This window comes from Ochotona princeps, chromosome 16, assembly GCF_030435755.1.
Source record: "Ochotona princeps isolate mOchPri1 chromosome 16, mOchPri1.hap1, whole genome shotgun sequence".
NCBI lineage: Eukaryota > Metazoa > Chordata > Mammalia > Lagomorpha > Ochotonidae > Ochotona > Ochotona princeps.
The window spans coordinates 56216551-56284090 of NC_080847.1; the positions used below are offsets into that span (position 1 = coordinate 56216551).

General features: G+C 61.0%; 4 protein-coding genes across 4 annotated transcripts in view; all 4 read left to right on the forward strand.

Annotated features, from left to right (window-relative positions):
• Positions 1-5660: 5660 nt before the first annotated feature.
• Positions 5661-7650, forward strand: MYADM (myeloid associated differentiation marker). The gene is made up of 2 exons (XM_004596943.2): positions 5661-5735; positions 6603-7650. Exon 2 carries the CDS (start codon positions 6605-6607, stop codon positions 7571-7573), a length of 969 nt encoding a protein of 322 aa, XP_004597000.2. The 5' UTR covers positions 5661-5735; positions 6603-6604; the 3' UTR covers positions 7574-7650.
• Positions 7651-11531: 3881 nt separating this feature from the next.
• Positions 11532-27533, forward strand: PRKCG (protein kinase C gamma). Its single transcript, XM_058674592.1, is given in 21 exon segments — positions 11532-11848; positions 12175-12206; positions 12989-13071; positions 15540-15651; positions 16027-16158; positions 16775-16931; positions 17319-17453; positions 17766-17853; positions 18165-18194; positions 21972-22016; positions 22018-22125; positions 22264-22461; positions 23448-23478; positions 23481-23538; positions 23627-23689; positions 23783-23862; positions 23865-23920; positions 25225-25305; positions 26190-26297; positions 27012-27152; positions 27290-27533. Coding segments are annotated over 21 exon segments (2097 nt in total). The 5' UTR covers positions 11532-11678; the 3' UTR covers positions 27479-27533.
• Positions 27534-29122: 1589 nt separating this feature from the next.
• Positions 29123-46659, forward strand: CACNG7 (calcium voltage-gated channel auxiliary subunit gamma 7). Its single transcript, XM_004596941.3, has 6 exons — positions 29123-29489; positions 31188-31412; positions 31977-32063; positions 32523-32663; positions 45758-45903; positions 46168-46659. The coding sequence occupies exons 2-6, from the start codon at positions 31217-31219 to the stop codon at positions 46423-46425; spliced, it is 828 nt and encodes a 275-aa protein (XP_004596998.1). The 5' UTR covers positions 29123-29489; positions 31188-31216; the 3' UTR covers positions 46426-46659.
• A 15748-nt stretch (positions 46660-62407) lies between these two features.
• CACNG8 (calcium voltage-gated channel auxiliary subunit gamma 8) overlaps positions 62408-67540 on the forward strand; it is a 10069-nt gene continuing 4936 nt past the window's right edge. Inside the window, exon 1 of the mRNA XM_058674591.1 lies at positions 62408-62824. Coding sequence (XP_058530574.1) covers positions 62641-62824 — 184 coding nt within the window. The 5' untranslated portion in view covers positions 62408-62640. The remainder of the gene's footprint in view (positions 62825-67540) is intronic.

A 67540-nucleotide genomic window follows, 5' to 3' on the forward strand; every position in this document is an offset into this window, starting at 1 on the left:
TACTGTGGTTGGCCTGACCAACACCAAGGCATCAGTCACATGCCCACCAGTGGGAGCTATGGTCCACCAGGGGGGCTTCCCAAGTTCCTCCATGAGGCTCACTCCCAAACTCAGATCTCTGGCATAGTCTGTCACTGCCATCTAGCCTTCATATGAGCTGGTGAATGTGGCAGCCCAGCCTGCCCCACACCCTATTCTTGGGGTGTGCCCATGGGTGATGCAGCCTGCACCAGCAGCCTGGCCTGTTTTATCCCGGTAGCTATGAGTGTCAGAGGGTTCCATGACTATGCCTAACTTAGCCATCACTACCCCCAGCTCTTAAGCAAACCAGTGGGAATTGCAGCTCTACGGGGGTGGGCCCACTTATCCTCCCTCAGAATCTGCCTCTAGACCTGGTTCTCTCGGATGCTGGCTAGTGTCATGGCCCAGCCTAATGTGACCCGTCCTCTGTTCCAACGCTCATTGGCGGGTACTGTGATCTAGCCCTGCCAGGTGGGTCCCTAGCCCTAGGCTTTGTGTGTACCCAAGGGTGGTGATTGGTGGTGGGTGATGCCAACTAGCCCAGCTCAGCTCTCCGACTTGGGCTGATGTATCAGTCTGACCCGGAAAGCTCCTCCAGCTTCCCCTTTCCAAACCACTCAGTCTCAGCCCCCTCGCTTACCTGCAAGCACAGTGGCCTTGTCGGTGGACGTCCCCAGAAGTCATTCCTCACCTTGCAACGTACTCCCTCAGTGGTCCTGCCTCCCTCACATGCCCATTGCTCCTTCCCTGAGCAATCCATGTCCCTGTGCCCAGGAGACCATGGGTTCCCCAGCCCAGTCTACCCAGGCCCAGTCTTCTGGTGGGGTGGCATGCTGCCCTGGAGCTCTACCTGCCCAAGAGACTCATCAATGGGTTTCCAGACAGGGCTCTGTGGCACGTGTGCAGGTCTGGACCTCGCCTCTCCATTTGCCTGGGACACAGTGTGTGCATGAGACCCTTAGGTATGAGCCACAGGCACACCAGGCTGTGCTCCTCCCACACCCCCCTCTCCACATGCCCGTGGGAGCAAAGCGTGCGCAGGATCTTAGGCCCACTCTGACAGCCCCCCGTGCAAGTCCCCAGACCCCAGGGTCTGTGGAAGACAGTGAAACTGGCAGCAGTTCCGGCTCTGCAAAGCAGGGGGAAGCCCTCCGCCAATCACTTTTTACAGGGGAGGTTCTTGCTGATTGTGGCAGAGCTGGGGGAGTAAATAACAAGCATTTCTGAAGACAGTGGCGAGGAGCCCACGTCGCACGCAGGAGTGCTGCTTCCAGGGCTCGCTCTCCACGCCTGCTAACGCACCTGGGAGGCAACGGATCACGGACCCCAGCCCCTTGGGAACCCGGATGGGCTTGTTCCTGGCTGCTGGCCCTGGCCTGGTCCGGCCCCAGCTGTGGCAGACATTTGAGGAGTGAGCCAGAAACAGAATTTCTCTCTCTCCCCATTTCCAGCAGACAGAAAATAAAATAGCCCCAGCAGTTGCCTCATTTGCAAAAAGGGTCTTTGCAGATGTAACCCGAAGAACCTCTGGCTGAGGGAAGAGAGGGTTACGGCCTATTCTGGAGGGTCCTAGCCCCAGCGAGGATATCCTAACAGTGTGGGCATGAAGAGACAGATGCAACACACTCAGAGGAGCAGGTGCATAAAGACAGGAGGTTGGGCCCGGCACGGTAGCCTAGTAGCTAAATGCTCACCTTGACCTTGAGGGCTTGAGGGGTCACAGGGGAGGGCAGAGCACACTCCAGGAAGCCTGTCCCTTCCATACCCACAGATGTCAGTTGTGGGCGTGATGTCTCAGCGATAAGATTTCACGCAGGAAGTAATGACAGCGCAGGCAGGAAGCAGAGTTTCTGTTCTTACTCAGGTCATAGCTGTGGCTGAAGGAATGGGGGGCCTGCTATCATTGTGGCACTGCACGCCAGGCCGCCACCTGCAATGCTGGCATCGCATGTGGGCACTGGCTCAAGTTCAGGAGCAGGCCAGACGACCACACTGTGCCCTTGTTCAGCCTCAGCCTGGCCTCCCAGGGCCTGCCAACGGGGAGACCACGGTAGGCTCCGTATACCCAGTCACCCACAAACACGCCGCGTTTCACCTGCTGCAGGGTCAGCGTGGTCCCTGGGATGCCACAGGCCACCCTGGACGCCCTCCAGCATGGATGGGGCAGTAGGTTTTGGCTTGTTATTTGCTTTGCTTGCCCTTTGCCCCTCCTGCAGACAGCAGCCTCTGTGTGGGCACTGAATGGACGCATTCACCCCGGCCATCTGAAATGGCTTCTGGGCCAGGCCCTCAGTGTCTCAGAAAGCGTAGGAGGTTGCCTGCCCCCCCCCCCCCCCGCCCGGCCACCAGCCCCCTTCCAGCCTCAAAGAACAGAGGCACAACCTGTTTGAGAGTTGGGTCCAGGGCCAGCGCGGGGTGTGTCCGCTCCCAGGTCAGATAAACACTGAACCAGGAGCGCTTCCAAGGGTGCTGGACCACTTCGTCCCCAGTGACTCATTCTGCAAATGTTTGCCTTGGGTCCTGCCTCCTTGGGGTCCTGCCGGGTTCCAGAGTGCTGGACCAGGCAGCGGGTGGCCAGCGTAGGGCAGCGCTGGTCAGCTTTGGGCTACTTGGGGCATGCCACAGGAAGGTCAGGCAGACCCCGACCACCTTGGGCACGAGGGGCCCAGGAGGAGGCGAGGAGCACCACCCCGAGACCGTAGACCGGCCCTCCCGCGCCTCAGAGCACCAACCCCAGCTGCCCAGGACCCCCGCTCCTGCGCACAGCCCTGGGCGTTTCGGGGGTCCCCGTGCAACCCCTCCCTGGCAGCGGAGGCCGCCCCCAGCCCAGCCCGGAGCAGCCTTCTTCCCACCCTGGGGCTGCGCAGGTGCTCGGCTGCAGCAGCGTTCCTGAGCGTGGCCGAGCATCGGCAGGCTCCGCCCCGGCGGCCGCGGCGAGCAGGGCGGCGCCCGGGACAACTGCGGAGCTCGGTGAGTGCGCGGCCTCGGGATGGCGGGCGGGAGCCTGGCGTCCGGGTCCCCGCCCTGCCCACGCCGGGGACCGGCTCCAGTGTTGTTCTTTTTTCCTCCACGCGTGTCCCCGCCAGCCTTGGGCTCCGCGATGCGTCCTCAGGCCGCAGCCCTGCCCTCCACAGCAGCCGGGCCCGCGGAGGCCCACGTCCGCCCGCAAGCACCCCCGGCCCTTCCCCAGCTATGCCCTCTCCTTCCACCAAAATAGCCTGGTTTGCGGGACCCGGGAGGCTCCGCTCGCGTCTCCCTTGGCGCTGGGTCCCGACTGCAGGGACCCTGTCGCTGCGGGTCCCCCAGAGGTTTGCAGCTGCTGGAATGAGGCCCGGGGGAGGGGCATGCGCACTCTCCTCTCCGTCCTCTACCCGGGGGCCCAAGGACAGACCCCAGCCGGGAGCACAGGCCGGGTCAGACAGGGCGGGGGCTCTGGTCCCGATCGGCGGCGCTCCGGCGTCCCCGCCTTGTCCCCCACCCCGAGGGAGCCGGAACCGGAGCGACCCGGGGGCTGCATCCCAAACAAATCCTAAACATGAGGGTTTCCATGGCAACGACCTTCCCTGAGAGGCGTCTCCGAGGCCCCGGGAGCCCCCAGCGCGCCAGCTGTTGTGTCTTCCTGTTTGGTCACCACAACAACGGTGACCTCAGCCCACCACATCCCTTCCCCCTCACCCCCCTGAAAGCTTGGGCGGATCATCCGCGAGGTTTCTTTGGCCCTCGGGGGTGGGGTCCAGCCTCAGTCCCGCCTTGGGGGGCGGGCTGGGGATAGCCCGGGTTCGGGGCTATCCCTTCTCGTGGTCTCAGCCCCGGGCTCGGAGGGGTGTCCGGTCCCGCCCCCGGCCCCGCCTGCGCGGTCTCCCCAGCCCGCCGACCCCACCCAGCCCTCAGACCCTGCTGGTCCGCAGCTGTCGCGTAGCTCCGGCCGCAGTCGCCACCGCCCGGTGAGCTGAGGGTGCTGGGGTCCGCAGCGTGAGGAGCTGCGGTCCGGGTCCGGGATGGAGGCTGGCGGGGTGGGGGAGGCTGGAATCGGGAGCGCCCGCATCCCTAGAAAGACTGAGGCTGGGCCAGGACTCCGGGCTCTGTGCTAGGCGCGGCTGGCAACTTGCACTCACACAGGTCGCAGGCCTGAACGAGGGGGCTGGGGTCTGCCTCTAGGGTCTGGGAAGGGAGGGGCTGGGGTCTGCACTCCGGGGTCTGAGGAGGGGCTGGGGTCGGCCTCTAGGATTTGAGAATAAGGGTCTGAGGGAGAAGGGTCTGGGGTCTGGTCTCTGAGGGAGAAGGAGCTGGGGTCTGCACCCCAAGGTTTGAGCGAGGGGCTGGGTCCGCATTTCAGGGTCTCAAAAAGGAGCGGCTGGGGTCCGCATTCTGGGTTCTGAGGGAGGAGGGGCTGGGGTTTGCACTCCGGGGGTCTTGGAGAGGAGGGCCTGGGGTCCGCATTCCGGGGTCTTGGAGAGGAGGGGCTGGGGTCTGCACTCCGGAGGCCTTGGAGAGGAGGGGCTGGGGTCTGCACTCCGGGGGCCTTGGAGAGGAGGGCCTGGGGTCCGCCTTCCGGGGGTCTTGGAGAGGAGGGGCTGGGGTCTGCACTCCGGGGGCCTTGGAGAGGAGGGCCTGGGGTCCGCCTTCCGGGGGTCTTGGAGAGGAGGGGCTGGGGTCTGCACTCCGGGGGCCTTGGAGAGGAGGGGCTGGGGTCTGCACTCCGGGGGCCTTGGAGAGGAGGGCCTGGGGTCCGCATTCCGTGGGTCTTGGAGAGGAGGGGCTGGGGTCCGCATTCCGGGGTCTGAGAGAGGAGGGGCTGGGTGCGCACTCCTAGCCTGAGGGCAAGGATGCCAGGTGGCAACTGTGCTCCGGCACACTGCAGGGGAGCTGCTTGGAGCTGGGGGTCCCCGGTTCGGCGGTGGTCATTTTGCTGGAGTCCAGCCTTCCCGACCCCTCCCCTTCCAGGGGACCCGGGGGACGGGGCGGGCGCCGGGCGGCTGGCTGGGTGTAGCCGGGGCGTGCGGTGGGCGAGGGCGGCGGCGGAGGCGGGCTTCCTCCCGCGGCGCGCGCCCTGCCCGCAGCATTCCTGAGCTCTGACTTCAGGCGGCGGCCCGAGCGCGCGGACGGTGGGCGGAGCGTCCCCGAGCGCGCCGCCCCGTGGCCTGCAAGCCCGTCCCTTGGCCGCGCACCCGGGGCTCCCCGGCCGGGGGGGTGGTCCCCGCTGCCAGCCCCTCCTCCCGCAGGGCCCTTGCCGGGGTGCGCGCCGCGCAATCACGCAGTGTAGGCTGCGGAGCCTCGGGCTCCCCGCTTCCTCCGCCTCCAAGGACCCGGCCCCCACCCCGAAGCCCGCACAGGCCGGGGGTCCCGGCCCCGCCTCCGCCGGCCGAGCCGACCCAAGGCCTTATAAGGTGCGGAGGCGCCGGGCCTGGCCGCGGCTCCCTCCCCCGCAGCCGCCGCCCTGGGCCACTCGCGCCGGCTGCGCGCACGGCCTCGCCCGGCCAGCCGGGCCCCCGCGCTCGCGCGCCCGCCCCTCTCCAGGCCCGCCCTCCCCGTGGGCGCCGGTGTGGAGACCGGATCTTCCTCCTCCGGGCCCTGGGCGCCAGAGGGAGGAACTGGATACTGACGTCGTATCCCTCCCCTCAGGTGCAACGAGCAGCTGCTCCAGGGTGTGTGAGCATCGCCGCCGCCTCTGGGCCGTCTGTCCCTTCTCTGCTGGGCCTCTGCTAAGACCGCCGGTGAGTGCACGGGGGAGGAGGGTCTGGGCTGGACCCCTGGGTGTGAGGGAGGAGGAGCTGGACCCCTGGGTGAGGGAGGAGGGGCTGGGCTGGACCCCTGGGTGTGAGGGAGGAGGGGCTGGACCCCTGGGTGTGAGGGAGGAGGGGCTGGGCCCCTGGGTGTGAGGGAGGAGGGGCTGGACCCCTGGGTGTGAGGGAGGAGGGGCTGGACCCCTGGGTGTGAGGGAGGAGGGGCTGGGCTGGACCCCTGGGTGTGAGGGAGGAGGGGCTGGACCCCTGGGTGTGAGGGAGGAGGGCTGGGGCCTGGGTTTATAGGGAAGTCGTCCCTTGGCCAGCCTACAGTATTTGAGAGAGGCGGGCCTGGGCTGGGACTGCCATCTGTGGTCTGTCCATTGTGTGCCTGCCACTGGAAGAAGGAAGTTGGCTAAGACGTGGCCTCCTAGGGTTTAGGTTTGCGGCTGAAACCAGGCAGGGTGGAGGAGTCCCCAGGGGGAGTCAGCAGGTCACAGTCTGAGTCCCTAACGGCCAGGCAGCGCTATGGAGAGGGCATACAGGTGGGGTCAAGCTCAGGGTCCTGAGGGAAGCAGGAAGTCCAGCCACAGGGTCCCAGACACTCATCACCCCGGAGGCCTCTAGGGAGGAAGCTGACCCAGGACACATGGCGAAGGGACTTTCTCTGAACTGCTGGTAATTGGCGACACAGAGAGGGCAGCCTAGGGCGTGTGGTCTGCTGGAAGTAGGCACATCCTGGGGACCAGCGTGTTTGTGGCCATGTGCCCCTCACCCTGTGCCAGCCCACCACCGGCCAGAGCCCTGGCCTTGCATGCTCCGGCCCTGAGCAGGACACGCCCCCTTCTCTTCTCCCAGCCATGCCGGTGACGGTGACGCGCACCACCATCACCACCACCACGTCGTCGTCCTCAGGCCTGGGGTCCTCCACCATCGTGGGCTCGCCGCGGGCGCTGATGCACCCGCTGGGCCTGCTGCGTCTGCTGCAGCTGCTGTCCACCTGCATTGCCTTCTCGCTTGTGGCCAGCGTGAACGCCTGGTACGGGCCCATGGGCAACTGGTCCATGTTCACGTGGTGCTTCTGTTTCTCCGTGACCCTGGTCATCCTGCTGGTCGAGCTGTGCGGCCTGCAGGCCCGCTTCCCCCTGTCCTGGCGCAACTTCCCCATCACGTACGCCTGCTACGCCGCCCTCTTCTGCCTCTCGGCCTCCATCATCTACCCGACCACCTTCGTGCAGTTCATGCCCCACGGCCGCTCCCGGGACCACGCCATCGCCGCCACCACCTTCTCCTGTGTAGCCTGCCTGGCCTACGCCACCGAAGTGGCCTGGACCCGGGCGCGGCCCGGTGAGGTCACGGGCTACATGGCCACCGTGCCGGGGCTGCTCAAGGTGCTGGAGACCTTCGTGGCCTGCGTCATCTTCACCTTCATCAGCGGCCCCGAGCTCTACCAGCATCAGCCGGCCCTGGAGTGGTGCGTGGCCGTCTATGCCATCTGCTTCATCCTGGCGGCCGTGGCCATCCTGCTCAACCTGGGTGACTGCACCAACATGCTGCCCATCCCCTTCCCCAGCTTCCTGTCGGGGCTGGCCCTGCTCTCCGTCCTGCTCTACGCCACAGCCCTGGTCCTCTGGCCCCTCTACCAGTTCGATGAGAAGTATGGCGGCCAGCCGCGCCGGGCCAGGGATGTGACCTGTGGCTACTCGCACACCCACTACGTGTGTACCTGGGACCGCCGCCTGGCCGTGGCCATCCTCACGGCCGTCAACCTGCTGGCCTATGTGGCCGACCTGGTCTACTCCGCCCGCCTGGTCTTCGTCAAGGTCTGACCGTCGCCAGGGGCCCCCCCAGGGCCGCCTCCAGCCAACTTTCTCTTCTCGAGGCTCCTCTGCCCGCCCCTGCCCCCTCTGTCCTTCCTGATTGTTCTCTCTGCCTCTTCTCCTTCCTGTTGGGTGGCTCACCATGCCACCGTGAGCCTGCCCTGTCTGTTGTCTTTCCCTTCCTCCCCTCCCCGCCCTCCTGTTCCCTCTGGAGCCCTGGGACGTGTTTCTCTGTCCCCTGTCCCTCACCCCACCTCCGAAGGTGCTGAGTTCACAGGTCCCACCCCCCCCCCCTTGCAGCTGTTCATGCCACTGGCCTCCTCTGGGGGCTCATTGCCAAAGCATGCCTGCCCGCCCTAGCTGTGCCTTAGTGTGTGTGTGTGTCTGGGGAGGGGTGCTGGCTGGGTGCTCTCTCCTGAGGAGAGGGGAGAAGGGTGTACCCTGTACCTCCCCTTTAAGTTAAAAAAATCTGGTCACCAATAATTCCCAGAGGGCGGGAGACCTCAAGCGCAGACCCCAGCCCCACCTGGCTTTCAGCCTTGCCTGCCATTGACTCCAGAAATTTTTTGCCAAGGTTTATTATAAGAAAAATTGCACTGCCTTGAGGCTGTCTTGCAGGAGGCTGGGGGGGAGCCGGGGGAGGGAGGGTTTGGAGGTCGCCTTTTCTTCCTGCTGTTTCCTGTGCTCTCGGGAAAGCATGGTCTGCAGGACTCGTGGGGGGCAGGGGTGTGGCCCTCCAGCCCCATGTCAAGGTCACAGTTAGCCTGGCAGGGTCGATGAGCAGGTGACCATGCCGGCACCCTCTGCCTGCCTTCCTTTCCTGCCTGGTGGCGAAGGCGAGCAGTAGGGTGGCCCTGTTGAGGAAGTCTGTGCTTCAGGTCGGGTGGGGTGGAGGGTCGGGGATGGGGGGCTGCTGGCATGCGAAGGAGGGGCGCTCGTCGCTTGCATGTGTGTCTGTGTGCTAGTCGCTTTTTGCTGCTGCCGCCACTGCCTGCTTCTCGGGTTCTCACATGCATAATGTGACATATATATATGAATGTATAAATATGTATTTTATTTTTTTTTAATTCCCTGGAGCTCTTGGTTCCCGCAGCTCCTACTATCCGTCATAGAGAAAAGCCGCGTCCCTCCCACCCTCCATCACCCCCACATCCATCATGTTCATATTTTTAAAACTCAGAGATCAAAGACAGGTTGGCGTGTGCTGTGTTCTTGGGGGCAGCTGCGGGAGGCGGGCCAGCTTTCTGGGTCTGATGGGGGAAGACAGCCTTGGCCTCATCGGTGCCCAATCTGGGCCTGCTTCAGCAAAAGGGGTCCCAGAAGCCCCTCAGAAAGAAAAAAATATCCCAACCCGCAGTCAGCAGCTTCCCTCTAAGATGATCTTGTTATTATTGTTTAAAGACTTATTTATTTCAAAGTCAGAACTACTGAGCGATCTCGGCCTAAATGGCTGCAAGCCCTCGGGCTGGGCCGGGCGGAAGCCAGGAACCAGGAGCTTCCTCCGTGTCTCCCACGCGGGCTGTCCTCCGCCGCTTTGCCAGTAGCGTTAGCAGGGAGCTGGCTCGGACGTGGAGCAGCCGGGACTCAAGACTTGAGCAAGAGCCACGTGCACTGCAGGCGGTGGGGTCACAGCGCCCACTCTTAGCTCATTTCAGTGTTCCCGTCAGAGCTGTGACCAAAGCACTCTTACCTCCCCTCCTCACTCGGTGTCTGCTTGGAAACGCCATCCCTGGATGTCTGGTCTGATTCAACTTCTACCTCACGGCACCTCAGCTACTGCCCAGCCTGTGCCCCCACTTATGACCTATGTCCAGCCCAGCTTGGGCCCCAGGAGGGATTTTTCCAACACGTGAGTCTGGTCCTGCCGCTCCATCTCACCTAAAGGAACTGTTGCAGGCGTGGTCCGGGGCGGGGGTCTCTGCCCGAGGTCCCGCCCGTGACTCCATCTGTGCGCCTGACCCCCCATGGCTGACAGCAGAGCACAGCTGAGTTCCGCCTGCTGTCAGTCTCCCCCGCCTGCGCAGACTGGGCAGACCCTCACGTCCATCAGGCAGTAACCAGCCCCCTTCAGCAGCTACCCGCAGACAGGCCAGGAGCAGCTGGGACTGATCCAGGCAAGCAAAAGCCCTCCACCTCTTCTCTCCGCCGCGCCCATCCCAGAGCTGGCCTCTACCCCAATTCTCAGCTTCCCCAGGGCGTTTGGGTCATACACCACCCCCATCCTCGTGCTGGCTCCAACCTTCTGGAAGGCCCCAGAAAGGACATTTCTAGAACCCCGGGGAGTGACACATTGGTGACCTGGCAAAGAATCCGCCAGGATCGGGGCTAGAACGCGGTGGAATGCCCAGGTCAGCTTGCCGGCCACCCCACACCCAACTCTCATGTCCTGCGATTGCCACAGACGCCGGGAGGTGGCCGCAAGGCCAGAAGACCCCACACTTCAGGGACCACTCAGACTCTTCCTAGCTCCCCTTCAACTTGAGAATCCCCAGTCCACGAATATTCCAGCGAAAGGGCATGGTGGGGCGTTCAGAGCCCCCGGTGCCGCTGTGGAAAGTTCTCTGACGGGTGTGGAGAGCAGCCACGTCAGACACGGACTACAAGTCCCAGCAGGCATTGCGCTCGCAGCCTGCAGCGGGTCGCCGTTGCCCGTGACAACAGAGTGGCTCTGGCTCAAGCGGGAAGGGGCGGAGGCGACGGAGAGGCTCGAGAGGCCGGAGCCGATGGCCGTGTGGCCGAGACCCGGGCCGGGAGGAACGTGACAGAGGGACGCTCGGCGAGTCCGAGGGGGGCGACCTCGGGAGAGGCGCGGAGCCTGAGGGAGAGGGCCGGAGGAGAGAGACGCCCGCTAGGGGAGACACACAGGGCGATGGGGGATGCCTAGTGATGGAGAGCCGGGTGGACAGGGCCAGGGAGGAGCGGACAGGGCCGGAGAGGGGTGCACAGGGCCAGGGAGGGTGGACAAGGTCAGGGAGGGTGTATAGGGCCGGACAGGGCCGGAAAGCGTGGACAGAGTCGGGGAGGGACGGACAGGGCAGGGGAGGGTGGACAAGACCGGGGGGGGGGTGGACAGGGCCAGGGAGGGTGGACAGGGCCGGGGAGGGACGGACAGGGCCGGGGAGGGACAGGCTTGGAGAAGGAGCAGGAAAAGCCCCTCAGACAAGCGTCAGGGCAGCAGGGAAAGGCAACCTTCAGAGAAAGGGGGAGGAGCAGACATCAGAATATGTAAGGAACCCAAAGCAACAATACATCGATATTTTAAAAAGTATTTATTTTGATTAGAAAGCAGATTTACAGAGAGAGGGAGGGAGAGAGAGAGAGGGAGAGAGAAAAGCTGCCATCAGATCCGGCAATCCCGCAGCTGGGCGTGTGTTGGAGGGGCAGGGAGCCCACCGGCACCCCTGACACTGCAGCCATAAGGGAAGGCCACTCACTGGTGATCCAGAAAATGCCCTCTGGGTCAGCAGCAGAATATTACTCAGCTGTGAAAAGCACTGCCGGCAGAAGTGGAAAAGCCCAGCACAGGCCGCCAGCTCCCTGGCTCACAGAATGTGGTGTGGGTAGGGTAGAATGAGCTCATGGGCCCATGAATATATGCAAGTTTTAGACCCGTCTGTTGGCAGTAACAGAATTTAAACAAATAGACATTAAGACACACACACACACACCTGCTATCGTGCAGGCGCAAATGCACTGGACCCCAGTGCCAAGTTCGTGGGTAGAGGGTCGCGTGCTGGCCCCCAGAGCGGGTGGGCGCACGCGCGCGCGCGCGTGTGTGTGTGTGTGTGTGTGCGTGTTGGGGGTGGGAGGGCGTTGGTTCCTTGGCGCTTAGGGAGGGGGGCGCCTTTAAGCCGAAACCCCGCCCCTCGGTCGTCATGGCAACGCCTCCCCCCCTACACCCGGGGCTCCCACATTTCAGCAGGTGCCCGAGCCGGAGCCGGAGCGCCCGCCGCCCGTGCCGCGGGCTCCTCCGGCGCCCCGCGCTCCGCCCGCCCGCTCCCCCTGGCGGAGCCGCCGCCGGGGCTGCGCTTGCCGGGCGCGCTCGGCACCCGCGGAGTGTGCCCCAGCTCTCGCGCTCCCACCTGTTTCCCCAGGCAGGGAGGACCCTGGTGCCATGGCAGGTCTGGGCCCCGGCGGAGGCGACTCGGAGGGCGGACCCCGGCCCCTGTTTTGCAGGAAGGGGGCCCTGAGGCAGAAGGTGGTCCACGAGGTCAAGAGCCACAAATTCACAGCCCGCTTCTTCAAGCAGCCCACCTTCTGCAGCCACTGCACCGACTTCATCTGGTGAGGGGGAGGGCTCAGGGTTCCAGGATGGGAAGGATCTGGGCTCCTGGGGCCGAGGGAGGAGGCTGGGGTCCTGGACGTGGGGGAGAACACCCTGGGTTCCCCGACGCCTGGGTCTGGGAGCCTGGACTCCTTCCTGGGTGTACCCCGAGAATATCGGGTCCTGGACTCACGGAGGTGTGAGATGTTACAAAGGGAAGGTGGCCAGGGTGCAGCCTGGCCGACCCTATGGGTAGCGGGTCAGAGCATGCACACTGCCTGTGGCCGGCAGGGGTGGGGGTCCCAGGACCACCACTGCCCTGAGCCTACGTCCGTGACTCTTGCAGGGGCATCGGGAAACAGGGCCTACAATGTCAAGGTAAGAGCCTGCCTGGGACCCCTGGGACCCCCGGGACCCCCGGGAGGGTGGATGCGGGGGCTCACAGCCGCGGCTGCCTGACACACGTGTTCTGCGGTCCCCAGAGAGGCCCCGGGGAGCTGGGGCGGGGGGTGTGGCAGAGCCACCGCCTGTGGTGGGGAGGCAGCTCCGATGGTGGGGCCGCCGCGGAGGTGGTGCCGGGCCCCTCCCTCGGCCGGCTGCAGGTGGGGACAGATATTTGGAGAATCTGTTGCCATGGGAACACAGAGATTTGGAAAAGAGGAGCTGAAGGGTGGGGGGGAAGGGGCTGGAGATGCAAAGTCAGAGCCCCCCATCTCCCCCCTTGCCGGCAGTCGCCATGATGACACCAGCCGTCCTAGGCTGGGGGGCAGGCAGGGTGGGGTCACCCATGGGTGGGTGGGGCCGGGCGGCTGGCAGTTCTGGGGGGGCGGAAGAGGGGGGGCGAGTCCCAAAGCACCAGCTGCCACTGCAGAGAACAGTGAGTCAGGGTGGGGGGGTGGCTGATGGCGCCCCCAGACTCACTCGTGCCCTGAGAGTGCCACTCTGCTGGCTGTGTCTGCCCCGCCTGCCGGCGATCTGGTCTCTCCCTGTAGGGCCCGTGTCTGGCTGTCAGTGGGGATTTTTTCCCTTCTTTCCTCTCGTCTTGGTCTCCTCCTCTCTGATTCTGGCTCTGCCGGGACCCCTCCCTCTCTGACATGCTCTGGCCATCTGTCCATCAGGGTCTCTCTCTGTCTCATTGTCTCTGTGGATTTGCCCTGTAGTCTGCAGCTTTGTGGTACATCGGCGATGCCACGAATTTGTGACCTTCGAGTGTCCAGGCGCTGGGAAGGGCCCCCAGACGGACGTGAGTGGCCACACACCTGCTTCTCCCTCCTCGGGCCGCGCCCCCGCCCTCACCCCCTCGGCGTCCGTCCCAATTTCTCCTGCTATTTTTAAGGCTGGGCGGGGAGGGGGGCTGGCCCAGATTCCTTGCCCTTGGCCTGGAAAGGGGGAATGTGAGGGGACTGACACAGGTGGGGGACAGAGAGGAGGCATGGGTTAGGGGATCAGAGATGAATGTTGGGTGGCAGGGTGAGTGGAAGATTTCTTCAGGAGCTGAGGAGCAAGAGACACAGAGAGAGAAATCAACTCAGGCACCAAGATCCTGAGAAGAGACAGAGAGGGAGTCTGATGGACTCAGACCATGAAGAGAAAAAGCAGGCGGGCCTGGAGTGGGGCCTGGAGGTACTGAGAGAGATGCAGCCCCCCCCCACCTCGGGAAAGAGACCGCAACAGAGAAGGCCTTGGAGATGCCGAGGGGAGCTGGCGAGACCCCGAGTGGACACACACACGTGTGTGCCGGGAGGCTGCCCTACGCAAGCACATGTGCGTGCTCAGATGCACACAGCCTCCACGCCCGGCCGAACCCGTGCCTCCCTTGGTGCCTCTCTGAGCCTCTATCCCCCGCTCTGCGGTAGGAGGCTGCTGACGGCACACGCCAGGAGAGCGGTCGGCTCTAACGGGCTCTGACTGCCCGCCCAAAGCAGCACTGCTGGGGCTGCGGAAAGCCAAACTCCGCCATGCCCAGACAGGCCTGCGTCCGACAGCCACATGTGGTCAGTGGCCATCAAGTCGAGGGAAGGGAGAAGTGCCAAGCTTGCTGTGACAGCCCCAGGAAATCTTGGCGTTCCGGCTCAGGAATGCCACGAAGTGGGAGGCAGAGACAGAGCCGCAGACTGGCATGGGGCATCTCACCAGTCGGTCCAGGGAATGAAGGTTCATGTAGTCATGGAGAAGGTGTGGCATCGTGGAACATCTGCTGAGCGCTGCACCCACTATGCTGGCCTCACCTTCCCAGCCACAGCAGCTCTGCCCAGTCAGGTGCTCCTGGGAGTGGCCCTGGCTGCACGCTGCCACTGGCCCCATAATGTCTCCCTCTTCTGCTCCAACCTGAGTCAGGAGGTCCAGCCTTGAATCCCAGCCCCAGTACACGTGGGCTCAGCAGTCATGCCTGGCTCTAGTGCCCACCACCGTGCCTGGGTCCGCTGACCTCTCACTGCTGCTTGGTTTCCTGACCCTTGGAACGGGGCACAGGGGCTGCTCTCTGAGGCAGACACCAGGCATGCATGTTATGTGTCCCACTTCAGGACCCCAAACACCATATTTGTGATTATTGATAAAGTAGGCGGTCCTTGAGGACAGGAAGGAGGAAGGAGGGGTGAGAGGGGGTCCTTCCCCTACACGGAGCGCTTTCCCAAGTGGCGGGTGTCGGGGGCTCGGCTCAAAGCAGCAGCAGCGCTCCCTAGCATCTCCGTCAGACCCGCTGAAGGGCCCGTTTTACAGAAGGGAAAGCTGAGGCTGTGAAAAAGACCAGGTGCCCTGCGACCCCGTAGCAGGGTCGTGGGCAGAGTCGAGATCTGGTCCCCAAGGGCCCCACGAGCGCCCAGGGCTGCCTCCTTTGCACGGTGGTCTGGCACGGTGGGCCCCCTGCGGAGGCTTCGGTCCCACAGCCGCTCACACAGTGCCGCAGGAGGGTCTGTGGAGAATCCTGGGAGACTCGGCACCCAGCCCAAGCCCGTCCATGTAAATCCTAGCCATGCCTCCTTAGAAAGAAGCTGACTTCCGGGCGTTTAGCATCCTGCCTCGCCCTGGGCAGGAGATGCTTTGCAGCATCCTAAATGCAGGCTTATCAGGGCGCTGTGTGGAGCTGCACTTCAAGACACGGGTTGTTTGATAAGCACCAGACAGGGGAGGCGGTGGAGCTTCAGCACTGGGGAATAGTGGTGACTGGGGAGTGACCCAGCTCTCAGTGTGACTTAGGGCCACGGCGGGGGCAGATCCCCCGCAATGACCGTATCTGTCATTATATCCCCGGGAGAGGCCCATGGAGCATCGTGCCCTTGCTAGCCCAGGCGTTCCTGACCACACCCCACACGTGGCTCGGGCAGAGCCCACCATGCCGTGGACAGAGCCCTAGGGCCTCCAAGGGGGTAGGGGAGAGGCTGGGGGGTGTGGGAGGTTGCCACCACTGCATGGTGTCCAAATACACCTTGTCCTGACACTTTTTTCAGGGGCAGCCCCCTCCCTGCCTCAGCCCCCTGCAGCCCACCGGCTCCCATCTGCCATAGGATGTGTTCTCTGAATAAAGGCTTTTGCAGTCCCCTCCCTCTCTCTGCGAGGGAATTCCAAGCAGCAAGGGCTTGTTTATAGATGATGAGCTCAGTGCTTATCATCACTTATATTCACGCTGTGCCTGAATACGGTGGGGCTGCAGCAGGCAGAGGGGCAGTGAGGGCTTCACCCACTGGCTCAGCCTCGTGTCTCTGTGCCCAGGACCCCCGGAACAAGCACAAATTCCGCCTACATAGCTACAGCAGCCCCACCTTCTGCGACCACTGTGGCTCCTTGCTCTACGGCCTAGTACACCAGGGCATGAAATGCTCCTGTGAGTGCCAGGGTGGGGGTCCCCTGCGAGGGGGTGGGGGGGACCCTGGTGAGGAGGCTGCGGAGGGGTCCCGGGCGAGGGGCTGCGGCGGGGACCCCGGCCAGGGGTGCGTAGGGGTCCCCGGCGAGGGGCTGCGGAGGGGTCCCCGGCCAGGGGGTGCAGAGGGGTCCCCGGCCAGGTGCTGCGGAGGGGTCCCCGGCCAGGGGGTGGGGTAATCCCGGTGAGGGGGCTGCGGAGGGGTCCCCGGCCAGGGGGTGCTTAGAGGACCCCGGCGAGGGGCTGCGGAGGGGCCCCCGGCCAGGGGCTGCGGAGGGGTCCCCGGCGAGGGGCTGCGGAGGGGTCCCCGGCTCTGAGCCCCCGCTCTTGCCCTGCCAGGCTGTGAGATGAACGTGCATCGGCGCTGCGTGCGCAGCGTGCCCTCGCTGTGCGGGGTGGACCACACGGAGCGCCGCGGGCGCCTGCAGCTGGAGATCCGCGCGCCCACTGCGGATGAGATCCACATCACCGGTGAGGCCCTACTGGCTGGGGAGTCACACCCTCGCCCAGTGCAAAGTCCCGCCTCCCACCACTTGGCTCGCCTAGGAGGGGAGCTTGCTCGCTGCTGGTGGGGGGCGGGTCCCCCCACCCCTGCTGGAGTGGAGGACAGGGCTGCTGGTTGGAGAGGGTATTTCTAGTGTCCTGGCTACCAGAGAGATGTAGGATCGTGAGAAAAGAGATGAAAGCTTAGATGTTTTTTTTGGTTTGTTTTTGTAAGATTGACTTATTTGAAAGGCAGAGTTAACAGATAGCTGGAGAAGCAGAAAAAGATCTCCCATCTGCTGGTTCATTTCTCCCAGTGGCTGCAATAACCGGACCTGGGCCAGGCTGAAGCCAGGAGCCAGGAGCCAGGAGCTTCCTTCAGGTCTCCCACATGAGTACAGGGGCACAGCGACCTGGGCCATCTTCTGCTGCCTTTCCAGGCACATTAATAAGAGAGCTGGATGGGAAGTGGAGCAGCTGAAACTCAAGTCTGTGGCGGGATGGGATGCCTGCACCTGCCACAGAGCAGCTCAACCTGTGGCCACGGCACCGGCCTCAGCACTTAGGGGAGGGCTGACAGTGTGTCCTCCCCGCACCCTCACAGTTGGCGAGGCTCGAAATCTCATTCCTATGGATCCCAATGGCCTGTCTGACCCCTACGTGAAGCTCAAACTCATCCCAGACCCTCGAAACCTGACCAAGCAGAAGACCCGGACGGTGAAGGCCACGCTGAACCCCGTGTGGAACGAGACTTTTGTGTTGTGAGCCTCAGGGGGGGACGGGAAGGAGGCCTTGTGACCAGCAGAGAAGGATCTGAGGGCCCTAGTGGCCGGCAGGAGGTGTCCAAGTGCAGGAGACCCAAGAGGCAGAGGACAGGGTCTCCAAGAGGGACACGGGGCAGGAGGTGGCAGCAAAGACCAACCAAGTGGCAGTGGGGTGGGGGGATGCGGAGAGCAGAAGTGAGAGCAAACTGGAGGCTGTGAGGGCAAGGCGTCCAGCACACAGGGGCTGGGGACAACAGCCAGGCCAGCTCTGAGACCCCAAGGCCCTGGGTACCCCTGAAGGTCAGAGAGCACTTTGGGGGGCTCAGAAGCAGTGCCCTCACTCAGCCGGAAGCATGGCCTCTCACCGCCCGGTCCCTCCCGCAGCAACCTGAAGCCGGGCGACGTGGAGCGCAGGCTCAGCGTGGAGGTGTGGGACTGGGACAGGACCTCGCGCAATGACTTCATGGGTGCCATGTCCTTTGGCGTCTCGGAGCTGCTCAAGGCGCCTGTGGATGGCTGGTGAGGAGCAGCCGGGGCCGGGGGCGGGCTGGCATCACCGTCTCCATCTGTGTGTGGTCTCGCCCCTCCAGGCCGCTGTCTCTCTCAGGACCTGGCAGCACCTCTCCTCCTGCCCCTCTTCCTTCTGCTCTGCTCCTCTTCCTGCTCCTCCTCCTCTCTCCGTATCTCACTCTCTCTCTCTCTCTTCCCATCTCCGTGTCCGTCTCGCTGTGTCTCTTTCCCCCCTTCGGATGTCTTTGCCTCTTCCCCGCCCACCGGGTGCCCGGCTCCCCACCCTGGTCCCCGCCCCGGTCTCCGTCGTCTGTATGTCAGGTACAAGTTACTGAACCAGGAGGAGGGGGAATATTACAATGTGCCCGTGGCCGATGCTGACAACTGCAGCCTCCTCCAGAAGTTTGAGGTACCCGGACCCCAGCTTCCCCAGGGGAGCCCAGCTTCCCCAGGGGAGCCCAGCCCAGCGTCCCACAGTGCACAGCTGTGGTCTCACCCTCCAGCCCCTGCTCCGGCTCCCTGCTGGTCCTGGGACTATAATTCCCGGAAGGATTGGGGCTCCTTGCCCGGCTCTTCCAGGAGTCTAGCCCCAGGATCTGAAGGCAATTGTAGCTGCCTTCTTATCTTGTGGCTTGGGGGTGTTAGAGACCCCTCAGCCATGCTCAAGGTTAATCCCCTCCTAGTCCTGGGGTCTTGACTCTGGTTTTGCTTCTCCTCTAGGCCTGTAACTATCCCCTGGAATTGTACGAGGTGAGTGGCACTGAGGTTGTGAACCGAGAGGGATTGATATTCATTCTCCCTCCCCTCCCCTCCCCTCCCCTTCTCTGTTCTCCTCCCCTCCTCTCTTCCCCTCCCCTCCTCTGTTCTCCTCCCCTCCCCTCCTCTGTTCTCCTCCCCTCCTCTCCCCTCCCCTCCTCTCCCCTCCCCTCCTCTCCCCTCCCCTCCTCTCCCCTCCCCTCCTCTGTTCTCCTCCCCTCCACTCCTCTGTTCTCCTCCCCTCCCCTCCTCTGTTCTCCTCCCCTCCTCTCCCCTCCCCTCCTCTCCCCTCCCCTCCTCTGTTCTCCTCCCCTCCTCTCCCCTCCTCTCCCCTCCCCTCCTCTGTTCTCCTCTCCTCCCCTCCCCTCCTCTGTTCTCCTCTCCTCCCCTCCTCTCCTCTGTTCTCCTCTCCTCCCCTCCCCTCCTCTGTTCTCCTCCCCTCCCCTCCCCTCCCCTCCTCTGTTCTCCTCTCCTCCCCTCCTCTCCTCTGTTCTCCTCCCCTCCTCTCCTCTCCTCTGTTCTCCTCCCCTCCTCTGTTCTCCTCTCCTCCCCTCCCCTCCTCTGTTCTCCTCCCCTCCCCTCCCCTCCCCTCCTCTGTTCTCCTCTCCTCCCCTCCTCTCCTCTGTTCTCCTCTCCTCCCCTCCTCTCCTCTGTTCTCCTCCCCTCCTCTGTTCTCCTCTCCTCCCCTCCCCTCCTCTGTTCTCCCCTCCTCTCCCCTCCTCTGTTCTCCTCCCTTCCCCTCCTCTCCCCTCCCCTCCTCTGTTCTCCCCTCCTCTCCTCTCCTCTGTTCTCCTCCCCTCCCCTCCCCTCCCCTCCTCTGTTCTCCTCTCCTCCCCTCCCCTCCTCTGTTCTCCTCCCCTCCTCTGTTCTCCTCCCCTCCTCTCCCCTCCCCTCCTCTGTTCTCCTCCCCTCCTCTCCTCTCCCCTCCCCTCCTCTGTTCTCCTCCCCTCCTCTCCTCTCCCCTCCCCTCCTCTGTTCTCCTCTCCTCCCCTCCTCTCCTCTGTTCTCCTCCCCTCCTCTGTTCTCCTCCCCTCCTCTGTTCTCCTCCCCTCCTCTGTTCTCCTCCCCTCCTCTCCCCTCCCCTCCTCTGTTCTCCTCCCCTCCTCTCCCCTCCTCTCCTCTCCCCTCCTCTGTTCTCCTCCCCTCCTCTCCCCTCCCGTATTCCATCTTTAGTTCCAGGATCCCCTACCCTACCCTGACTTGGGGGTTTGGGGGTCAAGGTGGGCTTCCCTGAGTAGTTGATACCCGCCCTTTTTCCTGAGTTTTCCCGTCTGTCCATCACGGTCATTTTCCATCTCTGTTTGCTCACTCACCTCCTTCCAGAGCTGGCGGGGGATGAGGTTGTCCCCTGGGGCGTGCCTCTTGTTATGGGGAGAGGGTAGAGGCATTCAGGACAAGGAGGGTGTGTGGTAGGGGCCCCAGGGAGCCCGGATTCCCCGGGCAGGGAGGGGGAGCAGGAGACATCCCTCTCTCCATCCCTCCCTCTGTCTGTCTCATTAACTCCTTCAAAAACATCCTGGCAGAGCAGCTCGGTACACAGGCATGGTTCTCCTGCAGGGAACTGCAGACAAGTTCAGGAAGGGTCCAGAGACCCTTTGATTCCATTTTGGAATGTTTGGAAGCCAGGAAGGAGCCAGAAAGCTGCGTCCCCTGGAGGCTTGTGCTCACGATAGATAAGTTAGGAGGTCACCATGATGGGCAGACAAATAAACCCTCCATGAGCAAGGGTGGTGCTGTTGAGAGAAGCCTTTGCTGTCCTAATTCAGAAAGAGTTAGGAAAGACCTGAGGCGGGGAGAGAGAGGGCCAGTAGGGCAGGTGCCGAGGCCGAGTCGGAGCGGGCCAGGACTTCTAGCAGCAGCAAGGAGGAGAAGCTGGAGTGGAGGAAAGGGGTGGGGGGAGAAGGAGAGGACGGTCATCCACCGGCTGGGAGCCTGGGCGGGAGACGGCAGGAAGGGAGGCGGGAAGGGAGGTGGCAGGCCGCTGCTCTGGCTTCCCCTGCCGACTGGGGCCTGCTCCGCAGGCTGAGGCCTTGGGCAGCGTCTGCCAAGGGCATTGTGTGTGGCCGGCTCTATGCTGGGTGATGTTAGAGAAACGGGAAGGAGAGATACACAATGTGGCTTCAAGTTATTGTTGGCATGAAGCATCAGCCCACAGGGTGCGGTGGAGTGGATGACAGGCTGTAGTGTGGTGGGGTGGGTGGGGTGGGTGGGGTGGGGTGGGGTGAGGTGGATCCCAAGCCTAACTATAGCACACTGCCACTTCCCTTTGTGCCCTGGAGCCTTCCCCCAGGGTGTTCCACCTGCTTCAGATTCAAGTGACTCTGTCTGTGGCGGCTCCAGCATCTACACAGGACACGCAGTCCCAACTAGTCCTTGCCAGGGGCCCGCGGGAGAAAGGGTTGTGCTAGGCACAGGATACAGGCAGTGGGAGAAAGTGCAGGCCGCAAAAGCTGTGTAGGGATCTCTTGTCCACGACCCACAGTGGTTATGCTCAGGCAGGTGTCACCTGTGGAGACCCAGGCGGGCACAGCGGCAGCAGCACACTCCAAGGCTTGTTCTAACACCATATGTGGATGCTTGGGGTCTTCCCAGCGCCTCCGTGAGGGCCGCGCTGCCTCTGCTGCGTATAAGGCCCCGGGCACCAGCCCCTACAAGGCAGCAGAGCTGGGCTGACTGCAAGCTGTACTTGTGCTCCTGCAGGTGGCCTCAGGGCACACCGGTCCTGGGTCCCGGAGAAGGACACAGAGCTCCACCTTAGGGAGCTGGCTGTGGGTGAGCAGAGAGCCAAGAGCCCGTGAGGTGCAGGGCTGCACTGGGAGATACTTGGGAGGAACGGCACGTCCAAAGGCCCTGGGGGTGGGGTGAGGTAGAGGGCGCAGTGTAGGCCGCGTGAGGCCAGGGGCCAGGGCAGAGAGCTGTGAGGGCGGTCGGGGCGCAGTCTTCCGCAAGCCGCACAGAACAGTTAACACAGGTAGGAGCTGTTAGATGGTTTGCAAGCCTGGGGGAGAAGTGACCTGGTTTATTTATTTTTAAATTGGTCCCTCTGCCTGCTGAGTAGAGAACACAAAGGATGGCGGTGAATGTGGAAAGCCAGCTGAGGAGGCTGCCTAGGCCGTGCGGTCCCAGGCTCCTGCGCCTAGAGCCGTGTGGACATGGGACTGTAGCCAACGCCCCTAGGAACTATAAGTGCATGGCCTCAGGCCCCACCGCAGCGGCATGAGGCAGCCCTGGGGTGACTTTGGATAAGCCACTGAGTGTCTGAGTCCCCTTTAAAAAAGGATAAAAAAAAAAAAGATTTACTTATTTGACAGGGATTTACAGAGAGGGAGAGACAGAGATCTTCCGGGCTGCTGGCTTACTCTGCAAGTGGCTACCATGGCCAGAGCTGGGCTGGGCTGAAGCCAGGAGCCAGGAGCTTCTTCTGGGTCTCCCACATGGGTACAGCCATACTTGGATAAGAAGTGGGGGCTGCTTGGAATGAATCCGAGCCCATAGGGGATGCAGGCAGCAGCTTTCCATGTTAGGCCACAGCACAGGGGCTTTGAGTCATAGCAGTGTCTCCATGAATGGCAGATGTGAGATTGCCCACCTGTTAAAGAAGAAATGGACCATCCACGCTCTGTGGAGCCAGAGTTCTTAGCCAAGCGCTGGGTCGGGGATGGGTGGCATGATTGTCTCCTGTTTGTTTTGTGCCTGCCTGTCTGTCCTGGGCCTCTCGCTGTCCCTGCCCAGGGTCTGACTGCGGGACACCGTCTCTCCCCTCTCTCACAGCGGGTGCGGATGGGCCCCTCGTCCTCTCCTGTCCCCTCCCCCTCCCCCAAGCCCCACCGACTCCAAGCGCTGCTTCTTCGGGACTGGCCCAGGACGCCTGCACATCTCCGACTTCAGCTTCCTCATGGTTCTGGGAAAAGGCAGTTTTGGCAAGGTTAACCTTGGGGAAATCCCGGGGGAAGGGGGGCTGTGGGCCCAAGGGGTTCCTGGAGGTACAAGGTGCTTCCAGGGGTGCCCTGTGCGCCCGCTGCGCTCCTCCAGCAGGCCCGCGTTTGGGCCCCTGTGCGCGCAGGTGATGCTGGCCGAGCGCCGAGGCTCCGATGAGCTCTACGCCATCAAGATCCTCAAAAAGGACGTGATTGTCCAGGACGACGACGTCGACTGCACCCTGGTGGAGAAGCGCGTGCTGGCGCTGGGCGGCCGAGGGCCAGGGGGCCGGCCCCACTTCCTCACCCAGCTCCACTCCACCTTCCAGACCCCCGGTGAGGGAGCAGGGGCTGCCCTATCTCCGCAGAAGACAGTCCTGCTCCGCCAGCTCTGAGTGGCTGTGGGTGGAGGAGAGAGCCCCTCGGGGCGTGGGCGGAGGAGAGGACCCCTTGGTGGGCGTGGGTGGAGGGGGCGGGCCCCTTGTTGGGTGTGGGCAGAGGAGACAATCCCCTTGATGGGCGTGTGCAGAGGAGAGACCCCTTGGGAGGTGTGGGGTGGAGGGGAGGGCCCCTTGTTGGGCGTGGGCAGAGGGGAGGGCCCCCTTGTTGGGCATGGGCAGAGGAGAGAGTCCCTTGATGGGCGTGGGCAGAGGAGAGACCCCTTGGGGGGTGTGGGCGGAGGAGAGAGCCCCTTGTTGGGTGTGGGCAGAGGGCCCCTTGGTGGGCATGGGTAGAATGTGGGGGAGATATTATGGAGGGGTGTGGCTAAGCATATTGGATCCTGAGTGGCCCAAGGGCGTGGGCCATCTTCCACTGTCTTCCCAGGGGCTTTAACAGAAGCAACCTGGACTCAAACAGTACTGCCGTGTGAGTTGCCTACTGGCACAGCAGGCTGGGGCTTTAACGTGCCACCCACAACACTGGCCATTGCTCTAGGTTTCTGAGCCAAGGAGTGAGTAGAGGAGAAAGTCCCCTGAGTGGGCTTGCCCAGAACTAGCTCTGAGTGGGGGCTGTTGCTTTGAGTTCCGTGAAAAATGTAAATCAGAAACAGACTGTTAGGTGTAGCATGGGGGTGTTGCCGTAGCTGTTAGGAATGCCCACACAGCAGGCCAGAATCGCATGTGCGTGAGTCGGGCTGTGCCAGATCTCCAGTGCTTAGAAGAGTGCGTTTGGCAGGACCAGGGTCCAACCATGGAGCACACCAGGTAGCCTCCTCGGTGCACTGGCTGTGTGGACCTGCAGCCTTGCCGCTCTGTCCTGGTGTGCGGGCAGGACCCCTAGCATCCCCCAGTGGGCGTGCTCAGCCCCGGCCCACGCTCTCCTCCCCCAGGACCGCCTGTATTTTGTGATGGAGTATGTCACTGGGGCGACCTGATGTACCACATCCAGCAGCTGGGCAAGTTTAAGGAGCCCCATGCGGCGTGAGTCTCAGCCCGGAGAGATGGCGGGGCTGGGCGGCCGGGGCGGGGTGGAGCTGTGGGCCCCCTGACCAACCGCCGGCTCCTGCAGGTTCTACGCAGCCGAGATCGCCATTGGCCTCTTCTTCCTCCACAACCAGGGCATCATCTACAGGTGAGCAGCCCGGAGGGAAGTCAGGAGAAGGGGTTCCAAGAGGGGCTTGCCGTCTGCTGGGCTCCACCATCCCTGCACCCCTCCCGCCCCCAGGGACCTGAAGCTGGACAATGTGATGCTGGACGCGGAAGGACACATCAAGATCACCGACTTCGGCATGTGTAAGGAGAACGTGTTCCAGGCACCACCACCCGTACCTTCTGCGGGACCCCGGACTACATAGCCCCCGAGGTAACCTGGAAGCAGCTGTAGCGGATGCAGTGCAACCTGATGCGTTAATGGCCAGTGGCTTCGTAGTGTCCCTGTTGGGTAAAGCCTGGCTCCAGGGGGCACGCCATGAGCGGTGGGCCTTCTAACCAGGCCACATCTCCCTCCAGGATGTGTGAGCCCTGAGCGTGCTCATTGGCGGGGACTAAGCCTAGGCGGTGGGAGCTGGGGTGTAGGCGCCGAGGCAGGGAGGGGTGAGGGCACCCCGAGGCCCAGTGGGCAGGTCCTGTTCCTGGTGTTCGGGAGAACTGCTTTTGAGTGGGCGGAGGCTGTCTCTGGAGCATGCTCACGGGCAGGCTCATCTAGGGGCACGCAGGGAGGACATACTCCCGAGTTGTTTGATCCTGAACCTTCTGGGAGAGCCGGATGGGCAGACAGCACGCCTCCAGCATTTACACTGTTACGCACAGGATTACTGCCCGGCCCCGAGCGTGCAGGGCAATGGAGGCAGCAAACCCTGACTTGTCAAAGTTGGGGAGGCACTTCTGTGAGCAGTGCCCCCTTGAGCTGCCGGGGTGAGCCCCACTCGGGCTTCACTGTTGGCGAAGGCAAAATGACTGGGGTCAGAACCCGCCTGCCGGGAAACTAGGAAAACACACTGGTTTTTTTTTTTTTTCAAGGAAAAATGTATTTTTTTAAAGCTAATTATTTACTAGAGGGACAGAGACATATCTCACTTGCTACCTCTCTGCCCCAATGCCCACAGCAGCTGCGGCCGAGGCAGCTGGAGCCAGGAGCCCCGCACAGGCTAGCCCTCCTGCGGGGGAGCAGGCTGCCTCCTACGTGGGGAGCAGGCTCCCAGCTCCTGCTCCTCCGGGGCTGGGCAGCAGCAGAAGCTGGACTTGGGAGTGGAGCTGGGAGTCATACAGGATGTGTAGCAATCCAAGAGACAGCTTCAGCACCGCGCCAGACGGCTGCCTGGAACAGCCACTGTTGAGCCAGGAGCTCTTCAGGGCTAGGAGCACCTGTTTTTCATGCCTAGGATGAATGTGGTACATGTGACATCCGAAGGGGCAGGGCCAGTTACCCACATGTTCTCAGTGGGTGGAGTATGCACCTTGGCCGTTAACATCTTTATATTTGAGTCTGAAAGAATGTTCTAGAAAGGTGTGCTTTCCATGGCCTCCCCCTAACATTTCCTAAGCAGTGAACCTGGGGCCAGAGCCTTCGGGGGTGGGGGGTGGGGGCGGGCAGAACTGGACATTTCAAGTGGAAAGCCAGACATGGTAAGAAGCAGTGGCGACCCCCTGCCTTTGCTGTCTCCCCAGATCATTGCCTACCAGCCCTACGGGAAGTCTGTTGACTGGTGGTCCTTTGGCGTCCTGCTCTATGAGATGCTGGCAGGACAGGTAAGGCAGCCGGGCAGAAGCCGGCATTGCGGAGGGCTGCAGGGGGGTCTGCTGGGTGCTGTTGGGCGAGAGCTGGGAAGAGCTCAGCAGAGCCACAGCCTGGGGCCGGGTGGTGCTGTCCGTGGTCCTGAACCATTGTCCGCCACTGCACCAGGTTCTGGTGTGGGCCGTTCCACAGTCTAGAGGGGCTCACGGATACCCCTCCGCCACCGTCTCATGGCAGCGTTTTTTTTCAGACGCACAAAAAATAGTAGAATTACAAAAGATGTCCATCACACAAAATACAGCCACAAAACACGTTTAACATTTCATTGGATCTAACTTGACTACACTGACTATACATTTGGCTAACTGTTTAACAGCCAAGGAGCAGACCTGAAGATCATCCTTGTTACTGAATTCGTGGGAGCAGGAGGCAAACAGGAAGCCCAGTCATGCGTTTTGTGGCAGTAATGACCCACAGCCCCGAGTCTCTCCGACTCTCACACTAGAGGCGTCTGTGTGACTGTTGTTGCCGATGAAGGCATGAGGCCTGTGGCTGTGGTTTGTTGGCTGCGTTCCCCATGGAGGGAGTTGCTGCCTTTCACTTAGAGATGTGCAAAACAAAGACACATCTGTCCCATGCCCGCGTCCCTCGGGGCTCAGGGCCTCCTCGTAGCCACTGCTGTCCACCCAGGAGCCTGGGGGCAGTGCCCGTCCGGTCCTCCCTGTGGCTGCTCCCCTCTTGGCCTGCTGCACACCCCGCTGATGACCCAGCAAAGACAGGAGCTCAGCGCGGGACGGGGAGGAAGCTGAGGCCTGGGCAGCCCGACGGGTGAGGTCATGTTTGCTGTGGCCAGTGAGGGTGCAGAGGCCCCTGACCCCTTGTCCTTCCACTTCTGCAGCCTCCGTTTGATGGAGAGGATGAGGAGGAGCTGTTCCAAGCCATCATGGAGCAGACTGTCACCTACCCCAAGTCGCTCTCCCGGGAGGCCGTGGCCATCTGCAAGGGGGTAAGAGCCCCCGGCTCCCAGCCTCACCAGCCTCACACCCACACACAGCTGGGAAAGCTGACCCAATGCAAGGTGCTGCCACGGTGGTTTCCCAGCGGGCTGCTGTCCTTGGTGCTGCCGCGGTGGGTTCCCAGCGGGCTGCTGTCCTGGGCAGCCCCTACTCCCCAGCTCAGGTGGACTGGATATGCCCGTCCAGCTGCTCTTCCTCCCACCGGTCTCTGGTCTCCCTTGTGGGCTGCAGACACAGTGCCCACCGACCCAGGGCTGCTTTCCAGTAGCCAACCACATCAGCTTGCTCCTCGCCTCCCTCTGGGATCGTGTCTCTGCCCTCTGCTTCTGCACCATCCCGTGGTCCCGCATATCTGCCCCCTCCCCGTCCGCTCACTGGATCCTTGCCGCCCCCTCCTGCCTGGGGGTCTTTCTGGTCTGCATCCCTTCTTCCTTGGGTCCTGCCATCCCCTTCCTGGGCTGCGTTTCCCTCTGGGACTCCAGCCCCTCTGGATCCCTGCCTCTCCCTCCCTTGCGCTCTCCTCCTGGCTTCCCATCGCCCTGTAGGGTGGTCCCTCTCTCCCTCTGTCTTAACCCTCACTCCTTCATTCTCCTCCTTGCTCTGCGTTCTTCACGCCTCCTGCCCCTTCCCGCACCCCTCTGGGATCCTCTCTATGTCCACACCCCCCAGCTGGGACTCTTCCCGTCTCTCCGTGTCTCCCACAGTTCCTGACCAAGCACCCTGGGAAGCGCCTGGGCTCAGGGCCTGACGGAGAGCCCACCATCCGCGCCCACGGCTTCTTCCGCTGGATCGACTGGGAGCGGCTGGAGCGGCTGGAGATCGCACCCCCGTTCAGACCCCGCCCGGTCAGTGCACGTCGGGGGAGGCCCCTGTGCGGAGCCCTTGCGGGGGCGTGCGGGAGGGGCACGCTGGGGAGCAGGTAGTTTGGGAGTGGGCCCCACAGCAGGGCCCGGCTCACCTGCTGGCGCTGCAATTCCCGCAGTGTGGCCGCAGCGGCGAGAACTTCGACAAATTCTTCACACGGGCCGCACCGGCGTTGACGCCCCCAGACCGTCTGGTGCTGGCCAGCATCGACCAGGCGGACTTCCAGGGCTTCACCTACGTGAACCCCGACTTCGTGCACCCGGACGCGCGTAGCCCCAGCAGCCCCGTGCCCGTGCCCGTGATGTAACCTCACCTGCCGTCGCCAGGCGTCCCCTGCCCGTCCTGGATGCTGCAACCCCGGCTGCTCCCCCTTCCGTGGGTCCTAGATGTCCCCCGCGGAGCGCCCCCCAGCCTTCTCCGCTCTACTCCGGGCCTTGCCGCTGTCTAGATTCTGCCGTGCCGAGCCCCCACCCCTCACCCCGACAGGTGCCCGAACCGCCGCCACCTCCCGGCGGTGTCTCGGGCTCCTCCGCTCCCGTCCGTCCCCCATACGGGCTCGTGGGGTTGGCTGTGCCAGACGCGGGTCCCAAGGCGAGCCGCTCCTCCGTGTCCAGCTCCGGAGTCAGCGGGAGGCTGCGCGCCCCTCACCCCGCTGCAGCCCGGCCCTCGCGTGCCGTGGGGAGCCCGCGCGGAGGAGGCTGCCCCCCTCGGCCCTCCGCCGGCTGCACTCGTAGACTCCGCCCGCCCGTGCATGGCTCCAAGTGTGGCTGGGAACCAGAACCCCCTCCCCTGCCCAGTGCCTGCCACTCTCCGGACGCTCCCACTCGGCCGCGGCTGCTGGACAATAAAGTGGGATGCTGATGCTCAAACGTGGGCTGTTTGTGAGCTGGGGTAGGGAGCACTGAGGGGACCCCAGGGCAGAGAGATGCGGAATGAATGGGCGTCAGGGCAGAGCACCCGGGACAGCACCGCAGAGGTGCTGGAGCCCGGGACCAAATCCCCAGCAGAGATGGGAAGCGAAGACCCCACAAGAGGGAGGGACGCACTTTGAAACACCTCCACGGCGTCAGCAGCTGAGGCAGCCGACGGGCACACTCGCCTCGGCCCCCTTCCTGGACCCAGGACCCCCGGGGAGGATGAAGGGGTGGCAGAGCAGAGGGGACCAGGGACTACACCTCCCAAGAGACATCACGGCGGACCCTGCCCCCCGAGTGCGGGCCCCGGTCGCCAGGGCTGATGGGAAACGTAGTCTCAGGCTGCGGCGGGTCGGAGAAGCGGGGCGCCCGTGTCTGTGCGCCTGGGGGCGGAATGCAGCTCAGAGTTGGGCAGGCTCCCTCGCGGGGGGCCCTGCGTCTCGGCAGGCTCCCGCGCGTCCCGGTCCCCTGAGTGAGAGAGCTGCCCGGTGGCCCGCATCACCGGCGGCTAGCCCACACCCCGCCCCCAGCCCGCCCTCCGTCCCGCACACACCCGGGGACCCCGCCCCCGCCCCGACCCTCGGCGGGCGGCTGCCCCTTTAAGAGTGGCCCCGCTGACATCACGCTGGGGGGGTGCTGGCCCGGCTCTCGGCTCCGCGGCGGCGGCTGCAGGACCCGGCTCTGCTCGGTGCGCCCGCCCGCGGCTCCGGGACCCGGCCCGGGACGCCCCCCGCCCGCCGCCCAGACCCCAGGCTCCGCCCCAGTGCTGCTCGGGGGGACCGCAGGCTTGCACCTGCCGCCGCGCCTCCTCGGGGGTCTCTCTGTCTCCTTTGCACCCCACCCCCCACACACCCGGCCCAAGGTCTCTGGATCTCCGCGTCTCTCGGCCCGAGGCCTCGGAGCGTCCAGCATCCAGCGGGCTCCCCTCCGCACGGCTCTCTGACCTCTCCCCTGGCCGGGCCCCGCAGCGCCGAGCCCCGCAGCGCCGAGCCCCGCAGCGCCGAGCCCCGGCGGCCCCCGGGACGCCTCGGGCGCGCCGTCCGCGTGACGCCCTCCGCTCGCCCCGCGGCGCCCCTGCCCCTCTGGCGGCTCGCCGCCTGCCCCCTCCTCCTCCAGGCCCGGCTCGCTCCCTCCCTCCCCGCCCGCACCCTCCCCTCCTCCGCCGCAGCCAATGAGCGGCCGCCGGTCCCCGCTCCCGGCTCGGTCCGCCGCCGAGTGAGGCCGCGGGCGCGGGGGGTGGGGGGTGGGAGGCCGGGCGGGGGGCCGGGACGCCGGGCTCCGGGGCTGGGGCGGGGGGCGCGGGCGCCGGGGTCGACCCCGGAGGCGGCGGCCGGGGGAAGCCGCGGGGCCGGTCATGCGGCTGCGGGGCCCGCGGCCCGGAGCGTCCGCCCAGCCCTGAGCGAGGTGAGCGCGAGGGGAGGGTCCTGGCCGGAGGGAAGAAAGAGGGGGCGCCCCTCGGAGGGGACCCGGGGGTGCTCCAGGGCTGGGGGCCAGGCGGCTGGAGGCCCCGAGGTGCGAGGCCTTGCAGGGGATGAAGGAGGGGACGGCCCCGGAGGACCGCCCCGAGGGTCCCGGAGCGCAGGGCTCCGCACTCCAAGGTCCTGCGCCCCTCGGAGAGGAGGCAGGCAACCGCGGGCCGGGAGGCGCAGGGTTCGAGCCTGGGGAGGGGTCCCCAGCATTTCGGAGCGGGGAGTTAGGGCTCCCCTGATTCAGAGTTTGTGCCCGAGGGTGGGGTTTAAGAAGGGGGCGCGGGGCACCGAGCGCCTGGACCCAGGGGGGTCCCGGATAAGGAAGGGCGAGAAGGAGGCTGCCGGCCCCGGGAGGGAGGACCGGAGCAGCAGGACGCTGGGGCGCGCAGGGCGACGAGGAGTCGGGAAGGGCGAGAGAGCGAGCAAGCACCCGGCCGTCCCTGCCGGCATCGGAGGGTGGTACGGGACCCCGGGCAGCCCACCTGGAGGAGGCGACGCGCGCCTTAGGAGGCTGCCCTCCCGCCAGCGGTGGCAGGGAGGACTGGGGGGAGCGCAGCCAAGGCTGGCGGGCGAGCCTGGAGCACCGGGCTGGGGGGGATGGGAGGCAGAGCTGGCCAGAGCTGTGGCTGCGTCCTCCGAGGGCCAGGACCAGGGCTGGGGGGCGGGGTGGGAGCTCGCGAGTGGTGTGTGTTGGGGTGTGTGTGTGTGTGGGGGGGTGTTTACGAAGCTGTCTCAGGAAGTTGGGTCTCAGGTCGTGTTGTCCCGGGAGGCGGTCAGGGGGTGTCTCTAACTTGGCAGTTTTCAAGGATAGCGCTTGCAGGGGGCTGTCCAGATCGCTTGTGGGGATAGCCCCCCCCCCGCTGCGCCACAGGCACACGGGAAAGTTATGGCTGGGGGAGCCCAGAGAGGGCTGTGGATGCGGGGTTTGGGGACTCCTGTCCTAGTTGGAATCTCTTGGGTTCCCCGCCCCCTGGGGGACCTCTTCCTTGGGGAGACCCAGTGTTGGAGGGCATCCAGAGTCCCAGTGGGGAAGCTTAGTGTGAGAAACTGGGGGTCCACAGCTCGTAGGTCAGGTGATGCTGGGTTGGGGGAGGGCTCAGAACTCCTGAGTGGGATTTTAGGCTCAGAGGATCGGATTGCTGGCTTTTCTGGGGTTGCTCTGGATGGAGTGCTGGGTTGCAGGGTCTCAGCTCTGTTCTTGGGTTTGACCCCGGATCAAGGACCCAGCTTCCTAGGTTGCAGGCCCCTGCATGGTGGAATCAGGGTCCTGCCAGCTTGGCTCTGGGGTGTGGGGCACCCCATTGAGGTTGAAACACAGGAGCAGAGTTAGGAAGTCATGGGTCAAGTCCTGAGTTGAAAAATCCACGTCAGGGCCAAGGTTACAGCCCCTGGGGCATCCACGTGGGTGGGGATCTCCTCCAAGGCTCAGGCAGGCTTGGGAGCAGGGGTCTGAAGCGAGGAGTTGGGGTCCTGCAGATGGCCAAAGGAGGGGCACCAGGGCACCAGGTCAGGGCACAGAGGCAGGACAGGGTGGAGACATCCCAGCTGGGTCAGAGCTGAGAGGGTCTCGTGGGGAGCTGCTGACCGGCCAGTGGTGTGTACGGGCACGTTGACTGGCAGATGTGTCTTGCAGGCCCCGCAGGGCGTCCCCCGCCGCCCAGGATGAGCCACTGCAGCAGCCGCGCCCTGACCCTGCTCAGCAGCGTGTTTGGAGCCTGCGGCCTGCTGCTGGTGGGCATCGCGGTCAGCACGGACTACTGGCTGTACATGGAAGAGGGCACAGTGTTGCCACAGAACCAGACCACCGAGGTCAAGATGGCACTGCACGCCGGCCTCTGGCGCGTCTGCTTCTTTGCGGGTATGCCCCCATCTGCCGGCACCTGCCCCGGTCCCGCCCAGGAGCCCACGGGCCCGGTGGGGGTCCACCCCTGGGTTCTGGAAGCCTAGGAACTGACCCCTTTCTCTGTTCTGTGTGCAGGCTTGTTGGGTGTTCCCCGATGCCCTGCTTCCTTGCCCCGTGAGCCCCGGGTCTGGGGATAGCCAGGTGTCGGGCCCTCCCCTCCCGTCACCCCCCCCAGCTTCTATAGCACCTTGGAATCAGCTTCTGGGTTCAGGACTTGACCTGTGGACAGTTCCAGCTTGGCCTGCCAACACCACAGACCCCTCCTGTTAGAAATCCTGCCCTCCCCACACCCCCCAGGTGTACAGCCCCCTCCTCACTTAGGATGCTAGGTTCCAGCCCTGATCTCCTTCCTGGGGGCCTGGGAGGGGCTCCCAGGAACATCTCTCAGGTGTTCTGCCCAGCCCTTCCCTCTTGGCCCTGGTCTCCCCGCCCCAGGTCTGGGGTGCCCCCCCATGTCCACCCTGCCCCTGGCGGGCACCTGTAGTCAACCCGGTTTATTTGTGTGTGTCCTTTCCCCAGGGCGAGAGAAGGGTCGCTGCGTGGCGTCGGAATATTTCCTTGAGCCAGAGATCAACTTGGTGACGGAGAACACGGAGAATATTCTGAGTGAGGGGCAGTCGGGGGAAGTGCTGGGACAAGGAAGCCTGGGCTTGCAGGAAGACTGGCTTGTGGGAGTCAGCAAGGAGGGGCGGGGCAGGAAGGGGCGGGACTCACACCACAAAGGGCGGGGCCAGGAGGAGGCGGGGCTTTGCGTGGGTGCCAGCTGAGGGGCGGGGCCGACATGAGGCGGGGCTTGTAAGTGTGGTGCCAGTTGAGGGGCGGGGCCTATGGGAGGCGGGGCTTGTGCGAGGTGCCAGCAGAGGGGCGGGGCCAGCGGGAGGCGGGGCTTGCAAGTACAGGATGCAGGAGTTAGCTGAGGGCCAGGGCCCGTCCAGGGCCAGGGTGGACATGGCGGTGGGCAGCCCCTGAGAAGGGGGGAGTGGGTGAGGCAGTGGGAAGCTGAAGGAGCCCGAGGGGCCCGTGTCTCCGGCTGTGCCCCCTCAACCCTGCGTCTGGCTCCCGCAGAGACGGTGCGCACGGCCACCCCCTTCCCCATGGTCAGCCTCTTCCTGGTGTTCACCGCCTTCGTCATCAGCAACATCGGCCACATCCGCCCTCAGAGAACCATCCTGGCCTTCGTGTCGGGCATCTTCTTCATCCTCTCGGGTGAGTGGGTGGGTCGCGGGGAGGGGCTGTCTGTGGCCTGGGAGCAGGCCTGGAAGGTAGGTGGTGTGTTTAATGGCCTCTGACAGTCGAGGAGGCTCCTTGAGTTCTGCGCCACACTGATTTTTATTATTATTATGTATGTGAAAGGCTGAGTTACAGAGAGAGAGAGAGATCTTCCATCTTCTGGTTCACTTCCCAAATGGCTACAATGGCCAGAACTGGGGCCACGCTGGAGCCAGGAGCCAGAAGCTTCTTCCGGGTCTCCCACACGGGCACAGGGTCCCAAGGCCTTGGGCGTCCTCTGTCCCTTTCCCCGGCCATAAGTGGGGAGCTGGATGGGAAGTGGAGCCCATGTGGGATCCCAGTGGACACAAGTGGTACGTGGTAGCTTCCCTTGTGGCCAAGCACTGGCCTCTGTTTTTTGAATGTTTTAAAGCTGAAAAGTCAAAGAAGTTTTGTTAGGAACACCCGTGAAGCCACTGCTGAGAGCCAGCCCGGGGGGCAGGCATCATGTCCTGGCCTGCTGTCCATCTGTGTTGCTCCCTGGGTGTCAGTGGCCTGGCCGTGTACCCGGGCTGTGCAGACAGGCAAGCATCCTCTCTCTCCTCCCTGCTCCCCACCCACCTTCCTCCCCCCATGGGAAACAGGGTGCGACCTCCGTGCAGACTGGCGGGGCACCGTGTGGAGCCAGACACTGAGCTAAAATAAGACACGGAGAACATCACGCCCGCTGGCGGAGCGTCACAGCCCGCGCCCTCCTGCGCATGGCAGAGTTGTGGCCTAGAGAGAGAAAGTGGGGCAGGAGGAGGCAGCTTCACGTCACCTGCACAGAACGCTCTAAATCCCTTTGTAAGTGGCGCACGGCTGTGACGCGCCCGGTCCACACAGGGGGGCGGGTGGAGTGGCAGGTGTGGGAAGTTGGAAGATGAGTCTTGTGCTGCCAGGAGCGAGACCCGTGCACGGTCTGCTCAGAACGTGCGCGCTGCGTTCACTGCGAATTTTGAGAGGACTCTTTCCAGTCCCGATTCCAAACCAACCTGCCTGCTTGCTCAAGGCTCGCTTCTCCGAGGGGATGCCAAGGGACAGGGGACGCGGGGACAGGGCGAGAGTCAGACCCCAGCCGCTGGGACTGGAAAGAACGATGACACGGTGGGGCCATGTGAGACAGAGTGGACCCCGGGGTCCAGCCTCATGTGTGCAGGTCCCGTGCAGCCCCAGGTGTCCATCGTATGGCACAGGTCTAGACCTCCTGTTGCTAGCAGCACTGCCTGCTGGCTGAGCTGAAGCCTTGCTTTGGGGGTGAGGGAGACAGCTGTTTTCATTTTTTCTACTTGTTTGGAAGGGAAAGTGGCAGGGCAGAAGAGAGCGAGAGATCTTCCGTCTGCTGCTTCACTCCCCTAACGGGCTGCAGCGGCTGGGTGCTGGGCAGGCCTAGGCCAGGAGCCTGGCACTCCATCTGGGTCTCGCGTGGGAGTGGCAGGGCCCCAGAGCTTTCTCCCAGGAGCACTGGCTTGGAGTAGAGTGAAGAAGCCGTGTCTGCATTACAGGTGGCAGCTTAACCTGCTGTGCCATGATGCCAGCCTCCAGAAGTCTGAGATAATTTGAAAAACTCCTAACTCTTGTGGCCCGATGTGATAGCCTAGCAGCTAAAACCTTGCCTTGCATGCCAGGGATCCCATATGGGTGTCGGTTTGTGTCCTGGCTGCTCCACTTCCCTTCCAGCCTGCTGTTTGTGGCCTAGGAAAGCAGTCGAGGACCCTGTGCCCACACGGGGGACCTGGAGGTTTCTGACTCCTGGCTTGGGATTGGCGCAGCTCCGGCCATTGCGGCCACTTGGGGAGTGAACCTCTGACTGGAAGATCTTCCATTTTGTCTCTCCTTCTCTCTGTAGATATAACTGTCCAATAAAATAAATAAATAATAAGTAACTAGATACATAGATAGATAGATAAAATCTTTTTTAGAACCCTCCTAGCTCTTGAGTGGAAAGCCCCCCAATCCGCCTGCCTCGTCTTCCTGATGGAGGGGCTGGGGGTTGTCAGAGCGAGCACTGCTGGAGGTGGCATGCACTTCTGGGAAAAGCCGTAGGAGAGGGTCCCATGTGGATGACATGTGGCCCAGCAGGCCACACTGCCTGGGGAGACGGCTTGGCCTGCCACCTGTGTGGGAGATCCCGAGGGAGTTCCAGGCTCCTGGCTTCTGCCTGGCACAGCCCTGGCTGTTATATGGGTATTTGGGGTGTGAACCAACAGATGGAAGCTCTCTCTCTCTCTCTCTCTCTCTCTCTCTCTCTCTCAACTTTCAAATACACCGTGTAAGTCTTTGAGCACCCTCAGGGGTCTGTGGCAATAGAGACCAGAAGGACTGCTGATACTGAGGTCCAGGCCTTGGCCACTCAGCTCTGAGGCTGGGCAGGACAAGCCACCAGGTCAGAGCCAGCTGACCGACGGACTGGATCTGCTTGCCCAGTGCCGCAGGGGAGGATGGCAGGGTGGCATTGATTTTTTTTTTCTGGGGCATGGGAGCCATGTCTGGGCATGCCCCGCTTCCACCCCCACCTCTCCTCCCATCACCCAGCGGGGTCTGAGTCCCTGCTGTTTCCACCCTGCGTGTGTCCCAGACCCAGAGCTTGGCATTGGAACACAGCTGAGCCCTCTCGTGCCCACCGTGAGAGCCCAGGCGCTGAGAGCTGGCGGCGTCCTGCATGCAGGTTCGCCCTGGCCACACACCCGTGGCAGGTCCCACAGCCCCGAGGCTCCGTGCCCACACCGCCTTCTGCAGCCCGCACCACTCCTGACGCCATCACTGGACCTCGCCCGAGGCCTTGTCGCTCTGGCTCCCTGCCTGGGGCTTCTTCCCAGCATGCAGGCCTGTTCCTCAGTGCCTGCTCTGACCTGTCTGGACCTCCACTATGTCACTGCTTGCAAGCCGCCTGTCATGCTTTTCCATAGTACTCTTTGCTGTTGCCATCTGTTTGCTTTTTAAGATTTATTTTGTTGTTTATCTGAAAGGCATAGTTATAGGGTGGGGTAAGACACACAGAGAAACATCTTCCATCCGCTGGTTCATTCTCCAAATGGCCACAGCAGAGGCCAGGCAGGAGCCAGAAATTCCATCCAGGTCTCCCATGGCGGGCACAGGGCCCAAGCACTTGGCTCATCCTCCACCGCCTTCGCAGGTGCACCGACAGGGAGCTGGGTGGAAGTGCAGCAGCCAAGGCCTCGGCAGATACGGGATGGCAGCCAGGTCGCCAGCTCCTGTTGTTTGGGTCTCCTCCTGCTACAAGAACATGAACTTGCCAGGGGCGAGGACTCCCTCCCAGGCGGTCTCCCTCCTGTCCTCGGCTTGCCCGTCTGAACCACACCACAGCAGGAAGGCCACACTGCAATCTGTAACAAAGTTTCCTGTACTTACTTTACATGTCCAAGCAGATTCAGAGGGAGAGAGATTCCATTTGTTCCTCAAATACCAGCGACAGCCAGGGCTGGGCCAGAGAGAGAGGAAGAGCCTAGGCCTCCATGCGGCTCTTTCACGTGGGTGGCAGGGGTCCACGCTTTTAGCGGTCTCCCCAGGCACAATGGCAGGAAGGTGACATGAGAACAGGGCTAGGACTTGAACTAGGCACGATGTCACGGGGTGTGGGTGTGCCCAGCAGTGGCTTGCATAGCAGTGGCTTACACCAAATGCCCCATGCCCGCTCCCCTGCCAACCCCACACCTGGAAATATCTCTGTGTAGAGGATGAATGACAGTGTAGGTATCCTGGTGTGGTGAGGGGGGGAGCAACCTTGGAGGGCTTCCAGGAGGGGGTGACACCCCTATTGATGCTGACAGGGTGAGGGGGAGTTTTTTTTAAGACAGGAGGCTGCCCGGTGTGGATGGGTGGAATTCACAGCCAGGGTGGCGGCCCCCAGTGCAGCTCTCCATGGTGCTGGAGCTCCATTGCTGTGCAGCCAGGTGCGTTCCCATTGAGCTGGCTATGCCACTGAGGCTGACCACAGCACTCCAAGAGTGACCGAGCCCCGTGGCTGCTCAGGGGGTGAGCAGAGTGCAGAGTTGGGCTGCAGGGACAAGATGAACTGGAGAGAAGAATGACTTACTAAGAGGAGAAACGGAAGCGCATGTCCCCATTGGAAGCGCGCGGCCTTCCCCGGAGCCCCGTGCTGGCTGCTTCTGTAGATGCTGTGTGGAGCATGAGCCGGGGCTGCAGGGGGAGGAGGCGGCAGCGGGCGGCAGCGGGCGGCAGGGACCTGGCGAGCCTTGCTGAGCGGGACTGCTGTGTGAGCTGGGCACGGCAGGGGCCAGGAGGGGTGCACGTCCACTCTGGGGAGCCTTTATCTGGAGGCAGAACGCCAGGCGTGGGGCGTGATGGGGATGCCAAAGGGGGGTTTCTGAGGTATTCAGGTTGTGAATCGGACACGAAGGAAACAGCTAGGACTCAAGACAAATGATCTGCATTTCTTTGTAAAGTTTGTTGTATTTATTTGATAGGCAGTGAGAGAGAGAGAAAGCACGCTTTACCTGCTGGTTCATGCCCCAAGCAATTATCCCAAGAACTCCATCTGGGTCTCCCACCTGAGCAGCAGGAATCCAAGGATTCGAGCTGTCCCTTGGGGCCTCCCCGGTGCGTTAGCAGGCAGCTAGACTGGAAGAGGAGCGGCCGGGACTCTAGCCAGGCGCTCTGCTGTGAGCTGCAGGCCTGCTGTGTGTGTGACTTACAGACCAGAGTGAGGGTGACTTCGGGCCTCCACCATATTGTTTTTAAAGATTATTTATTTATTGGAAAGTCAGATATACAGAGAGGAGGAGAGACAGAGAGGAAGATCTTCCATTCGCTGATTCACTCCCCAAGCGGCTGCCATGGCTGGAGCTGAGGCAATCCGAAGCCAGGAGCCAGGAGCCTCTTCTGGGTCTCCCACGTGGGTGCAGGGTCCCAAGGCTTTGGGCCGTCCTCAACTGCTTTCCGAGGCCACAAGCAGGGAGCTGGATGGGAAGTTGGGCTGCTGGGATTAAAACTGGCGCCCACATAGGATCCTGGCATGTGCAAAACAAGGACTTTAGCTGCTAGGCTACTGTGCCGGGCCCCGTCCACCATCTTTTAAGACCTGTTGCGGGTTGCTCTCCCACCCAGTGAGATTTTATGGGCTTGCTGTCCAACTTGTGCAATGCTGGCAGTGGAAAGTGCTGTTCCATCCAGAGGGAGAAGACAGTATAGTTTTGGGGAGGGGCAGAGGAAGAGCAGGATTTAGAGTACGTTACAAAGGGTGAGCAGCTCAGAAGCTGTTCTAGAAGTTTCTGCTATGTGGTGCGTGTATTCATCCAGCCAGCCAGGACTGGTGGTATGTCAAGTGCTGTGCTACAGACGGCATGCCGTGGAAGTCAAGTGGGCTGGCTCCTGGCAGCCTGGGGGAGTGAGGCGTGAGAAGCTGTGGTGGGGAACCTCGGCCTGGGCCGGTCTCCTTCTGAGTTCTGTTTCTGCGAACGTGACATTTAGCTATTTGCTGTATATATAGTTTCCTTGAACTTTCATCAATGTATTTGAAGTGAAGTGTGGGGGAATGAGCAGGGGAGAGAACTTTCATCTACTGGTTCATTTCTCAGACGCTGCAGCAAGGGGGCCCGTGAGGGGTCCCAAAGGCTCCAGGTCCTTGGCCGCCACCTGCCGCCTCCCAGGGCGGGCAGGAGCTGATTGGAGGAGGCACAGCTAGGTCTGGTTCCCAAGCGTCGTCAGTGTCACGTGAGCCGCAGTGCGAAGCGCTGTGCGCACCTTCTGAGCGCAGCGGAATGATGTTCCATGGGACAAAGTGGGATACAGAGAAGGACCACAGTCCTGCTTTTTTCCACCCATGCAGGTCAGCCCACTGTTCAAATGGCCTGCCACATCCCCTCTGTCCATGTCTCCTCCCACTCGTCTCCGCACACGCACAAAGGCGTTCTGCTTTTGAAGGCACGTTGTCGCATCGCAGTAGTTCTTAGGAAAGGTTCGTGCGTCGTTTGACAGTGCGCTCCGCTGGAACTGTGGCTCCTAGGAATCGCGTGCCGCTTCCGTCGTCCTAGGAATCGCATGCCGCTTCTGTCGTATGATTCAGTCCCCCTCCAGGCTGTGCCAGGTGTCTCAGGAATGTTGTCTTAGCTTTCCCTGCGAAGCACCAGGCCTCTGTCTAGGCTCACACGTGACACGGAGCAACTAAAGTCTCTTTTTGTCTGGATTAGTTCCTTCAAGGCTTTTTTTTTTTTTTAATTTTATTTTTTACAACACTCACTTTTAAAATATATTTCCTTATAAAAACACGGACAGAATGGAGTAAGGCGCTCACACGCATCCTTGCCTTGGTTCAACAATCCCAGACATATGGCGCGTCTTTTCTTAGCCCTCCTGCTGCGTTCTCCTTGCCTGCACTTCTTGCCTGGTTTTCCAGCCAGTCTCGGCTTCAGCCCATCTCATGCACGGATATTTAGGGCCTCTCCGAGTTACCAGTACTCCTCTGTTTACTAGAGGCGCGACGCCGCTGGCAGGCCCAGGCAAATGAGAGCAATTGCTGAGTGTCTGCGAATCCCTACTTGGTGTTCAAGCCGCTCCATCCGGCTCGTATAGGCCTGTTTACAGCCCGCTTGCGTGTCAGGACCCACATTCCACATGTGCGTTCCACTGATTGATCTCCAAAGTGTCTTTTCGTCTCAACAAGTCCCCGTCCTTTTATTTTTTTGCCATTTACTTTTGGCGAGCCGTTGGAATTCCTGCATTCTGGGGTTCTGGTACCATAGGCTCTGGGTTTATTTGTTCTCCATCCGTCTTGGGGATTTGCTGTAAGATGTCAAACAATCCTGAACAGGTCCTGGTTTGGTCTTTTCTGCTTTTAGTGTTTTGCTTATTTAAAGATTTATTTTTGTTTTATTGGAAAGGCAGATCTCACAGAGAGGAGAGGACAAGAGAGAAAGTTCTTTCATCCACTGGTTCACCCTTCAAGTGGACACACTGGCCAGAACTGAGTTGATCCAAAGCCAGGAGCCTCTTCTGGGTCTCCCACATAGGTACAGGGTCCCAAGGATTTGGGCCGTTCCCTGCTGCCTTCCCAGACCACAAGCAGAGAGCTTGATGGGAAGTGGAGCAGCCAGGACACAGACCGATGCCCATATGGGATGCTGTGCTTGGAGGTAGACGGTTACTCAGTTGAGCCATCTTCCTGGCCCCTGGTATATTTGTTCGAAAGGCAGTTGGACAGGAAAGAGGCAGAGAGATCGTCCATTTGCTGGTTCACTGCCCAGCACTGGGCCAGGCTGCAGCCTGGAGCAAGGGGCTTCATTTGGGTTTCATGTGTGGCAGAGGCTCGAGCACCTTGGCCATCTTTGGGCTCTGCTCTTCTCCCAGGCGCGTCGGCAGCCAGGGTGGAGGCCCAACCCATGCGCCACAACTGTGGCCCCTCTTCCCTTTCTTGGCGCGAGCAGATGCTGGGCCTGTTTCTGTGAAGTGCTGGGGTGGATGACTGGCTGAGCTGACCCAGGTTATGGACCCACCAGGGTATGCCTGGCAGGGTTCTCATCACCTTGTTCAGTCCACTCTTTTCTTGGTGTGCTCTGGGAGCTGGGAGCGACGTGTGCCCAGGAGGCAGCTAGCACACACACGCCGCGAGGCTCGGCTGCTGCCCTGCTGCCCTTCATGTTGTGAATTGGGTCAGGCTGTCCCGTGGGGACGTGAAAAGGGGCTGTTGCTGAGAATGCTCTGATCATAGTGCAGGTTTTGCTCACTGTAGCGCTGGCATTGTGTGTAGATGACACGGTCTTTTCCAAGTTTATGATAAAAGTGTGGCTGGGACAGGCGTGGTGCCGCCGTCTGGGCGGCTCCTCCAGGTCCCAGGTTCCGACCCGCTCCCTGACCAGCTCTCTGCTCCTGCACCTGGGAAAGCAGCAGATGCTGGCCCAAGTCCTTGGGTCCTGTCAGCCACATGGAAGACCCTGGCGGAGTGTCTGGCTCCTGACTGAATCCTGGCCCAGCCCTGGCTGTTGCACGCATGTAGTTAGTGAACATGCAGGTGGGAGGTCTTTACATATACATGCACACTCGTGTGGATGTGTGCACACATCGGCAGCTAACTTGCACGGGGGCAGGGCTGCATGAATACACGCTGCAAGCACTTCACTCCCGAATACTTCCAGCAGGTAGTTCCTAAGAATAGGAGAGTTATCCACAGAACCAGTCTGGAAGTCCAGCATTGGAACAGTACAGTCATAGCCAGTCCACAGTCACGTGTCACTGTGTGTGTATGTGTTTTAAGACTTTTTGAAAGAGTTGTAGAGGAGAGAGGCAGAGGCTGAGAAAGAGAGAGGGAGAGAAGGAAATCTTCTATCCACTGGTTCATTTCCCAGATGGGAACAAGCCAGGAGCTTTTTCCGGGCCCCCCATACGGGCACAAGGTTCCAAGGCCTTGGGCCGTCCTCGACTGCTTTCCCAGGCCCCAAGCAGGGAGCTGGATGGGAAGTGGAGCAGCAGGGACACAGGCCAGCATCCAAACTGGGTGTCACAGGCAACCACCTCGTCTTTTATCATGTTTTTCCTGATTCAGGATCTAACCGAGGGTTGTGCTTTAGGTTTCCTGGTGACGACATTTAGTCTCCCTTCATTTTTTTTTCCCCTTAAAACATGTCAACTTCTTTCTTTAAAAGGAATGCCTGGTGTAACAGGGATGCGTCACAGAACAGAAAACCCCAACATGCCAGCGTAGCCACCATCCTCTTCCTTCTCCGTTTTCCCGTTTTCTGCCCAGTGCATCCTCTTCCTCCTGTTTTCTGGCTGCCTGCTGCCCGGTGTCCTCCTTTCCCCTGTTAGGATTTCCCTGGGCCCCCGGGGCACTCACGCAGTTCAGCCCTGTGACTGGGAGGCGCTGGTCGTGGGGAGGCCGGCCTGTCTGTCTTTGATCTGGAGCAGCAGTCTGCTCTAGGAGAAGGGGAACTAGAGAAAGACCACAGGAGGCCCCAGGATCCTTGAACTTGAGCTCCGTGTCCTCTCCGGGAGGGGCCCACCTGCTCCCGGCTATCGCTCCTACCACCTGCCTCTTTCCTCAGGAGGCCGAGGCTTCTGAGGGCCCCTGCTTGGTGCAGGGCTCCCCCTTTGTGGAGTTTCCCTGCCTGTCATGACCAGGCTCTGTAAGCGAGCCTCGGCTGGCTGGTGACACACCCCTGCGGGACGTGGGTCCTGGTGTCTGCGACCTGCTGTGTCAGCTCCCAGGACGCACCTGCTGGGCCCCTGGCCGGCACAGGGTCTGTAAGGCACAGGCGTTACTCTGTGTGGGAGAGTCTGGGGTCAGCAACAGACTGACTGTCGCCAGGACCCGCTGCGCCCGGAGGGCTGCCCCAGCCCCATGCTCTGACAGACTTCACTTGTTCTCCTGTTCATGGACACCCTGTCTATTTAAATGTGCCAAGTTGCAGAAGCCATCACCTCCACTCCCGTCCTCATGTTCACGCTGTCCTCGGTGTGACAGGTGGGGAGCTCAATCCTTCAACACTTGCTTCTTGGGCTCTTCCTCACCTTGTGGGCTGACCCCCACCCAGGTTTCCCCGTAGCCAGTAAACAGTCACCATGGGGCTGGGCTTCCTTCCATGGAGCTTCTTAAAATGGCTGCACAAAGCAACTCAACACACACATTTGCTCAAACCTGCAATGCCCACCACTGCCCCTGACCACATCCACGCAGACGCCTACTGAGCAGGCAGGTGTCGGGATTTCTGGGCAGATGCTTTGGTTCTGGGTTTCTTCGTTTTTTTTTTTTTTTTTTTTTTATTGAAAAAGCAGATTTACAGAGAGAACAAGAGACGGAGAGAGAAAGAGCTTCCATCTGCTGATTCACTCCCCAAGTGGCCGCAACAGCCAAAGCTAAGCCGATCCAAAGCCAGGAGCCAGGAGCTTCTTCCGGGTCTCCCACGTGGGTGCAGGATCCCAAGGTTTTGGGCCGTCCTCCTCTGCTTTCCCAGGCCACAGGCAGGGAGCTGGATGGGAAGTGGAACCCCAGGACATGAATTGGTGCCCATGTGGGATGCCATGCTTGAAGGGGGAGGACTGGTCAGTTGAGCCATTGCACATCGTTTGCTTGCCAACCTTGTCCCCCAACTATGTTTTTCTTTTCTTTATTTTTGACAATCTTTACATGGTTAATTAGGGCACAAAGATTCAAGGGCTGCAGGGAAGTGGGTAAGACTATACTTTCCGCATTCTCTTTTTTTCTGTATCTGGGGTAAAGGGGAGCTAAAGGGAGAAGCCCCACCCAGCCTCCCACCCACCCCAGGTTCCCGATGTGGGGCATGCTCCGAGGGTCCTGCTCAAGTGGTTTTGATAGTTCAACAGTCAGAATTGCTGCCAATCTCGCCGTTCCAAGCATGATGAGGTCACTGCAGAATCCACTATTTGACATAGTCCATCTTAGAGTCTCCATTTGCCCAGTTTTTCACTGTCAACACATGGCTGGGGTAGTTGATTGATTTGTTCTGTCCTCTGTTGTGGTGCCAGGTGTCCTCTGCAGGTTCCGATAGACTGCCATATCCTCCATGTGTACCTGGTTGTGCTCTGCACTGCTCCATCTGAGCCTCTGAGGAGGCTCGGCTCTGGCATTTGCACTCCATGGCAGACCATGGAACCTGCACTTCTCTTCATGGTTGGGTTTCTGAGTCCAGCAGTTCGAGTTCCCCAACTATGTTTATTATCCATCTGACCCTCGCCTCTCAGCCTCAGGGGCTGCCTGTGCTCCCCTCAGTTCCATGGGAGTCATCCCATGGGTTTGTTCCCATGTTTCTCACCTAACCCTTGCTACTGGCATCTTGGAGCGTAGAGCGCACTGGCCTGGTCCCTGCAGGAAAGCGTGCTGCGTGTTGCTCTCTCCCAGGCCCAGCCTCCTTCTCGCCTCCTCCCCTCCCTGTTTGTTTTCCTTCCGGTCTCTCTCTTTTTGCAAAAACAAGCAGGTGCCCATGTGTATTCTTAGCTCCCTGCTTGCTTGCGGAGAAGGTGCCCTGCTGGATGCGCTTCTGTGCCTGAGCTGCTGCTTCACTCAGCAAGGCAGGCTGGCACCGCCGCGATCACCCGGCCGCTTCACACAGGCCTCCCTCCTTCCCGGGGCACACGGCCTCTGCTGGCTGTGCCCGTCGGCTCCCCTCCTTCCCGCGGCACACGGCCTCTCCTGGCTGTGCCCGTCGGCCCCCGACGTCACGGCATTTCATTGATTCCAAACAGCACTGCAGTGCAGGAGGGTGTATATATGAGTCTTTTGATGGTTGGGGAGTGACTGCTGGACACGGCCAGAACACCAGTCCCGAGAAGTGGGGTTGCGGGGTGACTCTGCTGGACATGGTCAGAACACCAGTCCTGAGAAGTGGGGTTGCGGGGTGACTGCTGGACACGGCAAGAAGGCCAGTTCACCACCTCTAAAGGGCCCGGCTGTTATGCATTTCCCCCCAGCTGTCCCGCGTGCATGTGGCAGGCTCTCACTTGAGAGAAATGAGATGTTGTCTCCATTCTCTACACCCCTCCGATATCCAGGGAGGAAGCACTTAAAAAACAAACATAGGATCCCCAATGGTGTCACCAAAGCGGAGACAAACGTGGAGAGACCCAGCTACGGCCACCGAGGCAGACGTGGGAAAGCCAGGGGTGGGGAGAGAACCAGGGGGCAGGGGCACGGGGGCAGGGAGAGCCTGGGCGCGCAAAGCAGGCGGGAGAAGGCTGAGGTCCGGCAGAGGCACGCGAGACCTGCCGTGGGCCCTGTCAGCTCGAAGGTCAGCAAAAAAAGTCAGGTCACGTCATAACCGTTTTCTAAGCTGTCTGCCTTTCCTGGGTCAAACGCTTTCATCACACATCTGGAGGAACTGCTTTGTTTGGCCATTCAGCAGCTGCTGGACACGTGGGCCACTCTTGCTGCAGGTGCAGGGCAGTGGCCAGTTCTCTCAGCTGTCCCCTTGCTAGCGTGTGCCCAAGCATGTCCTGATCCTACCTTGAACTCGCTGAGGAACGGAGATGCTACAAAGCATTGTTCTTCTGTGGCCTTTTTTTTTCCTGGTCATTTAATTAGCGCCGGCCACGCTAAGCTGGAAAGTGGCTGGAGCGGTCGTCAGGCTGTCTGCTGCCCTCCACCTGCGCAGGACCGCAGACGCTCACAGACATGTCTCATTGTCGGACTCTGTGGGAGGATGCCGATAGGGACGGGTGGGTGGCAGTAATTATTGTAGGAGTGACAGGGAGTGGGAGACAGAAACTGATCTGTCCACTGGTCCATTCCCCCAAGGGCTGCAACAGCCAAGGGCTGGTGTAGGGGGAACCAGGAGCCTGCAGCTCTGTCTGGGTCCCCCATGGGCCTGCTAGAGACCAAGCAGTGCCAGCAACGGCTTAGCCAGGTGTGCCGCATCCCCAGCCACCCAGTGGGTACATTTAAGGCAGGGGGCTTCATCGCCCCTGAAATCACCCTTGAGGGAGAGTACACCTGGAGTACAGCTCCACCTTGGGCATGGGTCTCCAAGTCACGTCCTGCAGTGAGGTCTGAACGGGGCCAGTGCAGTGCCAGGCAGGGACCCATGGCCGGGCAGGTCCTTTCTGTGAGGTCTGAACGGGGCCAGTGCAGTGCCTGGCAGGGACCCATGGCCGGGCAGGTCCTGGCTGTGATGACTGGTCACCGTCCACTCAGCCCTGGAGCGCCTCAGCCCCCAAGTCTCCCTCCAGGCTGAGTGCCCCACCACCCAGCCCCCTGATCCCTTCCTGGCTTCGTCTTCCCTGACCCTCCGAGGGCCTCCACATGCCCTTGGCCTGGGACCAGGCTGGCATCTTAGGTGCCTCTCGGCCTTGGCCACGCCCCCATCCCTCTTCTAGCTTCATTTCTCATGGCCTGTACTCACGCCACGGTGTGATTCTGACCACCCATCTCCCTCTGCCCTCTATCCCGGGGCCGTACTCCTGCCCCAGGTAGGTCAGGGACACCCCTGTTCACCTTCCCTGCTTGCACGGTAAGTTCCCAGACAGGGGGTGCTGTGGTGGGAGTGGGGCTATTGATTCGCCTCTGGATTCCTCCACCGGGCCGGGTCCCCCTTCTCATGCCCCGGCGCCCCTCTGTGCACCCCCAGGCCTCTCCTTGGTGGTGGGCTTGGTTCTCTACATCTCCAGCATCAACGATGAAGTCATGAACAGGCCCAGCAGCTCCGAGCAGTATTTCCACTATCGCTATGGCTGGTCCTTCGCCTTCGCCGCTTCCTCCTTCCTGCTCAAAGAGGTGATGTGGCACACTCGGGGCTCTGAACGGGCCGGGGTCGGGGGTGCTGATGGCTGGGTGCAGAAGGGTGAGGGGGCACGGGGTTATGAAGGAGCGGAGCTGAGGGTGTGGGAGCTCCACTTCCTGGGGTCCTGGGATGAAGGGGTCCTGGAAGTTACACCCCCTGGGGTCCTGAGAGGAGGGGGCCTGGGAGCTCCACTTCCTGAAGGCCCCCGCGGGTGTGTATTGGGGGGCCGCCCCAGCACTGACCTGGCCTCGCCACAGGGGGCCGGCGTGATGTCCGTGTACCTGTTCACCAAGCGTTACGCGGAGGAGGAGATGTACCGTCCACATCCAGCCTTCTACCGGCCGCGGCTCAGCGACTGCTCCGACTACTCTGGCCAGTTCCTGCAGCCCGAGGCGTGGCGCCGCGGCCGCAGCCCCTCGGACATCTCCAGCGACGTCTCCATCCAGATGACGCAGAACTACCCTCCGGCCATCAAGTACCCGGACCACCTGCACATCTCCACCTCGCCCTGCTGAAGCCGTCCTGGATGCCGCCTCCGGGGGTCTTTCTCCCTCCTCGCCCCTCTCCCACGGGAGGGAGGCTGCGCCAGCGGTAGGCCCCGCCCTGTGTCCTGCCCCTGATTTCCATAGCCCCCCTCCGTCTCATCACTTCCTCTTTCCTTGGGTCCTTTGGCCTTCACTCGCCCACTCCCTTCCCGCAGACCCCGCCTCCCGAGGCAGGTAGCTCCGCCCCATCCCCTCGTGCTCCCTGCGTCCAGCTCCAAGCCCTGCGCCCTGCCCGCCTGGCCTCAGGGGCGCAGGGCAGGTGAGCAGGCTCCGGCCACCGTCACCCTCCTCTCCTGTCTGCCTGGTTCCCTCTCTCCCTGCTGAGCCATGGGGCCCTCCGGAGTTGTAGCCCCCGGAAGCCGTGGGCATGGTGGCCGCCCCTCACCTGGCGCCCCCTTCTCTGTTCCCCCTGTGGTGGGGAGGAGGGACATCCTTCCTCTCTGACGGCCGACGTCCTGCCCTCCTGCCCCCTCTCCCCACGCCTCCCCAGCACCCGGTGCGTCCGGCCTCCCTTGCCCACCCCCTGCCCCGGACGGGACTCCTCTGGCCCTGCCCACGCCTGTGCCCGCCTCTCCCCCCTCGAGGCCCCGTCGGGGGAGGGAGGGGCAGTAGCGGGGGTCGACGCCCCCCAACCTCTGTCTTCCATATTCTGGCACTTCTCTAACTCCTCAACGTGCCCCTTTACCGCCTCAAACCCCCCCCACCTCTGGCCTCTCTCTAGGGTCGCCTGCCCCCCCCCCAGCTTGGATAGACTGTGGGGAGGTGGGCGCGCAGGGTGAGGTCCCCTTGCGAGGGGAGGAGGGTGTGGGAGCACAGTGCTATACACGGAACCAGAATGGCCCCTGGGGAGGGGGGTGGGGGGGACCGGGGCTTTTAGTTTGCGTCTCAGGTGGGAGGGGGGAGGGAACACGCAGTTAACCGTCTACGCAGCGATTTTTAACGAGGCTGGGGAAGGGGAGGGACGGGGGGCCTGGCTCTGTTATTTACCGTGTATCATATGTAAATACGGACAGAAGAAAAAAAAAACTTCAATAAACTTTATTTCAAACACGTCTGTGCACCTGCGCCAAGGGAGGGCCTTGGCTCCAGGGGCCCAGGCCCGGGTGGGTGGTGGCCAGGGTTAGGGGCACTGCAGGACGATCCAGCACTGGACACGGGCTAACTCATGCCGACAGCTTGCATCTACTGGCCTGGCTCTGCAGGGACTGGGGAGAAGGACCTCAGAGAGCAGGAAGTTGATTTGGCTGCAAAAGCAATGAGGGGGAAATGGCCCCTTGGGATGACGGCACCCCACTGCCCAGTGCACTGAGCTGGGCTCTGGCAGGCCGAGCCACACCGACGACCGCAGGTCCCTTTAGGAGTGTCTGGCCCACCCTCCCTGGACCCTCGCCACCAGCCCATGCCCCCCATGTGCTCCGCTGTGACCCCCTTCATGAAGGAGCAAAGGTGCCCAGAGCCAGCTCTCCCACCTGCTATGTTTTGCTGCTGCCAATTTCTTGTTGCAAACTCATCCTGTGCCCTCCATCTTCAGGGCTTTGGGCTTCTGCTTTTTGGTTTTTGTTGTTGTGTGTGTGTGTGTGTGTGTGTGTGTGTGTGTGTGAGGGGGAGGGTTTGGAAGGGTTCCAAATCCCTCTGGGATGAGGAGAATCGGGGTGGGGGTTACGCTGGCAGGAAAGAATTCGTATTCAGCAGGATCAAGCTCCCGAAGGCAAAGAGGCTGAGTCATTTTGGAGGATTCCAGGAGATTTCTGGAGGTCACGTTTGCGATCTGGGATGCCTCGTCGTTCAGACACGCTGATCGGTCATGGCTGTTGGCAGCACTGTGTCCAGAGGCCATGCCCTTGAGAGCGGCAGTAATTCAGAACTGTCCAACTATTGAGATCTCTTGAGCAGGACCCTCAGAGCATGCCCCCCCATCGGGGACCTTGGGTGCTGTCGGGTGGCTGGACCCAGGGTGCAGAGGCGTTTGGGAGGCTGGGAGTGGCTTCTCTCTTTATCTTCCCGCTTCCTCCCAATACAGGAAAAAAAAAGAGAATGTGGAAATGGTGATCTCACCCACCTTCCTGGGGCCCTTGACCCTTATTATCAAAAAAAAGAAAAAAAGAGGTCACCACTTGGGAAAGAATGCCCCCGTTGATTGGTGCTGTCTGCCCTGCGCATCGATTGGTGCTGTCTGCCTTGCTGGCGGCGCCGGCAACGGTGCTGCACCTGCGCCATTCTGCCGACTTTCACCAGAATGTAACAACCGGAAGGCCCAAAGTTTGTGTTCTTCTCTTGTTTTAAAGCTTCAGCTGGTTTGCTCTGTTTTGCTCTGTGCAGTTTGAGAAGGAATGAAATCTGCAGTTAAAGCCGAGTTGCTTCTAACGGAGTGCTTGGAAAGCTGGCATGTTCTGACATTCAGAAGTCCTTCCCGCTCGCCCGAACGGCAGTTAGCGGCTGTTAATGTGTAACTTCAGGAATATATTATGCAGATGCAAGCTGACATGCTGATTTGTTTATTTAAAACAGCGATAGAGGAGAGACTCTTCCATTCACTGATTCACTCTCCAAGCAGCCACAACAGCCAGGACTGGACTGGGCTGAAGCCAGGAGCTTCTTCTGGGTCTCCCACCCGGGTGCAGGGGCCAGGGCACGTAGGCCATGGGCTCAGCATGATGCGGAAGCAATCAAGGATGGCCCAAAGCCTTGGGACCTTGCACCTGCGCGGGAGACCCAGAAGAGGCTCCTGGCTCCTGGCTTCAGCTCAGCTCAGCTCAGCTGTTGCAGCCGCTTGGGGAGTGAACCAGCAGATGGAAGATCTCTCCGTCTCTCCTTCTGTCTGTGAAGCTGGTCTACCTTTCCAATAAAAAAAAAGGCACTTTGGCCTGCTTTTCTAGGCACATTAGCAGGGAACTGGATGGGAAGTGGAACAGTTGGGATTCGAACTGGTGCTCCCAGGGGATGCCAATGCTGCTGGTGGAGGTCTAACGTGCTGTACGCCCACAGCCGTCCCAGTGTTGATGTTTGCATATGAAGGACAGTGCGCCCGCTTCGGCAGCACATATACTAAAATTGGATCGACATACACAGAGGGCAGCAATGTGGATAGTTTAAGCTGGGTTCAGCCGCAGGCTTTAGCTTCCTGCTCTCCCAGGGGCCTTAGCGGGGAGCTGCATGGGAGGGCCCTGGACAGCAGCCGTGACGGCTTGCACGGCTGGGCCCCTTCTGAGCACCGGGTACCTCCACTGACCTCCTGCCTCCTGGCCCAGCTCAGGCTGTGGGTACAGGATGGGGGAGGAAGGCCACAGGTGAGAGTCCTTGGTCACTCTTTCCTCTTTATCTGCCTCTCTCTCTGTCTATCTAATTCTCAAATAAATGAATAAAAATTTTAATTATCAGAGCCAGCATTATGGCATAAAGAATTAAGCTGCTGCCTACAACACTGGTATTCCTTAGGGGCATGGGTTTGAGCCCCAGCTACTCCACTTCCCATCCAGCTCCCTGCTAGTGCTCCTGGGAAGTCAGAGGAAGGTGGCCCAAGTGCTTGGGCCCCTGCACCCCGGTGGCAGATCCAGAGGGAGCTCCTGGCTTCATCCTGGTCCATGCCTGGCCATTCTGGCTGTTTGAGAAGTGAACCAGCAAATGGTAGGTCTCTTTCAATCTTCATTTTTGATGGTTACCATGGCTATGGAGGTGGGCAAAGTTTGTGTTGGTCACTCGGACCTCCTGCCAGACCCAGAAGAGGCAGAGTAGGTCCGGCACGTCATCTGGGCAATGGAGCCCTGGCAGACCAATGACGTGCTCAGGCTGGCATTTCTTCTCCTGGTAAGGACCAGAGTGGCACCACTCCGGTTCCACGTCAGATGGAGTATAGATGCCTCCTGCACGCTTTGAGTGCCTCTTTTTTGTCGATGCGTTTTTGTCTCCGTGGCTCCCTGTGCCTCTCTGCCTCTCCCTTGGGCGTAGGAAAGGGCAGAGAGCGGACCTCCCCCCAATAAAAGCCTGTTGTCAACAGTTGGCTGAGGCTTTTTTCTTTCCCTGGTGGTAGGTGAACCTTACATGTTGGTTCCCTGACCAGGAAGAAGGGTCATTAAGCCACCTCCCACCCACGGGGTTGAGGCTTCCCCTCCCTGATCTTTGCAAGGAAGGTAAGACTCTCCACCCAGCCTCTCCTGTCGCGTGAGTCCTCCACCAGCACCGTCCAAACTGCACACATCGGTCCCGTGTCTTGAGCTCTCATTGTCTCAGGAGGTGTCCCATTCGCTGACCCGCCCTCCAGGAACCAGCTTCCCTGTCTAATTCTCATCTCAAGGTAGGATGTGTTCTGCACATCCGAACTAGCTGAGAGGCGCTCACTCAGGATAGGATGGGCAACTTGCAGTCCTGAGCCCACAATCCCCAGGCTCCCTCGGGATCTCTGCTGGGGCTAGGCTGGGACCTCCGCTGCAAGTGTCATGATTTTCACTCCACTGTGGCGTGGCCTTAATATTTGCTAGGCGATAATTCAAAAGAGGCCGGCGGAGGGCACGTCTGATTTTAATATCCTCACGGAACTGGACAATTCCTGTTGCCACAACGGCAAACGGTCTGAAATGCCTTACGTAACGGCCTCTGGGTTCTCTGCTCCCCCTTTCCCTTTCTTCCTCTTGTTCTTTCAAGTCCTCCTGGCCAAGGCCAAGCCGTCCCACACCTCTGTGGATTGCTTGGACCCAGTGCCCGACCTCACCTGTCTGAGCCACCTGAACTCTTCGGGGTTCTTCAGGGTTCTCCCCCACTCCTCCTCTGCCATCACCACCACCCTCTCACTCTACTCCCCCTCCTATGTTCACTCGAACGCTGCCATTTTTACGCCCACTTCCATTTCCAACCCTTTGGCACCATCCGCGGAGCTGACTCCTCCTCCTTTGTGTCCACAGGTACTGCCCCTGGAAAAAGCATCATATCCACATTCCTTGCGGGCCTTTCTCTTCGCCTCGCTTCCCACAGTGCCACCCCCCCCAGACACACACACACTCAACTTTCCCTCCAGTGCCAAATTCGGGACTCGTGGACTCGCTTGCCCCCTTTTCCATGGTTCCCACCTCTCCTCCCCGTGCTCCTCCTGTTCCTGTTCCCACTGATGCTCCTCCCTCACCCGTTGGCACCCGCAGCGGGTCAGTCGGCCCCTGCGCAGGCACGTCTGTGTCCTCCCGGTGAAGTGGCTGGGCGGGGGACAGTACGGGTGCATGTGCCTCTTTCTATATGGGACCTCTCCCAGATAGAAAAACCATCTGGGTTCTTACTCAGCCGATTCAGAGATCTGTATTAAGGAGTTTAGACACCTTGCTCAGGCTTCTGATTTAACCTGGCAGGACATTCATGTCTTTCTTATGAATCTTTGTTATCTATCTAACCTCATCACTGACCTCTGATCCTGCAGGTGGCCGTATTGACCGACACTCTTACCGGGGCTCAGGCAGTCCCCGATGTGCCCCCAGATTGGGAGTATCAGGACAGCCAACAGGGCTGTTGCAGTGTGGCTGCACGGTCCAACACCTCCTGGCAGGCATGCAGGCAGTTTCCAATAAAGTGATTAACCTTAATGAACTGCAGGAGGTCACTCAGGACTCGGACGAAATTCCAGTACTGTTTCTCAGCAGGTTGACTGAGGCACTCATAAGATACACTAAATTAGATCTGGAGTCTTCCATGGGGTCCATGGTCTTGGCAACCCATTTCACTTCCCAGTCAGCCCCAGATATTCGGATATTGGGAGAAATCTCAAACAAGCAGAGCAGGGCTCTCAAACTGCTCTGCGGGAACGGGTACAAATGGCCTTCAAAGTGAACATTACTCATGAGGAGGCAGCCGAACAGGCGAGGGCTAGACTGCAGACAAAGGTGACCCTCCAGTCCCAGGCATTCGCCTCCTGGAGCCTGGGCACCACAGGGAGCCTGCTTTAAATGCGGGCAGGGGAGACACTGGTCCAACAGTGCCCCAACCGGGGTTCTCACACGCCTCGCATGCCTACCAAACCATGTCCACACTGCAGGCAAATACATCATTGGAAGTCGGAGTGCCCAATGTGGGGACCTGGCCATCCACCTGCACGGAACACTCCACCGTCCTCCAGAGTAGTCCTACCAACCTTGCTAACACCTGAACTCTTGGGACTGGCTGAGGATTAGCGGGACCCGGGGACAGACACCCCATGACCCTGGCCGAGCCTCGGGTCTCCATTGAGGTAGTGGATAAGTCCATCCATTTCCCGGTGGACACGGGGCTACCTGTTCTGTGTTGCCTGCCCACACCGGCGGTACAGGTCCTTCCAAGGTCTCAGATATGGGTGTTGAGAGCACTCCTTCTGGCCCTTTACAAGCTAGTAGCCTGTTGTACTCTCTTGGGAGGATACCCAGTACCCATTCCTTTCTAATTATCCTGACTTGTCCCATCCCAATCTAGGACATGAGCTCTTGTCCAACTTGGGTAACTCCCTCAGCCTGTTCGGAACACGGCCTCTACTGACCTCACTCCTTCCTTTACTAGAACATGGCCCCTCCCTCCCTCCTGGTTGACCCACGAGAGTGGGACACTTCCACCCCAGTACTCACTCCACTAGTAATTATAGGCCTCTTACTAACCATTTCCCCATATTTTCCAAGATTCGTCTGAGAAAAAAATTCGTGCAGCCTCACGGGTCACCTTCAACCAGATGCTGCCCCACCACTGTACTCCAATGCCCATGGAACTTCTTCCAGATCTCACATAGGGACTGTACCCCTCCATACCCCTCCTCAGCAGAAGGTAACCCCTTTTCCTATTACCAAGAGTCTGGGATGATGGTTGCCACAGCTATGGAGGTGGGCGGAGTTTGCATCAGACGCAGCGCGGTTGCTGGGACCTCCGACTGGACCCGGAAGAGGCAGTGTAGCTCCAGCATGTATGTCACCAGGGTAACGGAGCCCTAGCCGACTAATGACTCTCTCATTTGCTCTGCTAGTAAGGAGCAGAGCGGAACCTGCTCCGGTGTCCGCGTCAGGAGGGGTATAGAAGCTCCTGCCCGCTTCTTTGTGTGCCCTTTTTGTCTGCGCCTGTTCGTCCCCGCTGTTCCCCGCTTTCTCTCTGCCTCTCCGTTTCACGTAGAGAAGGGCAGAAAACGGACTTCCCTCCACCCCCAATTAAGGCCTCTTGTCAACAGTCAGCTGAGGCTTTTTCTTTCCCTGGTGGTCTGCAAACCTCAGGATTTCTATAAGTCTTTCAAATACATAACTTTATTTTCTAAAAAAGACTTTTTTGGAAAAATGTATTTAAAAGAAGTCTTTTGGGTTGCAAAAAACGAAGCTCATGCAGTTTTTTGCAATGCGCACTTTCTGCTGTTTTTGTTTGTTTAAGCAGAGACAGTTTTCCATTTGCTAGTTTATTCCCAAAATGCCCGCAACAACTAGAGCTGAGCTGAGCTGAGCCAAAGCTGGGAGCCAGGAGCTTCTTCCAGGTCTTCCATGTGGGTGCAGGAGCCCAAGCACTTGGGTCACCCTCCACTGTTTTCTCTGGCCACAAGCAGGGAGCTGAATGGGAAGTGGAGCAGCTGAGACACAAACAGGTGCACCTATGGGATCCTAGCACTTTCAGGCAAAGGATTAGCCAACTGAGCCATCGTGCTGGGACCTTACGTGTGTTTTCATGTATGTGAAAGGCATAGAGACAGAGAGACTCCATCTGCTGCTTTGCTCCCTGGATGTGAACCGCAGCTGGGACCTGCTAGGCCAGTGAGGATCCTGGCACTTGACCTGAGCCTGGCACATGGTCAACAGGTCATCACTACTGCCCTTTCCTCCCCCCAGAGGCCAGCTCATGGCATCCCAGGCAGAGGAGCTGGGGCTCAGCTGGGTGCTTGGGGGTGGGGAGTGGGCGTCTCAGGGAGTAGGTGAACCCATGGTGCCATGGCAGCCACCCCGTTTATTTATATTTCTTTAAAAAGAAGAGGCATTTTCAGATGTCATAACCTAAGGGGCCATGGAACATCCCACAATGCCTCCGGAGAGGTGTGGGGTGCAGCCGGTAGAACAGAGTCTTCCAGGGTGGAAGACGTGGAGGGTGCAGGCTGAGCAGGCAGCCCTGGGCGTCGCACACCTGTGAGAACATTGTCTCCCATCCTTCTTTCCCGCTGTGCCTTCATTTAAATGACCGTAAACTGGGTTTTTGCTAAATCAAATAGTGGTGATTCTTATACCCACATGTAGGGGCCCACATTAAAGTGTGGTGGATAAAATGACCACCCCCAATATAAGCATCCCATATGGGCATCAGTTCAAGTCCTGGCTACCCCACTTCCCATCCAGCTCCCTCCTTGTGACCTGGGAAAGCAGTGAAGGATGGTCCAATGCCTTGGGACCCTGCACCCACGTGGGAGACCCGGAAGATACTCCTGGCTTCTGGCTTCAGATCAGCTCAGCGCTGGACATGCTGGCCATTTGAGAAGTGAACCAACAGATAGATCTTGCTCTCTAATTCTGCCTTTCGAATAAATGAATCTCAGGTATATGTAATATATACAAAGAATCAGATCAAGGCCCGGTGGTGAGGGGGAAGCCAGGGAGATCAGCACTATACACTGGTCCTCCGCAGAGGTGCAGCTGGCACAGGCTTGCGGGGAGGGCGAGGGGGGCGGGGAGGGACAAGGGACGAGGCAGAGGAAGCCGAACAATTTCCACGGCAGCCTGAATGGGGCCGCTCCTTCCTGGAGCCCCGCTTGAGCCTGTGGGCAGGAAGACGCACAGCTCCAGAGTTCCGCTACACAAAGCCGCAGCTGCTGCCACTGCACCGCACCTGGGCAAGGCAGAGAGGGTGCCGGGAGAGGGCCGACAGGGACAAGAGGCTCCTCCCAGGCTCGGTGTCTGCAGCCCAAGGTATCCAGTCTGCCCTGCAGCCAAAGCCAGGCTCTGGGGGAAGGGGAGGCGTGGGAAGCAGGACAGCTGAAACCATAAGACCCGCTCGCCCACTCCCCAGCCGGCAACAGTGAGGCTTGAATAGGGCATGGAGAAAGCACAGCTGGGGCTCCGATGTGGTAGGGCAAGCAGGGGAAGGGCAGAGCAGGAGGGCTTCTGCAGGAAGCAGCATTTTCAGAGTGAGTGAAGGGTCTGGGAGATGAATGGAAGGGGAGCCCTTGGGACCACCCCAGGGCTCAGAGGGACTGAGTGCAGCCTGGCAGAGGACTCCAGGCTGCAGGGGGTAGCAGTGGGTGGGGATGGTGCAGGGGCGGCCTCTGTCCCCAGTCAGTGAGGGATGTGGTTGACTCTCCATGCTGGCTGAGCCTGGAGGGAGCATGGGCGGGGTACACCAGGCCAGAGCAGGACACACAGAGAGGAGGATCTGCCCCCGGGGACCTGCGCCCAGCCGTGGGGTCTGCAGCAGGGGCTGGGGTGGGCATCTGGGGCAGGGTGCCCCCGGGGACCTGTGCCCAGCCGTGGGGCCTGCAGGCAGGGGCTGGGGTGGGCATCTGGGGCAGGTACCCACCAGAGCCTAACTGAGCCCACCCCACCACAGGGTCTGTGAGCCGGGCCTGGGGAGGATATCTGGGGTAGGTACCAAATAGCACCCCCAACACATGCTCTGATCACTGGACCCCCTGTCAAGGTCTCTGTAGTCTGCACCCCAGGCGTCAGCTGCTGTCTCTTCCTCCTTCTCTCCCTCTCTGCTTTCCTCACCCTCCCCCTCTCTTCCCCCTGTCATTTTCTGTCTCCGCCCTTCAAACAATCACGAAGTAATCCTGTATCACTTCTGGAGGCAAAAGTAACCCAGAGCAGCAAAGCGGCCACGGAGAGAAACAGGCCAGTGAATTACATTGTCACCCATCACAGCGGGAGATCCAGCCTGAGTAATGCTGCTTTCCCAGGCCACCCTGAGTAATGCTGAGGCCGGAAGGCAAGGCAGGTAAGAGGCGGAAGCAGCAAAAGCGCTTCAAAGGCTTTTCCCGTGGCGAGCGGAGGATGCCATCCCGTTATCTGTGCTTGGGTACCATTTGATGATGATTTTTATATGGGAATATACTAAGCTGATGAAGGAAGATGTTTCTGGAGCTGGCATTCACTAGGTTAAGCTGCCACTTCAAGTGTGGGCATCCCATAAGGGTGCTGGTTCAAGTCTCACTGCTTTGCGTCCCAGCCAGCTCCCTGCTAATGCCCCTGGGAAGGCAGCAGGAGATGGCCATAGTGCCTGGGCCCCTGCACCCACGTGGAATGCCCAACTGCTGGCTTCATCCTGGCTCAGACCTGGCCGGGGAGTGAACCAGCAGATGAAGGATCTCTCTCTCTCTCTCTCATTTGTTTACTGGACAGACACGGAGATGGTAGGTGTTACCCAGGCAGACATATCTCCCATCTGCTGATTCTCTTCCCACACGCCCAGGTGACTGGGCTTGGCTTGAGTGGAAACTAGGAGCTGGCAACACCAGCGAGAGGTCTCTCGGGAGGGTGGTGGGAGCCCAGGCATTTCAGCCGTGGCCACTGCCTTCCAGGGCTAGCGTTAACGGGAAGCTGGGAATCAGATTCAGGTACTCAAATGTGGGATGTAAATATCTTTAAAAATAAATAAATAAGTTTTTTTTTTTCATTGTTTATTTGAAAGCAAGAGTTAGAGATCTTCCATCTACTGGTTTACCACTCCCCACTGATGGCCACAGTGACCAGGGCTGGATCAAGAACCAAGAGCCTCGTCTAGATCTCCCATGTGGGCGCCAGGGGCCAGACACTTGAGCCATCCTCCGCTGCTTTTCCCAGGTCATTAGCAGGGAGATGGGTCAGAAATGGGTCAGCTGGGGTATGAGCTGCTGCCCGTATGGAATGCCAGTGGTGCGGTGGGAGCTTTACCTCCTATACCACAGCGCCAACCTCGAGAATGTAAACATTTTAACCTGCAGTGTCTTTTTAAAAAAAAATGTATTATTGGGCCCGGCGGCATGGCCTAGCAGCTAAAGTCCTCGCTTTGAATGCCCCGGGATCCCATATGGGCACCGGTTCTAATCCCGGCAGCTCCACTTCCCATCCAGCTCCCTGCTTGTGGCCTGGGAAAGCAGTCGAGGACGGCCCAATGCTTTGGGACCCTGCACCCGCGTGGGAGACCCGGAAGAGGTTCCTGGTCCCGGCTTCGGATCGGCGCGTACCGGCCCGTTGTGGCTCACTTGGGGAGTGAATCATCGGATGGAAGATCTTCCTCTCTGTCTCTCCTCCTCTCTGTATATCCGGCTTTCCAATAATAATAAAATCTTTAAAAAAAATGTATTATTTATCTTCATTGGAAAGGCAGATCCACAAAGAGAAGTTGAGACAACAACCTTTTGGTTCACTCCCTAAATGACTACTATGGCCAGAGCTGAGGTGATCCAAAGCCAGGAGCCAGGAGTTTCTTCTGGGTCTCCCATGTGGGTGCAGGGTCAAGGCTTTGGCCCATCCTTTATGGTTTTTCCAGGCCATAAGCAGGGAGCTGAATGGGAAGTGGAGCAGCTGGGACTTGAACTGGTGCCCACACATGGAATGCCAGCACTTGGAGACGGAGGATCAGCCAGTTGAACCATTGCCCCGACCCCAACCTGCAATCTTAACCACTATGTTAAATGCTCATGTCGAGTGAGCCTGCCCTAGAGGATGTTGGGTAATGTCTGGAGACATCTTTGTGATCTGTCAGTGAAAGGTGCCATGGGTACCCGGTGAGAGGCTGGGGTACAGGAAGCACAAGGCCACCCAGCTGGCAGTCCTTGGTACGGGGGCTGACAGAGCCTGGTGGCGTCACTGCTATCATGACAGCTAGGGCCCTGGTGCCAGCAGCGCCCCTCTGCCAGGCTATACCCCCTCTCAGCCTCTGCCAGGCTATACCCCTCTCTCAGCCTCTGCCAGGCTATACCCCTCTCTCAGCATCTTTCAAATGGGAGCTACTATTATTCTGTTTCAACTGTGTGTGTTTACGTGGGGGAACCGGCGAACCCCATATACTTTTGGAGGACGGAGCCTCCAAAAGCTAGGCTGCTCTCTCTCCCCAGGCTGCAAGGGCAGGGGTGTGGAGGTAGCCTGGCTGGCCACTGCATCATCCTTAGGGGTGATACGCACTAAGGCCTCTTGTTGGGTCACCGCCCCTCTTCAGCACAGCATCATTGATTTAGGAAACAGCAGGTACTCCAGCCAAGGTCGTGAGAGTCCCACAAACTTTGTGCCTCTCTTGCGCCCTCCCCTCCGCCTGCTGGACAGGTGCCTTCTCTCCAGAACTGCTGTATCCTCTCACAGAGGCCCTGGCAGCTTCCTGCGCCCTGCTCTCCTCCCAAGCTTCAATGCCAGGGACAGACATCAAACAGCCTTCCCCTTCCCCGCCCCCTTCTCTCCCTCCCTTCCATCAGGCTCCAGCTAGAAGTTGGCAGGGGGTAAGAAAAAAAAAAGCAGCCAGTGACACCCAAAGGCTCACCCCCACCCCTCGCCCGGGCGCATTTAATGCCGTTTTATCAGGGAGTTGGCAGAGAGGAGCACATGCTGCCCAGGCTTCCTGAAGGGACGGGGCAGCCAAGAGAAGACCCCAGGAAGTAGAGCTGCCCCACTCTGTGGAGAGAGGATAGGGACACATTCCTGGGGTCATTTTGAAAGGCCCTCCCCTCATTTCCGGCCGCTGCTGCCAGCCTTGGCTGGGCGCCTGGATCCTGTTGCCATGACGACGGGAAGAGGCGGTGGCGGCGGCGGCAAGCGATGCTGAAGAGAGATGGAGGCTAGTGGGGGTGGGGGTGGTGGCTTGGAAATAAGGATGGGGGCAGGGAGCAGGGGCCAGGCATGCAGGAAGGGGTGTGAGAGCGGGGCACCCTTTGTCCCTGACCTCCGTGGGGTCCTGTCCCTCTCGCATTGCCAGCCCCCAGCCCCCTTTGGGTGCTGGCTCAGTCTCCGGTCTGGGTCTGGGTCTCTTGCCCCCAGCCCCAGTCCTGCCCCATCTGTCTCTCTCGGGGTCTCTCTCTCCTCTTTTGGCCACCCAGACCCTGCTCCCCTGCATTCCTCTCATTATTTACTCTCCTGTTGTGCTGCTCTCTCCTCTCTCTGCATTCTCTCTCTCGGAAGCATCCTCTCCACCACGCTTTCGCCCCCATCCCCAATTCCCCCTCCCGCCCTGCTGACTTCCCCCTCCCTGTCTCTCTGTCTCTCTCCATCTGTCTCTTCCCCCCTCGCCGATGAGTCTCTCCCTTGCTCCTCTTCCCTTCTGTTACCCAGCTCCTGGTCCCCGCTTCCTCTCCCTTACCCCGGCCCTCCCCGGCGGTCCCCATCTCTCCCCTGGTGGTCTCCTGGTGTCTCTCTGGATCTCTGTCTCGGCCCTCTTCGCACTCGGGCTCCCCCTCTCTCTCCGTGTGTCTCTCCAAGTTCCTTCTGCTCCCAGCCTTTGGCTGCCTCCCCCATCGCCTTCCCGGGCTCTGGGTCTCTCTCTCTCCCTCTCTGGATCTCCTCTTCCCCAGCTTCCCTTTGCCACGCGGACCCTGCCCCCCAGGCACCTCCCTTCCCCCACCCTTCTCCAGCCGGTGGCTCCCCCATCCCTCAGCGGTTCCCCTCCCCCTCCCTCCTCTCTCCCTCCCTCCCGCGTCCTCCAGCTCCGCACTTTACCCAGCGACACGAGAACCAAATTGTCTCCTCACCTTTTTTTTGTTGTGGTTAATCCCGACCCTTACTCCCCGGAGGCCCAAGCCCCCACTCTTCCACCGCCATCTCAACAGCCCATTTTCCCCTATTCCTCTCCCCCCCTCCGCACGCCACCGCCTCCTTCTCCGAGCCTCTCCCCAAGCCAGGTCGGACGCCAGGGTCCCTCAGTGCTGGGAGAGGGGGAATCTGTGAGAATTGGGCCCCAACAGGGTTTGTGTGGGGGAGGGTGCCAGCAGGAGGGGTGCTCAAAGCCCCTCGCAGCGCCCCGGAGAGCGGACCACCGTCTGCGGAGGTGAGACAGATCTTTCTTATTAATTGGAGGTGGGGGGATGGCTAAGTGGGGTTTTCTGAGGCCCCCTCCCCACCAGTTCCAGAGGAAGGAGCACCAGAGTCGGGGGTCTGGTGCCCCCCGGAGTCCTGGACAGAAGGGCTCCAAGAGTGGGTCTCCAAAGCTGAGCTTCCTCCGAAATGGACAGAAGGGAAAGATCTTCAAGTCTGGCTGCAGAATGGGCCTCCTGTAACCCCCGTCTCTCCTTCCCTCGCTCTCTGCCCCCTGGTTGTAGGGCCCAGCAGGGGTCACAGGCTCACCCTGGCAGGCAGGCGGGCAGCGGGTTGTGGAGGTGACCAGGGCTGCTAAGCAAGGGGACACGGGGTACCAGGAAGAAGAGGCCCAGAGAGCATGAAGAAACTCTAGATCCAGAGCAGTGGGGGCACAGGGGAATGGGAGAGGGGAAGGGGCTGCCCCGTTAGAGGGGGGCAGGCTGGGGTGTGAGGGCCCGCCTCCCTGGTCAGCGGCTGGCCGTGAGTGGGCAGGTGGGAGCTGAGGTGCGGGAGGAAAGAACCGTGTGAGGACATTGGGCCTGGTTGCCATGGAGACACCCCCCAGCCAACCTTTCTCCTCCATGCCCCCCCTCCTGGGAGCAGAGCTGGGACCAGCTGGTGGGGGGGAGTAGAGGGAGGCCAAGGTCACGGTGCCCCAGCACCCAGCGTGTTTCTTTAGAGGCTTCTGGACTGCTCACCCAGGAAGGGGGCAGTGCGAGGAAGTCAGGGACGCCGGTAGCGGAGACCTGCCTGGGAGAGAGTTCCGTGCCAGGCAGGTGGGGGCACAGGGGTGCCCACTAGGGGCATGTACGGGCCTTGGGGGTGCAGGGAGGCAAGTCGTCCTGCTGGAGAGGAGTTGTGGCCCTGTGGTGGCATCCTGCGGGCTGCCTGGGGGAGGTGTGTGCATGTGGAGGGCGACAGGGGGCTCCTGCGTGGGCTCCAGCGCAGGTGACAGCCTCATGGCGCAGGGGTGGGGGCACTCCCAGGGAGACGAGAAGCTGGGGTGCAGAAGGGGGCCTAAGTGATGCGGAGGAGGGTGGGCTGAGTCGGAGAGGGGAGCTCCGTGTGGGTGCAGGGAAGGGTGGAGTGTGTGTGTGTGGTGGTGGGGACGTGGGGATGGGCGCTCTACCAGCGGGGTCTGGAGGCAGCAGGCGCTGCTAGTAGAAAACGCGCTTGGGGAGTGGAATTTTCTTAATGGAGGAGAAAGTGGTGGTGAGGGCCGGCCAGCGAGGAGTTTGCCTGAGTTGTAGAGCCGGCAGGGGCCAGAAAGCAGGAGTTTGTGTTGAGCTGGGCCGAGTAGGGAGTTCCCTCCGAGGGGACGGCAGAGCATGGTGCTTGGGCTGCAGGGGGGCTGGGGGAGCTGAGAGGGGCTTCCGTGTGCCTTGGGGTGAGGGCTGGGACCGGCTCTTGCCCAGAGGACTCCGCTGGCTGGCCCAGGCTCTGTGAGAGCCGGCCCTGAGTTCTGGGTTTGGGTGATGGGCAGCGGCCGAGGGTCCTCAGATCCTCTGGCCAAGTCCAGGTTTGTTGCAGACCTGTGGGGGGCGGGGCTGTAGGGGTTCCCTGCGGGAGTGAATGGGGACCCTGGAGTGGCTGCTGTGGGTGGTGCGAAATAAGAAAGAGGAGAGGTGGGGAGGGGAAGGGAGGGCTTTCTCTTTCCTGAGTAGGGGTCTGGACTGCAGGGGCTCACGGTGTAAGCTGGGGTCTCCGGAGGGTCGGGGAGCAAGGCTTAGAGGGGGATGCTAGGTGCCCGAGATGTGTAGGGGTGGGTGGACACAGGAGCTAGCAGGATCAGGCCTGGGACCTGGGGAGGGGGCATTGCAGAGGAGAAGGGGGCTAGGAGCGGACCGTGGAGGAGCAGGGTGGTGGTGTCCAGGGACTGGGCTACCCTCCTGGAGGGTGGGGGGTGGGGAGGCCAGGGCAGGGGGAGGGGCTAACCGGTCTTCTCTCCTTCGCCCCCACCAGCCGGTGACCATGGCCGTGCTCTGACCCTCTCCCCGCCGCCGCAGCCGCCGCCGCGTGCCCGCCACGCCCCCCGCCCCTCCGGCCCCGGCCCCCCGCTTCCGCCTGCGCTGTGTCCCCCCCAGCCGCCGGCACGGCCCCGCCCCCGCTGCCCCGGTGGTGGCCCACGGCCCCCCGGTTGCCCGTGGTCAAGCTGGAGTCGCTGAAGCGCTGGAGCGAGGAGCGCGGCGTGTGGTGCGAGAAGGGCGTGCAGGTGCTGCTGACCACGGTGGGCGCCTTCGCCGCCTTCGGCCTCATGACCATCGCCATCAGCACCGACTACTGGCTCTACACGCGCGCCCTCATCTGCAACACCACCAACCTCACGGCCGGTGCCGACGACGCGCCTGCCCCCCGCGGGGGCGCCGGCTCGGCCTCGGAGCGCAAGGACCCGGGCGGCCTCACGCACTCGGGCCTGTGGCGCATCTGCTGCCTGGAAGGTAGGGTGCCTTCTCCCCGCGTCTGCGACCCCCACCCCGGGGGCTCCCTCCGCCTCCCAGGCTTTGCCCTCGGTCCCCCCCATTCGCCGCTCCTCACTCGGAGCCCCTGCGCCTGGGCCTGCCTCCTCTCTCCCTCCTCCTCCCCCTCCCCCCACGCTGTCCCCCTCATCTTCCTCTCCCTCGCTCCTTCCTCTGCTGCTTCTCCCGCACTCCTGCCCTATCTCTCCCCCTTCCCTCTCTCTAGCCACCCCTGGGTGGCCGCCCACCCTGCCCCCTCCCCAGCCTCGCGGCAGCGCACAAGAGGGGACCCATGGTGTCAGCAGGGGCCAGCTGCCCCTTCTCTCTCCCAGCCTCCCCTGTTCCCCCACGGGAGAAGGCTAGCACCCTTAGTGAGCTCTGCCAGGTGGGTGAGATGGGCAGACAGAGGCCCAGGGGCGTTGGGTGCCAGCGCTGCCAGGGGAAGAGTCCAGGGGTGTCTCCAAGGGGATAGGGCTGTGTGCAGAGGCTGGAGGCCTAGACCGCTAACCCCCTGGCAAATGGCTTCCTCGGGGCCCCTAGGGGCAGGTGCGCTGCCGCCAGCCAACTCCGCACACACTGCACACAGAGGCCAAGGTCCCTAGGGTGAGTCCCCTAGGATGGAGTGCTGTGCTTGGCAAGGGCGGCCATCCACTCGGCCTTCCCTCCTCCCTCCCTCTCTTCCTTCCCTCCTCCCTCCCTCTCTTCCTTCCTTCCTTCCTTCCTTCCTTCCCTTCCTCACGGAGCAGCCCAGGCCTGCCTGGTGTGTTGGGTGATGGGTCTCTGTTCTGTGAGAGAAAACAAAAAAGAGAGGGTAAGAGATAGCAGTGGTGACCAATCAGTGAACTCGGGTGTTTCATGGAGCTGGTGTGAGGCAGGTGTATATGAGCGAGGCAGGTGTATATGAGTGAGGCAGGTGTATATGAGCGAGCCAGGCAGGGAGCAGGTGAGGTTGGAGTGGGGTGGGAAGGCAGTGTGGGGAGCAGGCATGGGGGTCGCTGCAGGGAGGCGCTGGAGGCTGCAGACACAGTGTGTGCAAGACGCCCTGGGTGGGGTGTGTCTGTGTGCTTGACTGTGTTGGGAACCAGCAAAGGGGAAGCGGTCAGTGAGAGCAGGGCCCACCCTCCCAGCCTCTGGGGCGGCCTTGGCGTTCTCTCTGGGTTGGGAGCCAGTGGAGGTTGTTGGGCGCTGTTGCAGGCAGCTCCCCAAACTGGCCGAAGCTGGGACAGGGTGGAGGAATGACTGTCTGATGGCCGTGGGCAGAGGGGAGGGCCGTGTCCCGTACGGGAGCCGGGAGCCGGGCTGCTTTTCCGAAGCTTCCGTGGACGGATTTGCTGATGGAATGGTTTTGGGAAATGAGAAAGTCTGGGGTGTCTCCAGTGCATGGGCTCACCCTGCTGACCTGGGATGGCTGTGTCGGGGGGGTCTCAGTGTGGAGTGGCATCCTTGGCCCCCTCTTGTGGTGGCATGACAGCCAGAATGTGAAGTGTCTCTGGGTGTTGCCAGCTCTGCCCTGGGTGTAAACTCTGCTTCCCTTCCGACCCCGCCCTCACCCAGGGCTTCAGCCTGCACGCTGAAGTCACATTGTGTCCCAACAGCAGGTGCTTAACTCTATTTCTTTTTTTCATGTGCATCTGTTTTATTTGAAAGGCACAGAGAGCTACAGGGACATAGAGGCCGACGATGGTGATCTTCCATCTGTCCGTCCATCCGTCCACCTGCCGGTTCTCCCGAGGCCCGGGCCACGCCTCAGCCCAGAGCCTGCGCCTCAGGCCGGGTCTTCTGAGTGAGGGCTTGAGCTCTCACCTGCTGGTTCCCGTTGGGGGAAGCTGAGCCAGGGCTCAGGGTAGGCTGTCCAGCAGGGACGCAGGCTTCCCTCCTGGCATCTTTAACCATGTGCCACATTAAGGGAATAACAGGCTTGGTGAGGGACATGTCATGTTGAGACGACCGGCCATCTAGTCTGCGACATTCCCGCTTCCCTAGTGATGCCAATCACTTGTGGACGTGTCCCCTGCGTGGGGAAACGTATGCTTCGGTCCATGGTGTCCGTGCAAGACAGGGACCACTGATGAACCTCGTGCAGCCGCTGGTGACACTCATATCCAAGTTCCAATTCAGGCCCACCCCCCTGTCGCGCCACTCCTTCCTTACTGACGTGTCTGGGAGACAGCGGGTGCCCAAGTGCTTGTGTCCTTGGCACCCACCCACATGGAAGATCCAGATGGAGTTCCTGGCTCTTCCAGGTGGCCAGCAGCCCCAGCTATTGGGTGGCATTTGGGAGAACCAACAGATGGAAGAGAACCAACAGATGGAAGGGCTCTCCCCTCTCTCTCAGCCTTTCAAATATATAAATGAATCTTTTCAAAAGACATGCAAGGAAGATGACGGAGGCTTGGCCACAGGCGACTGGGGAACGCAGGGCCGGTGGAGCCCACGGGAGGTCAGCGGAGGCTGCCCTGACTGTCCCCGCCAGCATGCCGCTCTCTTGTGACTGCCTGTGAGCGATGACATGGCGAGGCAGGCGCTGGGAGGGAAGGCCAAGGCTCAAGAGGCGGGCAGCCTGGCTAAGGCCACACAGCCGAAACGCGGCAGAGATGGGGTTGGGATCTAGCTCTGATTCATTTCCATGGGAACAGAATGGCCTCCAGCCTCCTGGGGTCCCCATGTGTGAGCTGTGCTCGCCTGCCTGTTTGTGGTCACAGCAGCTACAGCCCTGGGAGGAGCCTGAGCCTGTCGCCTCCCGGCGCTGCCCAAGGCCTGGTCAGGGAGACCCTGCGTGTGACCCTGTGTGCCTGAGCCCTGAGCACCTGCGGTGGGTGGTCACAGGCAGCCATAGCCCCGGGAGGTGGCTGATCCCTCCAGCCTCCTGACCTTGCTCAGGACCCCTGTGTGCCACCCCATTCCCATCTGGGGGGGGGGGTGGCAGTGAAAGTGTTAAATCAGCACTTGAGAAAGTTTTTGGAAGATGATCCGTTTGTTTCAGTGTTCCCCAGAAATGTTTGAAATTCACACACAGGGCTTTTGCTTTGTTTTTCGTGTACCCATATCTCCTGCAAGTCTTGAAGTATTGTTTGAGGGGCCGGCAGGTGCTGGCTGAGACCCTGCCCCTGACTCTGTGTTGTGGTTGCTGCTGCTTCTGTCCCTCTTTCTCTTCCTGCTCCCCCAGAACTCGGGGCACCAAGTCCGAGTCCTCCTCCCCGGCCCCCAGGGCGCCCCGTCTCTTGCCCAGCATTGCCTGCCGGAGCCGCCTTTCTGCTTTCAGCCCTACCGGCACCTGTGTTAAGTGAGTCATCTGTCCGTACCACGTTTGATCTAACCCAGGGTCAGCTGACCAGAGGTGATCATCAGTAGAAACTGTATTCTGGAATATTAGACATCCTGGGTATCTTCTTCATGTTGGGCCTATCTCAGGAGCCCAGGGGGCTGGCAGCCCCCTCCTGGGGACTCTCAGCCCATGCCCAGTGCTGCTGGTCAGTGCCCGGCTGGGCTTGATGTCCTGGGAGAGGCCCACAGCAGCCTTTCCTCTCATCAGGGCCGGAAGCTGATGGCCAGAGAGGGGACGTGATAGCCTGAGGCCACCCAGCCTGCCTAGCTGGTGCACCTGCTGGGATCTGTGCTTAGCAGGCTCTGGGGGGCTGGCGTGGAGCCCCAGATTTGCTCATGAACTTTCTAGGGCCAGAAATAGTGTTACAAGAATCCCAGCAAAGTGATAGAGGCTCCAGGGATGCCCCCCGCCCTGTCAACCATCCACCGGAGAAGGGGCTTCGGTGGGCTGGTCCCCAGAGAGTTCCAGGCAGCATCTATGACTGCCTTGGCATTCGTTTCCTCCCTTGGGAAGTCTGTCTCTACCTAAGCCGTGGTTTCCCGTAACCCATTCATTCACCGACAAGGATGCCAGCATGCTGGCCGAGAGAAGGAACACACAGGGCGGGGGTCTGGAAGGCTGTGAGAGGAGCAGCTGGGCCCTCGACCTGGTGCATCTGCCCCCCATCGGGGTGTGTCTGCACACCTCCGGGGGCTTCATCACACAGGCCCACGGGCTTACTAACTCATTCTCCAGCCCTCCATCCTCCCCCGCAACAAGCTTCTCACCACGGCTGGCTGGCTCGGGTCCCTCTGGGGACCAGCTCCCATTCAAGGAGAGAGAGAGAGAGAGAGCTGTGGTGTGGAAGACACTCTGACCAGCCAGGGGATTTCAAGACTCATGGCAGAGGCTAAAGGAGACCAGATTTCTTTGAGAAAGTGAATCTGCCACCCGGCCAAGGTTGGGAGCAACAGCCAGTGTGGCCGCTAAGCTCCCAGCAGGTGCCGGCTGGCGTGGTGGCCGTCGCCACGCTCCTGGGCGCCATGTGCTTTTTCACGCTCCGTCTCCTTCCATTACCACAACCGCTTTGAGACAATTGTCCTGACCCCATTCAAGGAAGCCAAGGCGCCCAAGCCCCGGGTCTACATCTAGCGCCGTGCGGCAGGTGCACTGGCACAGGAGGGCTCTGCAACTTGGAAGTTCCGTGTTCATTGGTTCCTGTTTTGTTTTGTTTTATTTTGTTTTGTTTTGTTTTTTAATGGTGATCACACAGACCCCAGCTGAAGCACGGACCGTGCACCTGCTCTGCAGCTCCCCACCCCACTGCCTCCCACAGCTTCAGCACCCCCATTCTGCTCGCTGCAATTCCTCCAGGTGCCCCGGGACTAGGAGGC

Excerpts from the sequence above, each read along its gene's own strand:
- MYADM (XM_004596943.2), top strand. The coding sequence starts at position 6,605 with ATGCCGGTGACGGTGACGCGCACCACCATCACCACCACCACGTCGTCG.
- CACNG7 (XM_004596941.3), top strand. The coding sequence starts at position 31,217 with ATGAGCCACTGCAGCAGCCGCGCCCTGACCCTGCTCAGCAGCGTGTTT. Across the intron at positions 32,664-45,757 it reads CATCTTCTTCATCCTCTCGG|GCCTCTCCTTGGTGGTGGGC; the intron begins GTGAGTGGGTGG and ends GTGCACCCCCAG. Across the intron at positions 45,904-46,167 it reads CCTCCTTCCTGCTCAAAGAG|GGGGCCGGCGTGATGTCCGT; the intron begins GTGATGTGGCAC and ends GCCTCGCCACAG.